We start from the raw sequence: 72,089 nt of genomic DNA on the forward strand, positions 1-72,089 counted from the left end.
AGCTCGCCAGTGAGGTGCTAGCTAACGTTATCGAGACTTGACAGACAGTAACTGTTTGACGGTCAATATCTTGACGATCTAACCACATAATGATCAAATATCACCTCAACCAGGTGGATATTCACAGGACACAGGATTAGTTTAACTACTTACGTTGTAAGAAACGGCTGAAATGCTTGTCACTCGCTGAATGACAAACGGAAATGGATTTTGCCCCACTCCGAAATGCCTCCGAATACGGTAGGAACCTTGCAATAGTTCCGCTGATCTCTCTCCGAAATGCCTCCGACTACGGTAGGAACTCTCTCTCTCTCTCTCTCTCTCTCTCTCTCTCTCTCTCTCTCTCTCTCTCTCTCTCTCTCTCTCTCTCTCTCTCTCTCTCGCTCTCTCTCTCTCTCTCTCTCTCTCTCTCTCTCTCTCTCTCTCTCTCTCTCTCTCTCTCTCTCTCTCTCTCTCTCTCTCTCTCTCTCTCTCTCAATTCAACAAAGGGCTTTATTGGCATGATAAGGTGCATCTTACATTGCCAAAGCATACATTAGCAACACTTGGCAATTACAAAGAATCAAAAACAGAAAACAAGACATTTTGTTACCCAGTAACAGGAACGCACAAAAAGGTGTGGACCTTAGAGTTTAAACATGAATAAATTTAATAAGAAGTAATTGTACCTGCGTACTTCACAGAGTTATCATACAGAGTACATCTTCACAAATAATTGATACGGGCAACAAAAAACGCAACGCGTTTCAACCGTTGGTTTTGATGAAAACCAACGGTTGAAACGCGTTGCGTTTTTTAACGTTTTGCTAACGTTTTTCCTAACCAGGACAGTGAAGTCAGGCTGGCTGAATTGTACGAAGACCCGGGTCTCTCTCGTCACCAGGTGCCGTGCCAGAGCGTGGGCCCGCCCAAAGTGCGAAAAGAATAAAATGGACATTTAAAACTTTATAAAAAGTGCATTAAGCAACAGGCGCAGCAGTTGCAAAAAGAGCTAAAAACTTATAGAGGACTCATTGGGTTGCACACTTACACTGCATCCCTGCACACTACACTCCATCCCTGTACACTTACACTGCATCCCTGCTCACTTACACTGCATCCCTGCTCACTTACACTCCATCCCTGCTCACTTACACTGCATCCCTGCTCACTTACACTCCATCCCTGCTCACTTACACTGCATCCCTGCTCACTTACACTGCATCCCTGCTCACTTACACTCCATCCCTGCTCACTTACACTGCATCCCTGCTCACTTACACTGCATCCCTGCTCACTTACACTGCATCCCTGCTCACTTACACTGCATCCCTGCACACTTACACTGCATCCATGCACACTTACACTCCATCCCTGCTCACTTACACTGCATCCCTGCACACTTACACTGCATCCCTGCTCACTTACACTGCATCCCTGCTCACTTACACTGCATCCCTGCACACTTACACTCCATCCCTGCTCACTTACACTGCATCCCTGCACACTTACACTGCATCCCTGCACACTTACACTGCATCCCTGCTCACTTACACTGCATCCCTGCACACTTACACTGCATCCCTGCTCACTTACACTGCATCCCTGCTCACTTACACTGCATCCCTGCACACTTACACTGCATCCCTGCTCACTTACACTGCATCCCTGCACACTTACACTGCATCCCTGCACACTTACACTGCATCCCTGCACACTTACACTGCATCCCTGCACACTTACACTGCATCCCTGCTCACTTACACTGCATCCCTGCTCACTTACACTGCATCCCTGCACACTTACACTGCATCCCTGCTCACTTACACTGCATCCCTGCTCACTTACACTGCATCCCTGCACACTTACACTGCATCCATGCACACTTACACTGCATCCCTGTGTTCTTCACAAACCTTTAGACTGAAAGATAAACTCACAAACACATAAGCAAGTAAGGCATACTATTCACGTTGAATGCTGAGGAGCAATCATCTTGCCAATGTCACTAAATATCACATTTAATAAGTGTTTAACACACTTTAAATCCCTTTATCCCTTTATATGCAGGAGTCATTGTACAAAATGATTTAATTAAATGCTTTGATTGTCACGACAGGACTGTGTGCCCTCCCCTCATGGTTTCCTCGTCAGTACCACCTTGTTGAAAAACCTAAGACCTGGACTGAAGCCCAGAGCTACTGCAGGGAGAAGTTCACTGACCTGGCCACCATAGACAACCAGGAAGATGTGGCCAAGCTGAATGACATCGTAGTCAGAAATGATAAAGGCTATGTCTGAATAGGACTGTATGAAAGTAACATTTGGAGGTGGTCTCTGGAAGATGAACATTACTATGGTGGATGGGGGAGAGGCTGAGTTCAGGATGTGGGGCAGTGGTCAACGCAGTAAGACGTGTGCGGGAATTCCAATGGATGGGAAGTGGTTTGATAGGCTACTTGCAGTAAAATACTTCCATTCATCTGCTACAACGGTGAATGAATGAATTAATAATGATCATAAAACATTACTTTAGGTAAACAAAACTTTGTATCATCTCCAGATGATGAACGTAGCCAAACAACAACTCATTCACTCTGCAAACCAGCGTCCGCGCAGTGCCGCTCTGTTGTTGTACCAGCGAATATAAGAGTTCCAGTCCCGAACTCTATATAAGAATTTGGACGTTTAGCCTTCAAAATAAAAGCAACGCAATGTATGTTTTAAAAGGCACCACTGTGCGGAAGTGGCCCCGGGCGGAAGATCTGCGCTGTACAGGAAGCCTAAAAAAAAGTCTGGCTGTCCCAGAGTCTAGGGTTCCCAGATTGCTCACTCTGTAGAAGACTTTAAAGGCCCAATAATTGCTTTGCACTGTGGAAAAGATAATAATGTTAAATCTTTAACTACCTGGTTGAATAGGATTTAGTTTGTTCTGGATGGATCTAGGAAAACGGTTTCCTGGAAGGGGAGGTGGGAGCTAGCCTACTTATTGTGTCAGATGTTCATCCTTACAAATAATAAAGGACATTTCGTGAAGCATTGGCTCTCTCTCAAGCCGCACCTTGTCTTCATATTTACAACAGATCTGATCAGCTCTCTCACAAAACCAACCAACCAACCAACCAACCACTTGTTGAGGACATTTCAATTATATTTTAATTTAGTCACCCCCTTCTCTTTCAGCGTAGTACTGAAATCATTAAACCTAACTGGATAGCATGTAAACCAGCAAAAGCCTTTAAAAAGTATTTAATTTCATTCATTCGTGGTCATTGTTGAGTGCAAGATCATTGCTGAGAGTACGGCATCACTTCTGCTAAAACATATTTTCAGGGGCCATGGAAGACCAGGACTCTTCCAGGTTTGTCTTTGTGAATGAAAGAAAGAGCTGGATCGCGGCTCAGAGTTACTGCAGGGGGCACTACACAGACCTGGCCAGTGTGAGGAACCAAGCTGAGAACGACGAGATAAAGATGATGATATCCCAAGGAGAGTATGCATGGATCGGACTGTTCAGAGAGTCGTGGAAGTGGTCAGATGGGAGCACCATGTCATTCACTAACTGGAATACTAAACAACCAAGTCCCTATCAATTCCCAACTTGTGCTATGGCTTCGAGTGTTGGTAAATAAAAAATAACCATATTTAATTTTTCAATTCTAATGGATGTTAGTGGATTGCATTATTTAGCTTATATTATTTCTCTCAGCGCACGCACACGCACACATTTCAGTTTCTGCATCCACTGTTATATTAAATATATTTTAAGTATATTAAGTGTATTTTTAATGTATTTAGATTTTTCTTCTTGTAGAATTTTGTTTTCACTTTTTGTTATCTAATTCAGTTAAGGTCTTGAGCTTTCTTCTGATTTCTTGTTTGATTTTTCTTCTGATTTCTCTCTGGTGTTTCTTACCTCTCTTTAGAAGTGAGATGTTTCTTAAGCCCCTTGATAATGACAGATGTGCAGTAACTGATCCGTTGCTGTTGTAAGACAAGGGCAGACTTTGTGGTAAAATATCTGCTATAGATGATTGTCCACATCTATAGGTGTTCTCCTAAAATAGGACAGAGTGTACATGCCATTACTGTAAAAACAGACAGGGCTACACTCTACTGTAGTTGAACACAAATGAAACCCAACTTGTTTTTATTTTTCATCTTAAAAAAGAGAAAAAAGGGTGGAATTGAGCTTTCTGTACTGTTTGTGAATTCCTATTGTAATAGTAATTTGAATATATATACTCTAATTGTATTTCAACTTTTACATTAGACTTGTTCATCTGTAACATTTTTAAACCTTTCCCATACCAATATCAAGACTAAGGAATAAACGCTGCGTGTGATGAATATCAGGTAGTTAAATATTATGAAATAAATTGATAACTGGTAACATTTATATATTTTGTTCCCTTTTTTCTTCCTCAGTTTGTTTGATATAAATGTACAATTTACTAGAAAATAAAAATGTGAAACAATTATCAATACCAGTTCTCTCAGTTAAGACAGTTGACATTTATGACCGTCCACCCACACAAGTCTGTGAAGTCTGACTGTTTAAGGTTTTTCATGCTGTATCATTCATGTTGTATTGCTGTCAAGTGGCAATGTCCTCAAGGAAGGAGACAGCAGGTGGCACTGCAGGAAAAAAATAAAGAATTCCAACTCTTTTCAGTCCTGACTCCTGCTCATTTCCACCCAATCTCCAGTCTTCTCTGGATTAATCTCAGTGCAGAGGTGGCTGTCATGTTGCAGCACCCTCAAACAGACAACAGGTGGCTCTACTGCACAGAATTTGATATAAACCCAGTCAAGATTCTCAGGCTTCATCCAAAACGTCCCTCCCTCCCAGACGATGTCAAGTCTCCTACCAGGAAGGACAAAGTGGAAGGGAAGCAGTTTCCTCAGTTTCCCTTGCTCTCCTTCCTACCCTGACTCCTTTGACAGGGGGGGGGGTCAATGTGTGGTGTAGTTCTCAACAGTAGTGTTGATAATCTTGGATCAGTTTGTCACAAAAATTCTAATAGTTAAAAAGATGAATGTAATGCAAACACAGGATTTTAACAATTTGACAGTGTAAAAGACTGCAGTAGCCTACCTCTATTAATATCCTCTCTCTCTATTAATCATATCTCTATTAATCAGAATATCGACACAATTGTGAAATACACTGGTGGTAACGTATTGACTTGAAGTGCATATAAATAATGAAACGGCAGACAGCTTGAGGTTTTTCAAGTTTTATTTCTTTGTCTCAATACTCTTAAGCGGAGTTACAGTAGTTCTGCCTCTCAGCTTCCTCCTTCCACTGGTTATGAAGCCTTTAAAACACACCGATAGGGAGATGGACACAGTAGTAGTTATCATATCGGGAACATAACGACACATCTAAAGTGGCGTGGGAAGTGGAGGGGGACACACGGACACAACAAATACTGTCACTGACCAACGGTCTTGTTTTTAAAAGAAAATAACAGATAAACTCAGAACACTCAAACACACTGTTGCTGCTACGTATAGTAGTGCTAAGGGCTGTGATGCTATGACATGGCTATGGGTGGTGACTGTGTGTAAAAGAGAGGGGTTGGGTGGGGGTGGTCCCTTTCCGGACTTCCTTTCTGGACAGGAAGTGCCTACTCCTTGGAGTGCATGTACAGCAGCAGGTCAGCGACACGGTGGCTGTAGCCAAACTCATTGTCATACCTAGAGAGAGAGAGAGGGAGGGAGGGAGGGAGGAAGGGAGGGAGAGAGGGAGAGGGAGGGAGGGAGGGAGGGAGGGAGAGAGAGAGGGAGGGAGAGAGAGGTTAGATGATCCAGCGAGTCCTCTAGCACGCTATTGCAGTTTTCATTTAAGCAACAACTGAGCCACAGAAGCTGTAAGATTTGGAGTTTAACTCATTCATGGCCAAAGACGTCTTTGACGTGTTATCAGGAATAGCCCTCCCAGCCAATGACGTGTTTGACGTGTTTTTGTTTTTATTAGTGCAGCGCGTAGTTCAAACACTTCCCCAGCCTGTGACATGTTATCAGGTCCTTAGCCTCAAAGACAAGCCGACAACACGCGATCAAACACATACCGCAGCTGTTGTTTTGAAATGAGCAGGAGGAAAAACAGAGAAACGCGCTTCCTTGTAGAGAGGAGAAACGCCATTGAAACGGCCCTCGGCGCGCTGCACTGCTCGCCTTGCTGCAGGGCGAACCTGGATTGAGTTGTTCGCAGTAGTCAAACCCGTGACGAACATGATCGATCCGGTTCCAGCGCCTGGTCCCAAAGCCAAGCCGGACCCGTTCCTGTGTCGCAGCATTCGTCCCAGGCAGCCCGAACGAGAGGAGGAAAACGATGCAGCAGAGGCAGAGGAGGCTAGACGCTGATCTCAGACCAGATGGGTGTTCCCCTCCTATGCTAATTTGCGGGGGAAGGAGGTGCGATCCAGCAGCAGCTGTGGACAGAACTCTCTCTCTGTGTGTGTGTGTGTGTGTGTGTGTGTGTGTGTCTGTGTGTCTGTCTGTCTGTGTGTCTGTCTGTCTGTCTGTACACTCACTCACACTGAGTAAACTGTATTGTTGAATGTAAAAAAAGCACTTGTATACATTGCACATGTATATATATATATATATATATATATATATTTATTTTTTTTGTCATTTGTGTCATAATGAATAATATTTACATGTCTGATGTCAATACAGTTCAAAATAAAAGAATTGAGAGCGAGTTCTGCCTGAGATTGTGTCTTTTACAAAAATTGCCTTTTCTGCTGTTTCTCTTCTCCGAGAGACCTTTTTGGTGAAAACAGGGTGTATATAAATGGCTATAAGTAGAGTACAGAACATGCTAAAAGCTCACTTTTTTTTCCCTGGTGAACCCAGAGACGTACATCTTCATTTTGAGGTATTGCAAATCACTTTGGTGCTAATAGATAATTTACTGTGGGTCTTGAAAGATGACCAACAATTATGAAAATCTTTGGCCTGTGCTAAATATTGGCAGTCCTAAACTGGCCATGAATGAGTTAAGAGGCAACAGCACAGTCATGATTGACAAGCCATGAGCAGCCAATCAGCATTGAGTAGAGGGAGCGACCAAGAAATACAGAACTGACCAGGAAATGAGCTTGACAAAGTTGTCGTTCAGGGAGATGCCAGCGCCAGCATCAAAGATGGAGGAGTGGGTGTCGCCAATGAAGTCAGAAGACACCACCTGTCAACAACACATCACACAACAGAGTCTCACACTGCAGCCAAACACAGCTTAGTAACACATGGTACGTCATGTCTCGCTGATGACAACATTGTCTTTGGATCTGAATACTGGCATTAATAGCCCATTTATTGTCATGGTGGTGTATGTGTTACCTGGTCCTCGGTGTAACCCAGCACACCCTGCATGGGGCCGTGTGCGGCCTTCTTTACGGCTTCCTTGATCTGAGCATAGGAGGCAGGCCGGGACAGACGGCATGTCAGATCCACCACTGATACATCAGCCACTGGCACCCTGAACGCCATGCCTGTCAGTTTGCTAGAGAGACAGAGACAGAGAGACAGAGAGAGAATGAAGAACTTGCCACGATTGGATCGATTAGGCAGATGAGAATAAATGTGTTTACATGTATGTCTCCTTACCCATTGAGGTCGGGGATGACCTTGCCCACTGCCTTGGCAGCACCAGTGGAGGCTGGGATGATGTTCTGGTGAGCACCGCGGCCGTCACGCCAGGCCTTGGCACTGGGACCATCCACTGTCTTCTGAGTGGCTGTGTATGCATGGACTGTAGTCTACAGAGGAGAGAGACAGGTAGTCAGTCAGACAGACAATTAAATACACTGGCTGAACAGACAGACACATGGGAATGGACACACACACACACACGCTCGCACTCACTCACTCACTCACTCACTCACTCACTCACTCTCACACACACACACACACACACACACACACACACACACACACACACACACACACACACACACACACACACACACACACACACACACACACACACACACACACACACACACAGTAATCTGCAGGGGAGAGTAGAGCCTATAGAACCATACAGAAACTCAGAATGAAAGAAACTGATTCACCAAATTCATCAGGCATCTGGACCAATATTGCCAACTACCCATGTTTTAGTGTGATATTACATGTGACAGACCTTTCCATTGTGTCTGAATCCCAAACTAAAACTTTTAGTTAATATTTTAGCAGCCTTAATAATATTTAAGGCTGCTAAAATATGTTTCACACAATGCACTGTAATATCCAGGAAACAACCCTGGTGCAGTTTTTTTTAGAGCAGGCACACACATTCACTATGACTTACCATAAGAGCCTCTTCAATGCCAAAGTTGTCATGGATGACTTTGGCCAGGGGGGCCAGGCAGTTGGTGGTGCAGGAGGCATTGCTATCAACAGACAGACAGACAGACACACAGTCAAATACCATTTAATTAAGCAATAGATCATGACAGGCTGTGATATATTCTCATTATACCACACCTAAGGGTCGTGCTTCACCTTTAGGTGTCTGTTCCCTGTGAGCATTAAGCCCTGACTTGAAACTCACCTTTTGCACTGAAAACTATTTGCACTAATTTATTTGTTTTACATTTCTTTTCTTTGTACTCCAATATTTTTGTGGGGATGGCAATAAGTTTAGACAACTTCAAGTTGTGTTAAATAGAGTAGGTTTTATTTTTTATGCTTTAAAACTGCTTTCAAAAAATAAAACTAAAGATTTGTATCGCAATTTCAATGTGTAATGTAGTTTTATTTTAGTTCAAATGGATTTTTCTAAAATTGGTATCGAAAAAAGTATAGTTCAGGAACCGGTATCGTATTGATATCGCTATCGAAAAATTTTGAACGATACCCAGCCCTAACCGCAAGGCACTCTGGGTATTGGGGTGCGGAGCTCCAGTTTGCGAGGCTAGGAGGCTAGCCAGCTACCATTTGTTTTCTCATAACTGTGGTATATTAGTGTGGTATATGCTAAATATACCACAGCTGTGAGCCAATCAGATTGCTTGATTTGAGAGAGCCGTTTTATAAATTCTCTTATACCATGATCTGTGTGCGTTAAAATAATTGATTCCATGATCTGGGTGAATACTCTTTTCTGATTGGCCGGCAGGTGTGCGTTAAAATTGTTTAACGCACACATCACATAGTCCGGCTCAAGTTTAATCACATGTTGTAAATTCATCCACTACCCAACCTGCACAGCGGTTTAATCAAACAGCACAGCTAACGTTATTCAACTCAACTCGCTGCTTCAGCTTCTATGAGCTGAGCAGTCTCTAGATGATTCCCAGCACCATACCGGCTCGTATCCAAGGGTTCATCCTATTTACTGGAAAAGCGAACGTTTCATTGCACGAGAAGCTGAAGGGATGGTCATGATTGTTCCAGGTATTAGTCGGTTTCCCAAGTGTTGCTAGGTAAACAGAGTTATGGCTTGTGAAAACGTTTGATTTTTCTTGCTAAACTTGTACCAGAAATTTGTGAATGCCTTTATTTTATAGTGTTGGCATATGATCATGGTATAAGTGTGATAATCAATTCTTAGGTGTGTGTTAAATGATTTTAATTTGCGGAGGCCTGCGGCGTCACGTGGTTCTTCGCCTCCACATTGTGCATTAAAATCATTTAGAACACGGCTCTCTTGAATACTCGATTCTGATTGGTCAATAAACAAGATTCACCGGTCATTATTTCTCGACAAACGAACGCTGCTCTGCCACACCTGGATTAATCAGTTGATAAGAGCATTTTGTCTGCAGACACTACTAATTAGGCCAACCAGTTGCAGCTGTGGTGTCTCGTGTGCCAATTACAAATGAAACCTCTTTGTCGTTGAAAACGCTATTAAAAAATCTATTTGAATAATTATTTTTGTCAGATTATTGAATGATTTAGTTGTAGGCCGTGTTCTAAGCGGGATAATGTATAGTGAGCCGGTGATTACTGGAAATAATGACCTTCAGGTGAATGATTAAGCCCTCCGCTGCGCGTCGGGCTCAATCATTCACCTGTCGGTCATTATTTCGCCAGTAATCACCGGCTCACAATACATTATCCCTTACTTAACGCACACCTAGGAGTTGATTATCCCATACTTACTCAATCTTTTCTTGTGTGAAGAGGCTTTGGGAAATGCACTGACTGCTGTGTGTAGAGAGAGAGAGAGAGAGAGAGAGAGAGAGAGAGAGAGAGAGAGAGAGAGAGAGAGAGAGAGAGAGCGCCAGCGAGTGTTACCTGACGATGGTCATGGAGTTGGGGTCGTATTTGTCCTCATTCACTCCCATGACAAACATTGGAGCATCAGGTGAAGGGGCAGAGACAACCACACGCTTAGCTCCGCCCTGGACGTGAGCCTGAGAGGGTCAGAGAGAGAGAGAGAGAGAGAGAGAGAGAATGCAGTTTAGAAACTGGACTGCCAGCATGTCTACGTGTGCCTCTGTATGTGTCTCTGCCTGTGTGTGTGTGTGTGTGTATGTGTGTATACGTACAGAGGCCTTGTCCACAGTGAGGAAGACTCCAGTGGACTCAACAACGTACTTTGCACCAGCATTGCCCCAGGGGATCTCTGCTGGCTTCATACTACAGACAGAGAGGGAGAAAAGTCATTCTAATGAAAGTAGCCCTAAATATAACTGTCTTTCAGTAGGACTACGGACTAACACACAACACTTTCCACTGTCATATGAAAAAGGCCCATACAGTACAGCACATACTTAAGTACTGTAGCAGCACAAGGTCACAGATGTTAGAGTTGTAGATTCATTGCAAGAAACAAAGAAAGAAAACAACCCCGAGAGGGAAGTGTGAGAGAGGAGGGAGGCGATGGAGAAAAAAAGACCAGGGGGTTAATCTTGTTAGATTAGTACATCCTGTGTGTGCTGTCTCAGCACTTCTTTGGATATTTTTGTTTAAGTATCCAACAGAAGATACTATTCCAATGAACAAACAGGGGTGTAAATGTACAGTGCCTTGAAAAAGAAAGAGAGGGTGAGCTAAAATATAGACCCTGAAACAGGAATGTCTCATCCCTAACCCACCTATTTGTGTTGGGTCTGTTGGTATTGCCTTTTGCAGAGTGGAGGCGCCATCCCTCAATGGACTAAACCAACAGTGAGTGCAAGGGGGGATTAGGGAGCTACTGTATAGAGCTAAGGCCAGAACAGCAGACAGGCTGATTCCATGTGCCAGGGTTTCATAGGGCAGGGGTTTTCCCCCGGTGGCCTGTGAAGGCATTGCAGGTGGTCCCTGACCATGAATTCAATAGGAGAGATCAGGTTGTTTGTAAACAAATGGCTTCGACAGCTTCTGGGGGCAAGTGCCATTTGTTTTAAACAACAGTTCAATATGAAACTATGACCTGTTTGAACTCTAACTGCTCCTTCAGTTCATACTTTAAGCTAGACACTCCATTTAAACTTTAAACGAGTCACCACTTGTATTACTCTATCACCTCAATTCACCTTTAATTTATCGTTTGTACTGTTTGAGAAAGTTTATGTTTTTTTTTCCAGCCTTCATAATGGGACCCTAGCCAGCCATTGAGTGTGTCTCACTCTAGCTGGCTGTAGTTGTACTAAATCCACACAAAAATGTGGCAGTACACACAACTTTAACACTACATAGTACATACATATATTATACATCAGTACACAGTACTTGCCCCTCCCTCATTACCACCACTGAGGTGCCCTTGAGCAAGGTCCTTAACCCCAACTGCTCCAGTGGAGCTGATCAGTGGCCAGCAGATCAGACTGTGGTTGTACTGGTCAGCTTCCAGGTGTGAATGTGTGTGTGAATGTGAACAGTTCATCCTTGAGTGCAAGTCGATGTTTGAGGCAAATTTGATTAAATTCCGTCAATGCGTTCCTGAGATATCGCATTAACGAACTTGGGAATGGCGTTTGTGAGGTCAGTGACCTTGAACTTTGACCACAAAAATGTAATCAGTTCATCCCTGAGTCCAAGTTGACGTTTGAGGCAAATTTGATGAAATTCCATCAAGGCATTCCTCAGATATGGCGTTAACGAACATCGGACGGACGTACAGACAACCCGAATCCATAATGCCTCTGGCCTGGCAATCGCCGGCGGAGGCATAAAAAAAATCATGCAAATATATACAATTTAGAAAAGCCAAGGTGACTTTCAGGAGTAAAATAGTGCCCATCCAGTTTATGATACCATAAACCAGTGGGCTTGTTTCACCACCAGTTAGCAACTTCTCTGGATCCTCATCTGAACACTGGATATTTTCCAGCAAAAGCCACTAACCCCCTACAGACTGCTTCATGCTGTAATGTCAATTAATGATGTTGTTTTTCTTGAATATGTACTTGTTTCATGTCCCTGGAACTAGTGGTCTTCACGAGTCCAAAATGACGGACCCGGACCCTAATGGACCCGGGAAATTTGTGCCCGTCTATTATTAGAAAGCTGAGACGCGGGCCCGTCAGAATTGACAAATGTCGGACCCAGACCCGTATAGAACCGAGTATCCGGGACCCGTACAGAACCGAGAAATACCGAGGCAGAGACTAGCGGTGCCGATGTCAAAGTTGCTTGCTAATTGCTATTACAAGTTGTATAAATGAAACTTTGTGCATCTTACCTATAACGTTATATAGCATTTCCCCTCTTCTTTGGCACATGCATCTGAAGCGACCATGTACAGCCTGAAGCGTTGCTCCCATCTGCGCCAATTTTCACCGAGATGTCCATGTTTACGTTAGCTCACAATGCTAATCTTGAGCTAGCTTGTCACGTTACTTTGCCTGGCGCACTCGGCATGCATAACTCCGCTCTTCTGACATCATGTTGTGGTTGTACTCTTCTAGTAAATATGACTCAGAGTGCGCATGGTCACTTAACTCTAAACAATATAATAATTGTCACAGAGGCAAGGCTAGACTATTATTTATGTCTATGGGCTAGATGCAACTTTGGCTTTACTGAGGCAGGCATGAGTAATCGAACCCAGAGCATTACTCTAACAGGCCAACATAAGAGAGCACCGAGTGCTCGATCAAATCCACCGCAGTTCTTGCTACAAGCCTCACGTGCGGTGCACGCTGTTTTCATGTGTTTCTCTCGTGATCAGCGCGTATCACGGGTCTTCTCGGACCCACTCGGGTATTATTACACATAATGATAAACAGACCCGGGACCCGGGTGATAGAATAGGACCCGACCATCCCGACCCGGACACACGTGACCATAATAAAATGTGGACCCGGCCCGTACGGGTCTCGGGTCCTCGGATCCGAGTAGACTCGTGAAGACCTCTACCTGGAACTCTACAACAAAATCCATTGTAAAATTATATAGTTAAAAAACAAGGCATCAATGGGAAAAGTCAACGTTTTCCTCAAATCCTGAAAAGCTGACTAGAAGGTTTGGGCAGGATACTGGTGATGTGTTGGTTAACATGCAGGATACTGGTGATGTGTTGGTTAACATGCAGGATACTGGTGATGTGTTGGTTAACATGCCAGCTGCTGCCACTCAAAGCATCAAAGTGAAAACATGATCATCACTAACCACTGGAAGACAGAGATGGGGTTGCCGTCGACGACAAGTTTGCCATCTTCCTGGACGACCTCGCCCTTGTAACGGCCGTGGGTGGAGTCATATTTAAACATGTAGACCTAGGGGAGGACGAGGAGGAGGAGGGGAGTCTGTTAAAATTCTGAGTTTGAACTTGGGTATGTTTGTTTTTGTTAAAGAGTCAGTAGAAAAATAAAGCTGATATATTTCATACAACAACAGGGTTTTCCATACTCACTTGGACATGAAATTCACAGACTTTTCAATTACTTTACGGTCTTGTTTCATTAAATCCAAGTCCTCAAAATTGGCATGTTTTGAACGCACGATATTGGTCATTGAACTGCATTTTTGGATAAGTGTGTGTGTGTGTGTTTCCTCACCATGTACTGCACATCAATGAAGGGGTCGTGATGGGCCACAACCTTGATGCCTTTCTGGAGGCAAGCCCTCAAGACCAGACGGCCAATACGACCAAAACTACAGAGAGATAGAGAGAGAGAGAGAGGGTGAGAGAGAGAGAGAGAGAGAGAGAGAGAGAGAGAGAGAGAGGGAGAGAGAGAGAGGAGAGAGAGAGAGAGAGAGAGAGAGAGAGAGAGAGAGAGAGAGAGAGAGAGAGAGAGAGAGAGAGAGGGAGAGGGAGAGAGAGAGAGAGGGAGAGAGAGAGAGAGGGAGAGAGAGAGAGAGAGAGAGAGAGAGAGAGAGAGAGAGAGAGAGGGAGAGAGAGAGAGAGGGAGAGAGAGAGAGAGAGAGAGAGAGAGAGAGAGAGAGAGGGATGGTTTGGGACGCAGGGGGTCAATTTTTTTTTGCTGGAATGGGACTAAACTCTAAAATCAGCTTTGAAAAGTTAGGAGCAGAGGATTTAAGCCTGGGCTGAAGTCAGGGTTAACCTACTGTAGAATGTCACAGTGTGAAACCTGGCTAAAGTCAGGGTTAACCTACTGTAGAATGTCACAGTATGAAACCTGGGCTAAAGTCAGGGTTAACCTACTATAGAATGTCACAGTGTGAAACCTGGGCTAAAGTCAGGGTTAACCTACTATAGAATGTCACAGTGTGAAACCTGGGCTAAAGTCAGGGTTAACCTACTGTAGAATGTCACAGTATGAAACCTGGGCTAAAGTCAGGGTTAACCTACTGTAGAATGTCACAGTGTGAAACCTGGGCTAAAGTCAGGGTTAACCTACTATAGAATGTCACAGTGTGAAACCTGGGCTAAAGTCAGGGTTAACCTACTGTAGAATGTCACAGTATGAAACCTGGGCTAAAGTCAGGGTTAACCTACTGAACTCACCCATTGATTCCAACACAGAGGTCTGACATGTCTGCTGTTGACTGGGGGGTTTGAGTCACCTGAAAAACAAAATCAAACAGCAACATTAGAGGCACAGGGATCAATTTGGTAGCTTGTAGTCCAGTAAAAATGTCACTTGACCTCACACTAATTGCAACAAAACCAAACTCAACTGATTTTGTATCCTCAATATGTCCTCAATGAAGGAAAAAAAGTGTTAAGGAAATGTATGAAGGGAAATTTTTGAAAATGACCCATATGATGCTACCAAAAACGTTTTTTTATTTATTTTTTAACATTTTTTTTTTTCTCCTTGAAGCAAAAAACACATACGTGATAAGTGATGAGATTTATGGCACATTAAAAAAAAAAAAAAAGGCTTCCATAGGCTTCCATCATATTTAGGTCATTTTCAAAACTTTCCCTTCATACATTTCCTTAACACTTTATTTCCTTCATTGAGGACATATTGAGGATACAAAATCAGTTGAGTTTGGTTTTGTTGCAATTAGTGTGAGGTTGACCCACATATTTGCGTAAAATGCCTGGACTATTGTGACAAGTTACTAACTAGTCTTCTCAAATGATCGTTGTGAGAGGGAGAGAAGACATTCTGTAGCACTGCATGTTATTTCTTTATTTTCACTGCCATAGCTTGAACATCAGAGGCATAAGAGGAGGAGAAGATAAGAGGCATAAGAGTAGGGGTGGGACAAAATATCGATACCCACGTTATCGCGATATTTCCACCCGCGATACGTTATCGATACACTGGCGCCAAGTATCGATATGTTTATTAATTATTTTTTTTTTTTTTTTTTTTTTTTTTAATAAACAGGCTAAAATATTATGCTGTGTGTGGTAGTTGAAACATAGTTTCAAGTTGACTTTATTTATGTTTGTAGTTGAAACAAAAACATAACTACTGTAGGCTACATGAATGGAAATGTTTGATCATTAATATCTACTTTTAGAAATTATATAGGTAGGTAGGTAGGTTATATAGGTTTTCTTGTTTTAATAGTAATAATAAAAAGACTTAATGTGTAACTTTTCCTCCGTGGTATCGAAAATGGTATGAGTGAGTGAGTGAACTCAGAGAGTTCATGTCAATTCTGCTAATAAATGCATAATACATGATTTTTTGCCTTCAGAGGTATTTTTTTCACTTGTTACACAGGTATCGTGATGTATCGTCTTCCAATATATCGCAGTATCGCAGTATCGCAGTATCGTGATATATCGTTATCGAGGGCCAAGTATCGTGACGATATCGTATCGTGAGCTACTCAGCGATTCCCACCCCTACATAAGAGGAAGACTTGATTAGAAGGTACAACGCGCACACCGAGGTATAGTTTAGACTTTTATTTAGACATTTCGACACGCATTGCTATTATTATTACATTACGTCATTTAGCAGACGCTTTTATCCAAAGCGACTTACAATATCACGTATCCAACCTGAAGAGTTGACACAAAGTGGGCCGTCCAGGTAAAAGAAAGCCTGCACTACAAACAGTCACTGAATGCTACTAATGCCCAGTCCCAAACTGGGGTTCGCGACCTCCCCCCCCCCTCCCGACTGCCTGGGCCAAACTGTTACCTAGGTAGCAGGAGGTGGCATTAATCAGGTTAGTTAATGGCACATACAGACTGCAAGATCCTCATCAGTCATCAGTCTCTGTTCCTTTCACACTATACAACTGTTTGTCTTGTAATCAGGAGCCTTTGAGTCGTTGTGGTTTTCACACTACTAGCAATCTCGCGTGCTCGATTCCAAGGCTCACCCGCTGTGCGGGCTCGCCTGCCCTGCAGCTCGCCCACTGCGCGCCGCATGCGCAGCTTCGCCTGGCCTGCTCTATGACACCACTGATGACATAATCACTGATAGCCTCAGCCAGGAAGGATGACATCACGGATGACATCATCACTGATGACATCACTGATGACATCACATCATTAGGTAATTAGGGCAATCCGTCAGGTCAACCGCACGGGTGCTCTTGACACCCCCTGAAAGTTTAAGCCCGATCCCATGTAAAACAGCATAGCTGTGGCCGGCACAAAAATTGAAACAAACATTGCCCACTTGCTCCCTTTTAATATAGAGATATGACTGAGCTGTGATAGACAGGGGTTACATCATGCTTTTTAAATTAGTTTTTTGGTTGTGGGACAGCAGCTTGTACCAATCCCAGAGAATGACTTCTTCAGTCAGACCACTTGCCTGTTTGTAGCGTGCTGCAGACAGCAGACATCACCCCGGCTGTGTCTGCCTCACTATGCTCTTCTCTCCCAACATGAGCAGATATTTAGCAGGCTATCTGTGGGACCTCTGTGACTCATGGGCGAGTACTTGTGGAGCTTCTCTCCGCTCGCGTCTTTGAACAGTTCCCACAACAAGTGAGCGTGGACTTGCGAGCGCAGAGCCAACGTGATTTGCCTCTGATCAGGGGGGTTTGTCCCCAAGCAACAAAAACAGCTTGCCGAGGGCTCGGAGCGCATAGTAACTAGCTTTAGTTGCTGCCAATACACAATGTGTGTGTGTGTGTGTGTGTGCATTCATTGTACTGCTGTAATGTGACTTAGCTTAGTCCAATGTGTCACTCTGAGCAGAACCTTCTGTTCCACTCCACAGACCACAAAGAACGAGAGAGAGAGAGAGAGAGAGAGAGAGAGAGAAAATGTGAAACTGTACCCTGCTTGCTTGCCACAACCAGTTGAATGGAACATTCATCACCTATTTCCCTGGCCAGTGTAAACTAAAGCCTGCCAATACTTCTCCTGGCTTCCTTTCTCTGCCTTTATACCTCACTTCTGTTACAAACCACCTTCTTTTCTCTGCCTTTATACCTCACTCCTGTTACGAACCACCTTCTTTTCTCTGCCTTTATACCTCACTCCTGTTACAAACCACCTTCTTTTCTCTGCCTTTATACCTCACTCCTGTTACGAACCACCTTCTTTTCTCTGCCTTTATACCTCACTCCTGTTACGAACCACCTTCTTTTCTCTGCCTTTATACTTCACTCCTGTTACGAACCACCTTCTTTTCTCTGCCTTTATACCTCACTCCTGTTACGAACCACCTTCTTTTCTCTGCCTTTATACCTCACTCCTGTTACGAACCACCTTCTTTTCTCTGCCTTTATACCTCACTCCTGTTACGAACCACCTTCTTTTCTCTGCCTTTATACTTCACTCCTGTTACGAACCACCTTCTTTTCTCTGCCTTTATACCTCACTCCTGTTACGAACCACCTTCTTTTCTCTGCCTCACTCCTGTTATGAACCACCTTCTTTTCTCTGCCTTTATACTTCACTCCTGTTACGAACCACCTTCTTTTCTCTGCCTTTATACCTCACTCCTGTTACGAACCACCTTCTTTTCTCTGCCTTTATACCTCACTCCTGTTACGAACCACCTTCTTTTCTCTGCCTTTATACCTCACTCCTGTTACGAATAGGGATGGGCATTTCTAGCAAAAACACTATTCGAAATTCGCTGGCCAAATTCGAATTTAATTCGAATTTCGAAAATAAAAATAAAAATGTAAAAAAAATTCAAAATGTAATTTTTTTTTTTTTTTTTTTACATTTTTTTTTTTTTTACATTTTTTTTTTTTTTACATTGACATTTTCGAAAATAAAAAACAGTTTTGACAATCATGAGTGGTTCATTAAATATTTAGTAGGCTCAGGTCTGAGTGCCAAAGGGGTGCCAAAGTCACCCCCTCTCCCTCTTCATGGGATTTCATCCGCCATTCATTTTTCCATAAACCTTGCTTAAAATGCTTATAAAAATTGTTTTACTTGCTCAAACCAAGCGATTTGACTATACTTAGAATCAGGGGAGACAATGCAACATTTCACTCAACAAAAAAAAAAAAAAAAAAAAAAAAAAAAACTTTTTTTTTTTTTTTTCGAATTTCGAATTTCAATAATAAAAGTCGACCTTGATAATAACAACGATTATTCGAAAATTCGAAATTCGATGCCCATCCCTAGTTACGAACCACCTTCTTTTCTCTGCCTTTATACCTCACTCCTGTTACGAACCACCTTCTTTTCTCTGCCTTTATACCTCACTCCTGTTACGAACCACCTTCTTTTCTCTGCCTTTATACCTCACTCCTGTTACGAACCACCTTCTTTTCTCTGCCTTTATACCTCACTCCTGTTACGAACCACCTTCTTTTCTCTGCCTTTATACCTCACTCCTGTTACGAACCACCTTCTTTTCTCTGCCTTTATACCTCACTCCTGTTACGAACCATCTTCTTTTCTCTGCCTTTATACTTCACTCCTGTTACGAACCACCTTCTTTTCTCTGCCTTTATACCTCACTCCTGTTACGAACCACCTTCTTTTCTCTGCCTCACTCCTGTTATGAACCACCTTCTTTTCTCTGCCTTTATACTTCACTCCTGTTACGAACCACCTTCTTTTCTCTGCCTTTATACCTCACCCCTGTTACGAACCACCTTCTTTTCTCTGCCTTTATACCTCACTCCTGTTACGAACCACCTTCTTTTCTCTGCCTTTATACCTCACTCCTGTTACGAACCACCTTCTTTTCTCTGCCTTTATACCTCACTCCTGTTACGAACCACCTTCTTTTCTCTGCCTTTATACTTCACTCCTGTTACGAACCACCTTCTTTTCTCTGCCTTTATACTTCACTCCTGTTACGAACCACCTTCTTTTCTCTGCCTTTATACCTCACTTCTGTTACGAACCACCTTCTTTTCTCTGCCTTTATACCTCACTCCTGTTACGAACCACCTTCTTTTCTCTGCCTTTATACCTCACTCCTGTTACGAACCACCTTCTTTTCTCTGCCTTTATACCTCACTCCTGTTACGAACCACCTTCTTTTCTCTGCCTTTATACCTCACTCCTGTTACGAACCACCTTCTTTTCTCTGCCTTTATACCTCACTCCTGTTACGAACCACCTTCTTTTCTCTGCCTTTATAATTCACTCCTGTTACGAACCACCTTCTTTTCTCTGCCTTTATACCTCACTCCTGTTACGAACCACCTTCTTTTCTCTGCCTTTATACTTCACTCCTGTTACGAACCACCTTCTTTTCTCTGCCTTTATACCTCACTCCTGTTACGAACCACCTTCTTTTCTCTGCCTTTATGCCTCACTCCTGTTACGAACCACCTTCTTTTCTCTGCCTTTATACCTCACTCCTGTTACGAACCACCTTCTTTTCTCTGCCTCACTCCTGTTATGAACCACCTTCTTTTCTCTGCCTCACTCCTGTTATGAACCACCTTCTTTTCTCTGCCTCACTCCTGTTATGAACCACCTTCTTTTCTCTGCCTCACTCCTGTTATGAACCACCTTCTTTTCTCTGCCTTTATACTTACCGTATGCCTTTATACAACCTCTCCCCTCCTCCCTCCATACAAGCCTCCCTCTCCTACACACAGGGTTAAGTGGGAGAAACACGTTTGTGGTTTCTCATTAAGAATCACACATTTATTTAACAAAGGCTCTGAAGCTGTAAAGTCTGTATGAACAAATGTGTTTGTAATGCTAACAGACATTAGAAAAGACTGGGAGCATTGCTAGCCAGTTAGCGATAGCTTTGCATTACCTGGATGGACTGTGTGGATGTGTACAGTACAGCTTTTTGTTAGCTAAGAAGAAACATTAGCTTTAGGTCTGGTGGTGTGCTTTGAGTTTTGAAGTTAGGACAACTTCAAAACCCTGTGTGGCCCGCGATGGAATTGCATTTTTTTTTTTTTTCTTTTTTACAGTGCACCTGAACGCAACATGCAAGATACCCGCTGAATAAGTGTCCAAATGTTCATGTCATTCTGGCCAATACTCCACTTCTGTTATAGCATTTCAGTCTGGAATATGGAATATATTTCAATAATCTATGATTTAGCTGCTAGATTGTCAAATACCGCCGCTACCCAGGCACTTATGTATGTACTTAACCTAACTAACTTAACTAACTATCCGGTGTGCACAACATTGTCAGACTAAACTCCGGCTGACACCCCAAAAACCTACAATCCGCTACAGAAAAATGTATATTTGTTTATTAACTGGCCCCTGGCCTTCTATCATTTCACGAAAGTGGCCCCCGGGCAAAGCAAGTAGAGTATCTGTGGGCTAGGTATTAGGGTTGAAGGTAGAATGACTTTGACTGAACCAGTGGTTTGGGTTTGCTAGCAGTGTAGCATATTTAGCATAGCATAGTTTGTGTAAAGGCAAGCTGCTGCATGAATAGGGAGGAGCTCATGTCATGGAGGGACATGTTTAGAACACAATGAAGACGGATAGGGGAGGAGGTGGAGAGAGAGAGAGAGAGGGGGGAGAGAGTTTGGCCCAATCCCAATTCTTTTGTTAACCCTCAATCTTAACCCTCAAGCTCAACCCTCAATCTTAGTAGCCCTCAAAACTAAGTGTTAAGGGCTATCTTGCGACTTTAAAATGGGACAGCCCTTAAAGGCAGATACGTCTTCAGACTGTGGGGGGCAGCAATACGCCAAAGCTCCGTCCAGTCTGCCAATTCAAAAGAAGAGGAAAAAAGCATCCCTACAAATATTTCCTTGATAATATAGATGTAGAAATTACGATAACCATTGTATTATCTTAGTTTAAATGTCATTTTATGGATTTCCGTTTTGGAGCCTAACACATTTGTTGTTGCTAACTATCGATAGTAGGGGTGTCACGATACACTCAGTTCACGATACGATACGTATCACGATACTGGGTTCACGATAACGATACGATACGATACGATTTTAACAATATTTTTTTTAACTTGAATAATGACAATATTTGACTGGAAAAGTAGTATTTTATTTGAAATGCACAAATACAAAACATGCTGTTGTGGGAAATTGTTATTACAATAACAACTAGAAAAAACATGAGATTGGAGATAAGGCTTATCTTGAAATAGAATGAGTTACACCGTCACTTAGATTTACTTTGAACTAAAAGGTTTCTCAGCAGTATAAATTCTCATTATGCATCTTCAGTTTTTCTTCAAACTCAAACAACAAGACTTTTCTTAGTCTATTTTTTATGCATCTTCAGTTTTTCCTGTCAAGTAAACAGTTTTGCCAGAAACTCAATTGAATGGTTTCTCTCCTGTATAACTTCTCATGTGTCTCTTCAGAGACTTGTTCAACTGAACTACTTTCCACACATTGAACTTCAACAAACAAAGACGTTTCTTAGTCTATTTTTTGAAAAAAAAAAGAAAAAAAAATATATATTTTTTTCGATATGAGATTTCATCTCAACGATACATATCGTGACGTTTTACTATCGCGAAATTTCGTGGGACGATATATTGTGACACCCCTAATCGATAGTCAGTAGCCGTGCTGGTGCGGTCAAGCCATATTATTATTATTATATTATATTATAACATTGCTAACGTTGCAACGTAGCCGAGTTAACACGGTCACCAGTTAAACCGAAACATGTTATCGGCACTGCTGGATGTTGTAACTACTGACTACCGTGTTCATGTGATAATAGTTTACAGTTATCTCCCATGCTTTTCATCTAACGATCTATCATTAGATAAACAGCCTGGGAGATAACGCTAGCCCGGTCATCTTACGAAAATGTCCGTGGAAACATTTCACATAGGCTGTATCTTGATAAAAACAACTCAACAACGACATTACCACCGAGAATTATGGCATTTCGTAACAACGTTAACAATGTTATAATATAATATAATATTAATAATATGGCTTGACCGCACCAGCACGGCTACTGACTATCGATAGTTAGCAACAACAATTGTTGTTAGGATTCCAAAACGGAAATCCATAAAATGACATTAAACTAAGCTAATACAATGGTTATCGTAATTTTTACATCTCTATTAACAAGGAAATACTTAACTTTGTAGGGCTGCTTTTTTCCTCCTTTCGCCGCCATCTTCCATCTGAATGGATCTAGCTGATGACACGCAAGGGATTCTGGGATCGCACTCACTGCCAAGGGTGGTCCTGGAAAATCTCAAAAGTAAGGGACATACAGCCCTTAAACTTCACCCTTAACTCAACACACTGAGAATCGGGACAGCACTAGCACTTCGCGGGAGTGCGCATTTTTGAGACTGAAGGTCCTTACACATCGGGAGCGTTTCTTTCGTGCGATTAATTCGCACGTCAATAATATTTTCCGAACCTATATCAATCAATGCAACCGTGCATACCAACGGCGAAGTTTCGCTGAGCGTTATTGCGGCGTTTATTTTTTTGAACCACGGTCAATTTTTCAGAAATTCGCTTCCGACGTGTACACTATCTGTGGCTGTGATTGACAGGTGGGTCAAAACTCGCATCGCAATTTCTTGCCATATATTCGCATCGCTCTTGATGTGTAAGGACCTTGAGGGTTAAGATTGAGGGTTAAGATAGGAATTGGGATTGGGCCTTTGTGTTTATGTGATAAGGGGTAGGCGTCACATAACAAATAGAGATTTGTCTGCTGACTGAATAGAGAGGAAGCTTGGCCTTGACTCAACTATGTGACCTCCTCACCTCCTCTCCTTCCCCTTTCTTCTCTCCATCCCACCCTGCCCTCCGACCTCTATGACACACTCTTGTCCTCCTTTCTCCTCTCCACACCTCCACTTTCTTCCCCCCCCTCTTTTCCTCCACTCTGTGTTTCCACCAATTTGCTTCCCCTTTCCTACAAACTTTCCTCCGGTCCCCTCCTGTCTTTCATGTCCTCTCCTCTCCTTACTTGGTCTGTTTGCCTGAAAACCAACGAGGACTCAATATCACTGTGTTACAAAACTGGACTGTCATAACAGCACAAACTTATGCCCATCCAGAGTGCAATTAGATCAGAAACAGGGATGCTCTGTGTGTGTGTGTGTGTGTGTGTGTGTGTGTGTGTGTGTGTGTGTGCGTGTGTGCGAAATGCGAATACCTATGAGGGTGTCTGTGTGTATAGTATCGTGGTGCCTCAGTATGTGTGTGTATGGAATCGTCGAGTCAGCAGCAGTCACATGGTCAGTGGAGGTCAGAGGAAGACAGAGGAAGCAAATATATATGCATGTATATGTGTGTGTGTGTGTGTGTGTGTGTGAGAGAGAGAGAGTGATAAACCAGGACAGCTTGGCTGCATATGGACACACACTTTACATACAAATTAGCTTCTCAAATCTACAATTTCACATCAGTTGCCTTTCGTTAGGAAACTCTTCATAATAAAACACATGGAAACCACAACAAAGTTCAAGTTTATGGTGTGTGTGTGTGTGTGTGTGTGTGTGTGTGTGTGTGTGTGTGTGTATGTGTGTGTTTGTGTGTGTGTGTGTGTGTGTGTGTGTGTGTGTGTGTGTGTGTGTGTGTGTGTGTGTGTGTGTGTGTGTGTGTGTGTGTGTGTGTGTGTGTGTGTGTTTGTTTGTGTCTGTGACAGCTATAGCTACAGTAGGGGCATCATGGATTGTCCTTGGAACAGGTTGGTTGTCATTTTAGGCTACCATAATCTCCTAATCTGTTGCGTGTGTGCGTGCGTGCATGCATGCATTGGGTATGTATGTATGTATGTATGTGTCTCTGTGTTGGGAGCATGTAGGGCAGTCTGTCAATCTGGAGCAGTGCATTGTGGGAACCCTTTAAATAGACCCTAACGGGGCAACCAGATTAGGATAAACCAGCTCTCTCTCATTCTCACACATACACTGACACACACACTTACGCATGCACACGCACACGCGCGCATGCACGCTAGCACACACACACACACACACACACACACACACACACACACACACACACACACACACACACACACACACACACACACACAGGGTTTTCTTATTCCATATACAATAGGGATGCACGATATATCGGCAATCATATCGGTATCGGCCGATGTTGGTCATTTTTTAACATATCGGTCATATCGGTATCGGTCAGGTGTTGCAATGTTAATATCGGTTATCATTATCAGCCAAATTCTTCACATTGATATGAAATAATGCAGTAAATCTATGATTTATGGGCTTTTCCAAAGGCTTTGCAAATAAAGAAATGCATAACTTTTTCAAATTCAGTGTTAACATGTGTTTTTCAGTATGTACAAAATGTGATGATCATAAAAATTTGGTTTTATACAGATCATATCAACATCGGTAAATATCGGTTATCGGCCATAACAGCAATGTTAATATCGGTTATCGGCGTCGGCCAAAATTTTCATATCGGTGCATCCCTATTATACAACCGTTGCATGTGTTTGCACACTGCTGTGTTGCATCCCAACCATGCGTACACACCCCCAAAATGGGCACTAGCTGTCCACACTGAAACCCTTCACTTCACACTAGCTTGTGTTATATAGCAGCAGGGACGGGTGTGGTTGCAGTCCAGAGGTGAGGCTTTAACCACTACACCATCAACAGACAAATACCAGACCGTGTTTCCCCTAGAATCTTTTTCAGTCCTGGAGGGACTTCAAATCCTAAACTGACCGCACGGGGACCCTTGCTGAAAACTTAGATTTTGGCCATTTGAAGCCAGATTTGGATCATATTAACATTAGGATTAGACTGTGATGTCATTATTCATTCATATTAGTAATCAGTTATGTTATTATTAGTAAAAAAGAAATCAGGCCTGGCAGGGGCCTCGTTGTAGGGGAAACACTGTTGACTAGCTGTTCGTTCGTACTGTATAGTCAGTAATGATGCATCCTTCAACAATATAAGAGACCTAAATAATCCGTTCTGACAGGACTAACTAAGATGGAACATGTCATTGTCAGCAAGTGAACTAATAAGGCATCAGTGGTTCCAGTGTCAGACAACTGATTACAGTAGATAGGTTGTTTCTAGTCTAGCCTACACTTGTTTTTAGTGTGGACTTTTTTCTTCTGTGCCTATTTCTAGTGTCCTTTATTCAGGCTGGAGCAGCCATTTTGTGCTCTGCTGCCAGCATCATTCACTATACAAGGTCACCAAAGGAGACAGAAGGAGAGAGATACATATACATTACATACTGTAGTGCAGGGGTTCCCAAACTTTTCCGGCTGTGAAAAAGAGGACCCCTTTGAAAATGTTTTTTTCCCCTCGCCAAAATGTAGCTTATATTTGGAGTGTTATTTAGCTACCTTCCTGACAAACTAGCATTTCACGATTCCTTAGGTCAGTGATACTCAACTTGCGGCCCACGGGCCGCATGTGGCCCCCTATGTGGCCCACGATGGAATTGCAATTTTCTTTTCTTTTTTTTACAGTGCACCTGAACGCAACATGCAAGATACCCGCTGAATAAGTGTCCAAATGTTCATGTCAATCTGGCCAATACTCCACTTCTGTTATAGCATTTCAGTCTGGAATATGGAATATCTTTCAATAATCTATGATTTAGCTGCTAAATTGTCAAATACCGCCGTCTGCTCGCTACCCAGGCACTTATGTATGTACTTAAAGGAGGACTTACCCCCTAGATATGTATTAGAACAGTGATTTGAAAATACCTATGGAAAAAACCAAGAAATGACATATACTCTTGTCTATACTAGACTCTTTGGCTGTGTATTCAAGTCCAGATTTTTTTTCGGAAATCAACCTGTTGCCATCTAGACTACGGTCGGAAGGCTTTGACTGAAGGCAAGTAACATCAACAACACTTCACGCACACTTCAGACAGGGTTCTTTCTGCACGTTGTCCGAAGCTGGAATGCTTGGAATGCGCTCGTTAACGTTATGTTACGTTACTGCAGAGTCCACTGAGGGCAGTCAGCTGTGTGTTTGGAAGAGAGGGAGAGATGCTTGTGGGTGACATCACCTTATTAACATTATATATTGAATTTCAGCCCAATTATGGCAAATACTGCAGTATTCCACGTTTTACAGTAGATTCCATTTTTATTGGTCAATTCCGCAATTCCGTCCGCGATTCCGTTAACGCGGATTTCATATGGCTCTAGGTACAGGATTGAGGGAATCCCGCATCTGTTTGCGAAGGTGCGACTGGACAGGACGCTTTTCACAGACAGGCACAGTAGTCGGAGCGAGGCGAGTGTCTCTCAGGGCTACTCAGGGCACAGCTGCAGATCTCTCCTCCTCCTCCTCCGCGCATTCAGTCTGTCCAAAATCATTACCGATATAATCTCAGTAGGAGGGATGCAGGGAAATATGATAGTAGCCGATGTGTTTAGAGAAGCTTTGTCACGTTGTCACGTCGTAGTATAGCGTTATATTTTACATGTGCGCTAAACTGCGACCATATTTGTTTGCGGAAATATCAGACTGCTCTCTCTGCTCTCAGAGCACAGAGAGCTCTGCTCTGCTGCGCGCGCCCGCGGAGCTTGGAGCTAGTGCATGAGGTTTACAGTACGACTCTCTCCCGCCTGCCTGGGCTGGAGACAGCTGCTTCCAACTCGGACTGATAATATATACCGTACATCATCATTCGAGCTTATCCAGGTAAGATATTAATAAAGTAGTGACACATTCAGCGGGAAACTAACTATAACTAGAATGTCTACATTTCCTACCGAAAATGTAATTGTGCTTGCTGTCCTCGCCATGCACCGCCTGCCTTCCAAGGTCCCTGCCCATGCAGCTAGGGGGACTAAGTAGTTATGGGTGTGCCTATGCGAGTAAAAGTACTTGGGAGTAGAAGTACTTGGTAGGTGGGGAAGTCAGACTGGTTGTAGCCTACTAGAGAGACACAAAAGGGTAAAGTTGGCTCAATCTCTGCAATCTAAAACTACATTACCTGCAAACTACAGCCTCAATAATTACCATGTATTGTAAATGTCTCCAACTGTCTCAAGGAAAATAGGACATGATAACCTCCAGAGAAGTAGTATTCATTGTAGTGTCATTCATGTTTATGGTTGCGACAACAACTGTTTACAAAACTAGCAGGCTTACCAGAGCTGCAAACACACAAGTGAAAAGCTATCAATGGCTGCATCTAATCAGCCAGTAACTAATGTAGGCTATCTTCCATTATGTTAGTGTTAGAAGTCAAATATACTGATAATAGTCCCTGGTCACCAAAGTAATGTTACCCTTTTAGTTTTGTTACAGAGTTGCTGATGGCATCTAATCAGCCAGTAACTAATGTAGGCTATCTTCCATTATGTTAGTGTAAGAAGTCAAATGTACTGATAATAGTCCCTGGTCACCAAAGTAATGTTACCCTTTTAGTTTTGTTACAGAGTTGCTGATCAGTTGTCATGTGTCCAGTCAGCCACAGAAGCTGCTTGGGTAGCATGCTAACTAACGCCTAATGCTAGCATTAGCTCAATTAGCTTGTTGCAACTAGTCCCAAACATTGATGAACAGTGTGTCCTAACGCCAGGGGGACAAGGTGTTTGTTTTGGCTGGCTGAGGTTAGCCTATAAGGCACAGTTGTTGTGGCTAACAGCCTCCATTCACACTAGGCTATTCACACTAGGCTATCTCTTCCATTATGTTTTCAAACCCAGCTGGCTGTATATAATGAACAACCACAAAGTGGTGACACTTACCCATGGGTTCAGTTCATTGTTTTCTGGACATGTTTCCATGCTACAGTAACACAGCAGCTAACAGAACAGACAGGCCTCCCATGCCATACATGAACACAACAGGTTTCCTGCAGGCAGCTGTGAGGGCTGTGAGGGGGCGGGCTCTGGGTGGCCCTGTGAATTTTTTTATTGGATGGCGACAAGTGATGTAGAAAATCCAAGGAACTCTGATTCACTCTGATTTGCCCTCTCCCTGGGCTCCCACTTGCGCCAGGGAGGGAGAGGATGACTGTAGTAAGTGATTTCATACTTTTACAGATGGAGGAATGACTGTAGTAAGTCATTTCATATTTTTTTTGTCTACTACATCATTCTCTCTACCCAGCATACAACACTGCTGCTCAGAGTTGCTATTAACCTCTATTTATCTGGTCAAATCTCACCGGATTCCTGTTTCCAGTACACTTTTAGCATTTGGTTTTTAACAGAGAAGAGCTGGAGCTGCTCAAAACATACGGTATGCAAATTAGAGTGAGACCATGAGTGATAACCCACTGTGATACAAGCATAGGTGTGTCTGTTGTCTGTACAATAGCGTGCGTGCGACAAGTGTCAAGTGTCATACAAGAAGGAAGGCTGGCCATAATGAGAATGAATCCGCACTTCCTGCCGCCCTTCAAAATAAAACAATTTAGAAGGGACAGGCACGGAATGCTGCTATAGCGCCCCCTAAAGGCTAAATGACAAAATACTTCTCCTATAGGCTCAGAGTACATCCCTCCACACCTGTACCAAGTTTGGTTAGCATCGGACAATCTTTGTGAAATAGGCCCCACCCACCAAACTTTGGAAGTCGATTATATTGCAACGGTGCGTTTTTTTTCAAAACTTCCAAATCAGTGTTGTGCAGAACAGTCCCCACATGATGTGTGCGTTGGTTTGGTGAAGATTGGACACAATTTCAAGGAGAAATGGCAAAAAAACTGTTTTGGACAAAATGCAAAATGGCGGAAAATCTAGTCAGACGCAAATGGGCGTGGCCTAGTTGAGTAGATGCGGGAGGACCCAAGGAATCCAGGGAAAAAAGAAGTTTGATGATAGACCCTACGGTTCAAAAGTTATGGACCAAAAGGTAAGGAGGGCTGTTATAGCGCCACCATATGGTCAATTGGTGCAATTTTTTCAGGGATAGTAAAAGACCCCTCAGTGCACCTCCCTACCAAGTTTCGTAGCTCTAGCTGTTATGGTTTCTGAATTACACCTAATTTACTGCAAGATTTTGCAAGATTTTTCCAAACCCTATGCAAGTCAATGGGGAAAAAAATGGCGCTTAATGGCGAATTGCGGCCAAACCGCTTTCACAAACCCTTAGCAAAGTCATAGCATACATGTCCTCAATGAGGCGGTCATTTTGAGGTCTGGCATGTCTATGTGGCGCAAAAATTGAGGGAGTTATTACGCGCCAAACTTTTTGGCAGATATAAGTATAAGTATGTGGGATTTCAAGATTGTGCCTTGCTTGTCAGCAAGCACAATAATTAAGACATGTGCCAACTTTGACGACGTTTGGTTCAGTATTTTAAGAGCAAACTTCAATAGGAATAGGCTTGGAGTTCTGAGGAGCCGAAAGGGTACAGGGGGGGTAGGGGAGTAATTATCTTGAAATCCCATAGTCTTTGGGAACACTGTGACGTCAGTGTGTTCCTAATCTCCCATTCATTTGAGAAAAAAAAAAAAGCAGTGTTCGACCTTTAGAGGGCGCTTATGCCAGTTATGCTGCTGAAAAATGATACAAATGGTAAAATGGCAACAGTTTGGTGTCAAATGTGGAAATTCTGACCAGAATTCTTCACACATCACCCCCAAAGTCATATATATTGGTTAAAAGCTGAAAAAAAGTGTTTTGGAGGTAAGTTCTCCTTTAACCTAACTAACTATCCGGTGTGCACAGCATTGTCAGACTAAACTCTGGCTGACACCCCAAAAACCTACAATCCGATACAGAAAAATGTATATTGATTGTTTATTAACTGGCCCCTGGCCTCCTATAATTTCACGAAAGTGGCCCCCGGGCAAAGCAAGTTGAGTATCCCTGCCTTAGGTCTCCTAGTTTAATATGATACCAGAAACTTTAAAACTGAGCCTGCTGCAGCCTCTGAAAGTAAATGTTTAAAATTGTGATATTTCCCAAATATCGCAATATTTCTGAAAATCTGCCCAATCCGGCTACTCCTCAGGGCTAATGTGTATGTAAAAACTGTTGTCTGTAAAAAAAAAATGCAATTCTCTGGCAAACCCCGCGGACCACAGTTTGGGAACCAATGCTGTAGTGTATTCCCATGCTGTTCTCATATTTCTTTCTGTCTTCTCCTTTGTATTTGCTTCCCACCATCATCCTGTCTGTATTCACAAATTACTGCACCGACCTCCTCTTTGCTCTTTTGAAGTTCTTCTCTGTCCCTTCTGCACTCTGGCCCCCTCCTTACTCTTCATCTCCACACTGTACTTCCCTAACCTCCATTTTGTCTCAACAGAGCAGTTGCCCTGGATTTGGTGTTGGACAGGACGTCCAACACAAAATGGCTGCTCACCTGACAATAGCTAGCATGTCTTTTTTTAAGCCGAGTGGGCAGTCCAGTCCTTTTGAGTGTTTTTGGCCAGCGCACGCAGTGCCCTATATAACAGGGTTTGTCCACCCAATTTGCAAGCCCATTTGGAAGCCGATTTGGAAGCCAATTTGGTCCCACTCAGAAACCATAAGACCTGCCACTACCAAACTTGGTAGGGTAGGTCCACAGAGTCACTTTTTAGTATGGATGGAGAAATTACACTTGTTGACCACTAGGTGGCGCTATAACAGCCCTCTTTACGTTTTGGTCCATAACTTTTGAACCGTAGCGTCTACAATCAACATTCTTTTTTCCCTGGATTCCTTGGGTCATTCCGCATCTGCTGATAGAGGCCTCGCCCATTTCCGTCTAACTAGATTTGCCGCCATTTTGAATTGTCTCCAAAAGCATTTTTTCGCTATTTCACCTTCAAATTTGGCCCAATATTCACCAACCCACATCACACAGCGTGTGTGGACTGTCCTACACAAAACCTATTTCGCGTTTTTTTTGCAAGACTGCACCGTTACGATAGAATCGACTTCTGAACTTTTGTGGGTGTGGCCTAGTTCACAAAAATCGCCCTAACTCCGGAACGCATTGTCCGTTGTGAATGAACCTTGGTACAGGTGTGCAGCTATGTACTCTGAGCTGATAAAAAAAACAATTGTGTCATTTTGACTATAGGGGGCGCTATGGCAACAATAAGTACCCGTAGCTCACAAACCATAAGAGCGACTGTTCCCAAATTGGGTACATAGGTTCATAGAATACTCTTCTACTCTGGCTTAAAAAATTACACCGATTGACCTCACGGTGGCGATATAACTGCCCTCTTTACGTTTTGGTCCATAACTTTGGAACCATAGCTTCTACGATCAACATTCTTTCTATATAGACCACGCCCATTTCCGTCTAACTAGATTTTCTGCCATTTAGAATTTTGTCTAAAAGCATTTTTTCACTATTTCTCCTTAAAATTTTGTCAAATCTTCACCAAACCACATCTGTCCTGCATAAAACTTGTTTTGCCGTTTTTTGAAAGACCTCACCGTTGCGATATAATCGACTTGCAAAGTGTTGTGGTCGGTGGGGCCTATTTCACAGAAATCGCTATTTCGCCTTCTAATTTTGTCCAAACTTCACCAAACCACAGCACACAGCATGTGTGGACTGTGCTGCTCAAAACTTATTTTGTGGTTTTTTGAAAGCCCGCACCGCAGCATAGGCTATTTCATCATGAACTTATCATTTTGGGATACTGCTAACTGGGAGATGTAATTAGAACAATAGAAGTTGAAAAGGCACCATGAGGCTATGAGGGGTGGGGTTCTTTTAATGTGACAAATACACATCTTTTAGAATTTCACAATAAATACACGCGCGCATACACATACACACACACACACACACACACACACACACACACACACACACACACACACACACACACACACACACACACACACACACACACACACACACACACACACATGAATGTATTATAATAAATTGTTTTCTTAAATGCAAGTACATAATTAAATAATTATTTTCTAGGGCTTTCTTACCATACTGATATTCCATTATATCCTTCATACTTTTGCCACCGACAGCCGTCCACTTTAACAATGTTGCTGCCTGCTACAACCAACAGGCTCGTCAACGCTTTTCTCCAATGGCCATATGCTAGGTTTCCACCTAGCCTTGTTTATTATTGAAGACATGTGGAAAGTGGAGATGGAGAAAGAGAAGTGGAGACACACAGCAGAGAAGGCTCTGACAGGACTCAGTGTGAGACACACAGCAGAGAAGGCTCTGACAGGACTCAGTGTGAGACACACAGCAGAGAAGGCTCTGACAGGACTCAGTGTGAGACACACAGCAGGACTCAGTGTGAGACACACAGCAGAGAAGGGTCTGGCAGGACTCAGTGTGAGACACACAGCAGAGAAGGCTCTGACAGGACTCAGTGTGAGACACACAGCAGGACTCAGTGTGAGACACACAGCAGGACTCAGTGTGAGACACACAGCAGAGAAGGGTCTGGCAGGACTCAGTGTGAGACACACAGCAGAGAAAGCTCTGGCAGGACTCAGTGTGAGACACACAGCAGAGAAGGCTCTGACAGGACTCAGTGTGAGACACACAGCAGGACTCAGTGTGAGACACACAGCAGGACTCAGTGTGAGACACACAGCAGAGAAAGCTCTGGCAGGACTCAGTGTGAGACACACAGCAGAGAAGGGTCTGGCAGGACTCAGTGTGAGACACACAGCAGAGAAGGCTCTGACAGGACTCAGTGTGAGACACACAGCAGAGAAAGCTCTGACAGGACTCAGTGTGAGACACACAGCAGAGAAAGCTCTGGCAGGACTCAGTGTGAGACACACAGCAGAGAAGGCTCTGACAGGACTCAGTGTGAGACACACAGCAGAGAAGGCTCTGACAGGACTCAGTGTGAGACACACAGCAGAGAAAGCTCTGGCAGGACTCAGTGTGAGACACACAGCAGAGAAGGGTCTGGCAGGACTCAGTGTGAGACACACAGCAGAGAAAGCTCTGGCAGGACTCAGTGTGAGACACACAGCAGAGAAAGCTCTGACAGGACTCAGTGTGAGACACACAGCAGAGAAGGGTCTGGCAGGACTCAGTGTGAGACACACAGCAGAGAAAGCTCTGACAGGACTCAGTGTGAGACACACAGCAGAGAAAGCTCTGACAGGACTCAGTGTGAGACACACAGCAGAGAAGGCTCTGACAGGACTCAGTGTGAGACACACAGCAGAGAAGGCTCTGACAGGACTCAGTGTGAGACACACAGCAGAGAAGGCTCTGGCAGGACTCAGTGTGAGACACACAGCAGGACTCAGTGTGAGACACACAGCAGAGAAAGCTCTGACAGGACTCAGTGTGAGACACACAGCAGAGAAGGCTCTGACAGGACTCAGTGTGAGACACACAGCAGAGAAAGCTCTGACAGGACTCAGTGTGAGACACACAGCAGAGAAGGCTCTGACAGGACTCAGCGTGAGACACACAGCAGAGAAGGCTCTGACAGGACTCAGCGTGAGACACACAGCAGAGAAAGCTCTGACAGGACTCAGTGTGAGACACACAGCAGAGAAAGCTCTGACAGGACTCAGTGTGAGACACACAGCAGAGAAAGCTCTGACAGGAGTCTCTCTTTCCCTGCTCTCTCCTCCCCCACATACCCCCGCTCTCCCTCCCCTGCTCCCTCCCCACCTCCCCCCTTTCCTGATCTCTCCTCCCAAAATTCCCCCCACTCTCCCTCCCTTACCCCCCCCCCACCTCCTCCCTTTCCCTGCTCTCCCCTCCCCCACATTCCACCCCCGTTTTCCCCCTTTCTCTCTGTCTCTCTTTATCACATGGTTGTTCAATCTTGTTGTTATTATTACTACTGTAATTGTTATTGTTGTGTCAGCTAGATTTAGCTAGACATATTCTCTGTGAAGTCCTCTGAGACATGCTTGTGAATTAGGGCTATACAAATAAACTTGACTTGACAGCAGAGAGAGCTCTGACAGGACTCAGTGTGATACAATGTGGCCAATAGACTTGCTTGTTTTATCTGTAAACTAGCCAACCCTGATCTGGTATTCAACACATGCTTTCTCAGACACACAGACAGACAGACAGACAGACAGACAGACAGACAGACAGACAGACAGACAGACAGACAGACAGACAGACAGACACACAGACACAGACACAGACACACACAGACACACACACACACACACACACACACACACACACACACACACACACACACACACACACACACACACACACACACACACACACACACACACACACACACACACAGAGGCAGTATTGTTTGGAGCAGGGCCATGAAAAAACATGTTAACGGCAAGCTACAATCTGGTGACTGTCATGCAACAGACATGCACCACCCCCTCAGCTCTGGCTCTTCTCTCTGCTTGTGAAGGATCAGGAAATTGACAGAGCTGACCAATCAGAGAGGTTATTAGGACTGGTGAATGAATGAATGAATGAATTTATTTGGTGATAAAAAAAAGAACACAACAGTACATATAGTAAAAAAAGAACAGACAATATATCAATCACAGAGGATAAAAACATAAAAAAGCCCGAAGGCTTATTTCCTTTGTGGTCCTCACATAAAACATATAGTAAGACGAGGCATAATAAAACATATCAGTGGGGAGTACAGCCTGCATCTACCCACGTCTCTTTCTGTTTAAACCTGACTCACCACACACCCTTCCCCTCCAGCTCTTTCAGTGTCATTCATCCCATTCTGCTCCTCTGTCTAATTCTCCCTCCGTCTCCCTGTCCATCCATTCCCTCCACCTCTATTGGGCTGTCTGCTGCCCCCCCCTCTGAGCTGTGGCCCACTTTCCTCACTCACTCAAACACAACAAAACTGTGCAATGAAGGGGGTGCACAAGAGTGTGGCTCTGTGTGTGTGTGTCTATGGGGGGGGGCAGTCGGTGTTTATGTGGGTCAGCCTCCCACAGAGACTGAGGCCATGTTTAGATGACAACAGTCTCTGCATAAAATGGCAAACTAGCGGTTATTTCGCATTTATACACAGCGTTTGTGATAACGATTTGCATGCAGACCATTGCAGACTAAAGCCGCAAAAATCTCAGAGCAGCATCAAGTGAGCCAGAATAACATTGAAACTTCTGGTTAAAACCTTCACAATAATTGTAATTAAATACACTAATAGCCTTATTGATGCATGTTGCAACATTTTTTGTGTGTGAACCGAAATACACAGACGACATATAGAACACAGACAACTAAAAGTCCATTTTAACACGTAGGGAGTCGACGGGCCGGATTTTTATTTACTCAGTTATAATTATGGCTTTTATTTTGAAGATAAAAAAGCTTAACTTCCTCTATTCTGTCTATTTCTAACGGGCTTGATTTAGCTTTGTAGGATTACACTTTTAATGAATTTTCCACGCGATAAGAGTGACACAGAAGTCACAAATGGTAATAAACTGCTCCAGATTGGATTACAGAATAAAAACCCGGTAAAGCAACATAAAAAAGACCTGTTTTCTTTGCAGCACAATTGGGACTTCACTTGAGGAAATGCATCGCGGTGAGTTGTCTTCAATGATTCAATGCAGGAGACAGTGATTAATAGGCTATGTGCGACATTAGTAGGGGCACTTAACGTGACTTAACCTGATTTGCGTTTCTCCACTTTACACAGTAATGGCGGCGTTATCAAGAATTCCACTCTGGGACCTGTTTTCATTTTTTTGCGTTTTCATGCTCCAAGAACGCCCATGTAAAAGAAGGCACTAAGGCTAAAAAAGTTTGCCGTTTTATGCAGGGAGCCTTGCCATGTAAACAGGGCCTGAGCGATGTCTGACGCCCAGTCAACCAGAGAAATTAGACAAAGACAACAGGCTGCATCAGGTGGTGAAATGTCTAACTTTAAACAAGTTTTGATCAGTTCTCAGGATGAGGAGAGGAGTCTCTTTCTAAGGGTGGGAATCACAAGTTTGATCACGATATGACATTATATCGATTCATTGACAATGGACAACGATGCAATATTTGCCGATATCACATTTAACAAATCACTGAACTCAAGTGGTTAGTTGAAGAGATGAGGTTTTGTTGAGACAGCTTGTGTCTGCACTTGAAGTGTGTATGTGAGTGTATGTGAATGAGCACGCTGACTCTCTCCATTTTCTCCCATGCCATTTCTCTAAGCCCTGGTTTGCCACGCCTCCAGCCTCCCTAGCTCTCTCTCTTCCGCCCCCTTTCAATGTCTCTCGCCCATCAACCCCCCTTCTATCTTTCTAGCCCTCTGTCACACCCTCTCCCCAGTAGTTTTCCACTGCTGTGGCTTGATTGGCTGAGAGCCCAGAACCAGCCAGATAAACTGTCCATTTAGGTATTAGTCTGTCCTCTTGCCCTGCCCCTCATTGAATCACACAAATCAAACATGTTACAGTCACACACCCATATAGAGAGGCAAAGTGAACGTCACTTCCTGCTTTTCTCCCTGTACCAGCGCTGAAAAAATATGAATGGCGGTGAACGTAGAATAACGTTACTTGATCCCGTTTGAATTGTGCCACGGGGTGCCAACGTCATTTTGTCAATTTAAAACATAACTTTGCATGTCAAGAAAGTCGTAGTTTGTCGCCGAACTGTTGCACTATAAGTTATAAATCAGAAAGACTACTGTTGCCTAAGTGACATCACTTTCTCTACCGGCAAACTGAAGACCGGCGACATGCCACGAGCTGCCACGAGCTATGTAGTTTTTATACGAAACTAACCCCTACGTTTCAGTTTGACCCCCCCCCCCCCGAAGAAAGCATGTCTCGTCTTTTTCACTTACTTCAACTCCCACTTTTCGTTGATGTGGTGGCATGTTAACTTAACTTAACTTAACTTAACTTAATGTTACAGTGATGTAATTCTCGGTGGTTAAAGCCGTTCAACAATCAGTTGTTATATCCACCTTGTCGGCTGAACGTAGCTGCTCCTTAAAGTCGAACTGAACTTGTTCGTCACGTACATATGAGTCCGTTTCAGACTGAAAAACATAGTTTGTCTAAGATGACAGGTTGAGAGGCGGGTCATAGTATCATGTCGATGATTTTATTTGACAATTCTGGGGACTGGATTGGGTTTTGGCCAATCCTGGCGTGTTCCGCCTCCAAATCGAGTGGGATTCAGTGTGTTGTGGCGCTCCCCTCGGGAAGAGCCTTTTGACGGGAGGAGTGGAGCTCAGCGAGCCACAGGCAGCCAGCTGCCTTCGTGTTGCCGAGCGGAGAGTGCAGCACGTTGGCCTGGAATCTCCGAAGTGCGACCCCTGACAACCAAGCTCTCGGATGCGCGCGCCATTATCGCTGCTGTAAATACGATATCCCTGGAATGCGCGTTTTAACGAGCCAGTTACATTTCTTTGCATTCTTAGAGATGATAGTTTTTGTTTTTTGTTCATGTTTCTAACAATTGGCCAAGTTAGTAGTTATAGTTATGGGATAGGAATTCTGGCAGATGACAGGCACTAGGTGCCATTTTCTACTTCATTTGGAAGAGAAAATTATCCTGAAATGAAGATTTGATTGACAGCTGCATGTCGTGATATGATTGGTTGAAATGGGGTAGAAATTTGATAGTACTAGGTGACGTCAGCAAACTGTACATTACTGTTATCAATGAAATCTTGAAAAATGAACTTTTGATGTGAAAAAGTGTGAAAAACGAAATAAATTAGATTGTTGTGATTTTCTTTGCATACATCATTAAATAGGTGCACTGCATACCAGGTATTTGAACTAAAAGAAAATAAAAGTCATTTTTGGGTTCAGCTCGACTTTAAGCCCGTCTTTATGTTTTGTGTACCGCTTCTCAATACGGGTAGTTATTGTGCCTCTCAACGGGACGCTATAGCCTGGTTCAATCAAGCCAAGTAGCTCGCGAAATCCCTTGCCCTCCACCACGCTTAATGGCAGCAATGTCCTTTTCCACCATAAAGCAAATCTTCTGTGTTATTTTCTCTGCTCGGTCATCACTACATCTTCTCTTGGCAATTAGAGATAGGATAGTTTGCTGGGAGGACGATGTTCCATCTTCGCCTGGCAATGCAATTGTCGGGTGCTGAGTTTTAACGTGGTATATCATTGACGAGGTACTAGAGGTGTACTTGAGAACAGCGTCGCAATATTTACACTTGGCATTTTCGCCTGTTAGCGTGAAATGCTCCCACACTGCGCTGCGTTTTGCTCTTTTGTTGCTAGCACTAGCAGGCACGCTCATCTTGCTATTGTTGCTATCTGGTCTCTCAGTCTGTTTGTTTCCTGAATCTCAGTCCACCAATCATGTGACTACTTCCTCACGTGACCGCTCCTTTTATTGTTTGGGTGAGGTAGCCTATGCCCTCTGCTGGACTGGTGGAATAATAGAGTCTACGCTCTGGACATTGAGGTGATACATACAACCATGGATCTACCTATTATACAACGTCGGTCAAAACAGTTAATTAATTTTAATCGGTTACATTCTTAACGGCAGTTAACCGACTATCGGTTAATCATTAACATCCCTAATATGAGGGCTGATTTTTTTTTAACTGACTTACAAAAACAGAGTATGAGCCTTCAGGCACAGCCAAAGTCAATGGGCTAAAAGGCTTGTGGATTAGAGATGTAACGGTAATACGGTATGAACATTTCACATCACCATTATTGTGACCAAAATGATCACGGTTATCGTATTATCACGGTATTCGTAAAAAATTGCTGAAAATGTTCAAAAAATACTGAGAGACTCACTGAAATCATTTTACATGGAAAACTCAGACCCAAAAAGGATTGATACACTTACTGAAATCATTTCTCCAAGGCTGCACGTCTGCATCTGGGAGACTGTTGCCAACTTTGGTTGATGATGGACAGTATTTACCATGTTTTTCAAAGCACTGTAATCATGGTACCATGGTAATCACGGTACCACGGTTTTAATGATAATGAAAATGAAAAAAATGAAAATGAAACGGTATGGTTATCGTAAGGAATTTAATCACGGTTATCATTAAAACCGGTTATCGTTACATCCCTATTGTGGATTTAGCTACTTAGTAACTGACAACACATTATTATGGTTTAATAAAGTTACTAATCCTGTCAGTCTCTGCCTGTCCTTAACTCCCCCCCCCCCACCCCCCACCCAGATAGATGATAGATAGATAGATATTGTAGATAGATAGATAGATAGATAGATAGATAGATAGATAGATAGATAGATAGATAGATAGATAGATACTGTAGATAGATAGATGGCTAGATAGATAGATATATTCTGGCATTACAGCAGCAGCAACATCAATAACATCAATGACCACAACTTGTGTCAAAAACCCACAAAGAGGTACGTCTGTCAGTGAGAACTTAGAAAATATAAATACAGCTATCAAGCTACAGTTCTGTGGTATCTCTCCATGTTAAACTCTGCACAAGCTGTACCCTTTTGAATATTTCCAGTATAATGAAAGAAAAAAAAACTGCTTCATTGTACAAGTGATAGCCTAATATTCCCCTATAATCTCTCCCTCCCTCTCCCTGCTGTGTGTGAGGACATTTCCTAACATTCATGGCCGTTAATCACAGAGTGTTGAGTCACTGTGTGCAGTTTCCTCTCTCTTGCGTACATCCTGCCTGGACAACATGGCAGCATTAGTCAGTTGAAGAAGAACATCAAAAGGAACACTAACCTCACACTAACCTTGCAACAGCTATTCTACTTTTGACTGGGAAATTCTCATGTTACAGTAATCTAGCAAGATGCCAGTCATAACCAGCCCGGGAGAACTGGATGACAGGCCTGCGTGTGTTGAATTAGTCTATTGACATTTAGATCTTAGTAGCAGTGATAATCTTACCAACCCAACCTCTTACCAACCCAACTATGAGTCAGGACTAGGGATGGGCATTTCTAGCAAAAACACTATTCGAAATTCGCTGGCCAAAGTCGACTTTTAATCGAAATTCGAAAAAAAAAAAAAAAAAGTAAAAAAAAATATATATATATATATCTTTTTTTTTGTGAGTGAAATGTTGCATTGTCTCCCCTGATTCTAAGTCTACGGCTTTATTAATTAATATAAAAAGCTTCTGCTGTGGATTTTTAGCTCAAACAAGCATTGCACCACTGAAGTAAAGAACATGTTACATGACATTGACATTTTCGAAAATAAAAAACAGTTTTGACAATCATGAGTGGTTCATTAAATATTTAGGCTCAGGTCTGAGTGCCAAAGGGGTGCCAAAGTCACCCCCTCTCCCTCTTCATGGGATTTCATCCGCCATTCATTTTTCCATGAACCTTGCTTAAAATGCTTATAAAAATAGTTTTACTTGCTCAAACCAAGCGATTCGACTATACTTAGAATCAGGGGAGACAATGCAACATTTCACTCAATTTTTTTTTTTTTTTTTTTTCCAATTTCGAATTTCAATAATAAAAGTCGACCTTGATAATAACAACGATTATTCGAAAATTCGAAATTCGATGCCCATCCCTAGTCAGGACGCACTCAAAACGGTGGTTTTGATGCAAGGCAGCCTGGCCTGAAACGTGCACCACAGTGCAGAGCGAGGCTCTCTGGACCAGCATCAGCATCTTCTGGCAGCTACTCTGGACCAGGAAGAAAGGCACTAACAAGCTAAAAGCCTCTGGACTTACAGCAAGTGCCTGGTAATCCCATTTACATGCAAGTGGCTTGTAGCAGCTGTGGTTGGGGGACATTTTTCTTTTGGATCCAGGTCAATGTTTTAACCACGAGTTTTGGTCCTATTGCATGAAAAACTGCCTATTGTAAACTGAGTTCTACATATATTTCTGTTCTGAGAGGAAGCTGAGCTAAATTCAATGAAAATGTTTGAGTTTTCTCTTTCAGTGCTGGGAGTTAAGTGGTGGCCTGAAAGAATATAGAAGAAATGGCATATAGAGAGTAGACAGACCTGCAGCCTCTCACTCACATAACTAGCTGGGGTGGTTGAATATGTTCTGTCTTTTACAGATTTTTTTTTAAACACTGACAGAAAAATCTGAAGGCCGTCTCTCATTTTAACACAAAGGTAATAATAGATTATGACAGCATTTTTTTTTTAGTACGAGACCTCTGGGTGGTTGTCAATATCTCCTTAATAACATGGATGTAGTCTTTGTTAGGCAGAAGTAACATGAGCAGTGTGTTGTTGGTCTAAACTAGCTAGTCTACCAGCAGAGGGATAGGAGGATCTGGTTGACTAATAGCCTACTCCATGCTCGGGCAACAGGAGACACAGTGAAGCCACTGACATTTTACATTGTAGACATTTCACTGACACTCTACACAACAGGATTTTTATTTTATTTTATTTGTTCACATTAACTAAAGAGAAAATGTTCTGATGAGAAATACCAATTCTAAACCAAGTTTTAGAAAATATGTGTGTTTTAGAATTCTGTTTGAAAAATTGTTCAGGAGGGGGGTTATAATTAGAAATGATGTAGATTAACAATATTAACGACTAAATCATTACCAGATATACCAGAGAATCCTATAATGAGAATTGTGAAGTGTCTGTGTGTGAGCTAATTGTGTTGGGCCACAGCCCACAGGTATGCCATTTTACGTGTGATCATGCGGAATCTTTCAGGAAGTGTAAATAGCACCCCTGCAGGTGACCTAACGGAGCTGGATTTTTGAATTAGGTTAATTGTCGCCGGGCAAAAATGGCTATAGTGGCCAAAATTAGTCAACACGGGTTCAGCACCATGGACAGCTCCATTCGTTAGCTACTGATGTAACACAACGTAGTGGAGGTGAGCAGTTGGAATCAGCCAGGGAAGTTAGTACACTATGAAAACCCTCTGGGGAGAGGAAGGAGAGTCTGCATGCCAACTCTGTGAGTGAGGCCTGACTAAATGGCCCGTGAGTGTGTGCTCCATCAGAATCAGAACAATAGTAAGAATGCAAAGTCATGTGTGGCTGCGCAGCACGACACACTGCAGGGGTATTCTGCTAGTACATAGAATACAGATCATTTACTTCATAAATGATCAATACATGATGACACAAACTGCATAGAATCTGCTATAGCAGGCCTGCAGTCATCAGCATCTCCCTGTAGCAGCTCTGGGCCTGCTGTGACCTTCCCTCAGCTACAGTAACGACCTTCACCAGTGGGACAAGGCCAGACACGGCTCCATCTGCACCTACCACACCTAATGAAGCTCAATCGACATTATTTCAATAAACAGAATCAATGTGTCCCTCCACAGTTATTACTAAGAATAATAACGCATATATAAAGGAAATGGCCGTTTAAGAGGGTGCTAGCACTCCTGGTTTGCATAAAATACATTGTTGAAACATTGTTAACTATAGATGTGAGAAGATGTGTTTAGAAACATCAGTTTACCTGCTGCTACCTAACCTTTCCTTTTTTAATCCATATCATATGGTTGACTAGTTCTGCAAAAAGCTCTCCTAGGCCTATCAGCTATCCAGTAGTTACAAAACCTGTTGCTCTTGTAGTCAGTTTGGCAGTTGCAGGTGAATACGGTACACTATAAGAGATAAATGTAAAGGAATTAAACTGTGGATTATTCTTGGTGGTCGTTTCCCAAACAGCATCAACAGACCTACAGCATCTAGTCACGGTCAACTGCGGCAGAATCACATGATGTGACATACTGTCTGTGTGCCCTTCATCACGAGAAGGATGCAACAGCATCTTTGCAATGCAACAAACACATCGAGGTTATTCATTTGTGCCATTTCTATTATTATGATGATGATGCTTTCTCTCGTTGCGACAGCACCGCAGCACAGGCTGTGCTAGTAGGCTACATATGCAGGAAGGGAATGGCGCAACGAGGAGAAACTTCATCATGAGGAAGCAGGGAGGCACGTAGGCTACTAGCTTCACCTCCGTTCATTCATACAGCAGGCTGCTTCAACAAACCAGTACTGCAGTAGTATTTTTTTTATATTTTAACTAACGTTATAACGCTAGCATCGATAATAATGCTGTATCGTTAAATATGCGCAAAAGCATTGTAAAACATCAATTTCAGTGGGGTTACATAACGTGGTTTCTTCCAGCCCACTTCCACTTCCGCAAAAATGCAGCATCGGGAGCTGTCAATGTCACGTTGTTACATGATGGTTCGAATGAATGAATTATCGTTATATACATTATGAATGAACAAGGCTGTTCATCTGTATTGCCCAAACAGGTCATTGTATGCCTTTGAAATGGTCATGCTTTGTATAGGATCTCTCCAACCGTCGTGTTTGGCATCTAGATGATGCAACGACGCGGCATCAAGTTACACAACCAGCCTCTCTCCCCGTCCAGACTGCAACAAGGCCACGGCGCATCCCCTCTCCCACCCGAACCTTCTCCTCCACCATTGCTGCTGCAGCAGTTTAGCACGCATCTAACAAACAAGTGAGTTATATCACACGAAATGAGTGGCCATCACGTGTTTACGGCGTCCACCATAGTAGCTTAACGTTAACCTACATGCGGGTGGCCATAGCGTTCTGCACTGCACTCCAAGTTAAATTCAGTTTCAAGATACGTTAATTCATGTTTAAGGTAAAACTAAAGATTGAAAGGTATGAATTCGCGCACCCAGGGTAGCCTATTTTGTTTGCTGGAAAAGTAGCTAAACTTTCACTCCCAAACGTTACCTACCTACACGGTCTGATGAAAGGGAGCTGCGGCTTACCTGGTTGTTGATGCTGCTTGTGTGTGTGTGAGCGCAAGCCCTGGTGCCGCCTTCGCTTTTTATGCAAGAAAGACACGTGCCACAGGGAGCCCGGTCGCCATGGTGACGTGACGTCACATCTTCCGCTGCTGCGAGGATCCATACGGGACGAGCTCCTGGTCACGCGCCGGTCACTCTCGACTGCCGCCATGATAACCACAGCAGGGCGAGAGAGAGAGAGAGGCTGAGGAGGAGGCAGAAGGAATGATGAAGCACTGTTCTACTCGTGGGGCTTCTTAGTTATTAATAACACAGGATGGCTAGAATGCATCCGGGTTGTGAATGTGCAGTAATAGAGGAGAGAGAGAGAGAGAGAGGGAGAGAGAGACAGAGAGAGAGAGAGAGAGAGAGCGACTGGCAGGATGCCAAAGGGAAGTGGTGGGGAATGATGAAGCATTTTATCCAATGTCCACCATAGAAGGTCATGGTCATGTGTGACGGCCATGTGGATCTGATGCAATGCCAATAGCATAGCCTGCTGATGAAATAAGATGATATGGGCAACCATTTGAGACAATATATAGACAGAGACTTGTTGAACCTAATTGTCTTTGGCAGGGTCCTGAAGGACAGCATGGGCCTGCCCTATAGAAGCCAATTTTGTATTGGCAGGCTTCCATGCATTGATGTGTATAAGGACTGTGGACTGACTGGTAAATGGTAAATGGCCTGCATTTATATAGCACTTTTATCCAAAGCGCTTTATTTTCTACATTCACCCATTCATACACCAATGGTGGCAGGCTGCCACGCAGGGTGCCTGCACACCATCGGGAGCAAGGAGGGTTAAGTGTCTTGCCCAAGGACACAACGACGGCAGCTGAGAGGGAGCGGGGATCGAACCGCCAACCCTTGCGTCATTGGCCGACCCGCTATACCTCCTGAGCTAAAGCCGCCCCTACACACTGACTGCCCATGGATGCAGCGTGTGTGTGTGTGTGTGTGTGTGTGTGTGTGTGTCTGTGTGTGTGTGTGTGTGTGTGTCTGTGTGTGTGTGCGTGTGCATGTGCGTGTGCGTGTGTGTGTGTGTGTGTGTGCGTGTGCGTGTGTGTGCGTGTGTGTGTGTGTGTGTGTGTGTCTGTGTGTGTGTGCGTGTGTGTGTGCGTGTGCGTGTGCATGTGTGTGTGTGTGTGTCTGTCTGTGTGTGTCTGTGTGTGTCTGTGTGTGTCTGTGTGTGTGTGCGTGCGTGTGTGTGTGTGTGCGTGTGTGTGTGTGTCCTATGGGTGGATGGATGCAGCTCTGTTATGTAAGACATAACGTGCTGCAGTGGCACAGGCTGTCCCTGCTGCCAAATAGGCTTTAGGGGTCCACATCAATGATGCTGCCCGGCCGACCAGAATCACCAGAACCAGCTAAAACGCTATTCTTTTCTATTCTATTCTAATCTATTCTATTCTATTCTATTCTATTCTATTCTATTCTAATCTATTCTATTCTATTGTTGTGCACTGAGTGAAAAATAGTGGCCTAAAAAAGAGAACTGATTTCCTTTCCTCTCTCTCCTCCTCTCTCCACATGAGAGCAAGGCTACGTGAGGAAAGATGCGTAGCTACTGTATGTAAACGTGGGAAACTCCCTGCAGTGCATGGTGGAAAAAATGAGCACATTGACCAACATGGTTTACACACACCCATTACCCCATTCACTTTTTTTCTTACGAGAAGTTTCGCCATCTCTGATTGGCATATGATTTCATTATTCTTCATAAGGATGGAGTATTGTTGCCCGTGGCTGTTTTTGTCTTAATCTTAATTGACCTGGCCTCTTATATGAAATGATGTTGATGGAGATTTAGATGAGTCATGCTTCATTTCATGGTGACTTTTTCCATTTGCCACCACAGAGGAAGTGTGTATGTGGATTACAATGTGAAGCATCTTGGAATTTGTGTTTTATAAGTGTTTTATAAATGTTTGTATAAATCGGCTACTCATCTACAGCGCCCCTATGTGGTGAGACGTTGCAAATACTTGAAATGCTGCTTGATTTCTGAAGTGAAACAACAGCCATAAAAATGCATTGTTTACAATTCTCTTTTTGTATTGTTTCTGATTAGATGACTTAAATGCAAGACATGTTTATTTCCTTCCTGGGAAAGAATGGCTTGGTGGTTAAAAGAAACTGCTCCAACCTATTATAGACCGGGTTCAATCCTTGTCAGCAAACAGCCTTATATTTGATGCTCCACAGCTGCTGAAGAACAAGTGGAATAGGTCAAATTAAAACTAGATAGATGTGTCTTATTAGATGTAGGCCTACGAGGAATCCACACTCAAACTTAATTAAAACAAATATGTTTTATTAACAAAATAGCTATCTCTGTTTTAGTGAATGGGAAGAAGTGCCACTGTGCCAGCTAGGGATAATTCCTCCCCAAGCCTTTCCTAATCATCAAACAAGTATATAAAGATTACCCATGGTCATAAATAGTTTTTCCATCATACACTACTTTTTTTGTTGTTGCTTTGAGCCTCCAAATGAAAAGTTTGGCATACGCCATCATCTTGAATACTCTCAACTCCTAACTTAATAAATTACCTGCTAAATATCTTTACAAACCTGTGTTTGAAGTTAATTTTGCCTCGCCCCTCCTTCGCTACGGGGGCTCAAAAGTCGCTCATCCCGATCGCGACTCTTCTCGTCCCTGGCACCGTAATGGTGGAATGAGCTCCCTCCTATGGTCAGGACGGCCGCTTCACTGCCAATCTTTTGGCAAAAACTTAAAAGACACCTTTTCAGGCTCCATCTGGGCCGTTCTTGAACTAACATCTTTCTCTCTCTCTAAAAAAAAATAAACTAAACTTTACCACTATTTCTTCAGAAGTTGTAGTCATAGACTGTGTTGCATAGTTGATTGCTCTATTGCTGACAAACATGTGTTATTGTAAGTCGCTTTGGACAAAAGCGTCTGCCAAATGACGTAATGTAATGTATTGTAATGTAATGTAATTTCATGTTATGTCGGGAAAAAAAGGTTTAGTGAATGATGCTGTCATCAGGACCGACTACGGATAAGTTAAATGATGGCGCCATCTCCTGGACACTATACCATAAAGCCATAAAGCCCTGGTTTCATAATCCAGTGGTTCTCAAATGGTTTCACGTCAAGGACCCCTAACCTGACATAAATTAGACCACGGACCCCCATTTGATAAGACTTTGTCTCATCGGCCCCCATCTGATATGGTTTTAGCTTTTAGATGTTTTATTAAGAAAGTGTATGAAACCCATGACCCTGTCATTGTGTCACTATGGATGGAATCATAGTGAAAATAAAGGACCCCCCTGTTGCTGGGGACCCCCTGCAAGCCCCCCAAGGACCCATGGGGGTCCCCGGACCCCACTTTGAGAACCACTGTCATAATCAGCAGTGAGGGCCTCACAGTAGGCCTACAGTATGATGCAACTGTGCACCATATTGATCAAGGCAGACATTGTCATCAGAATTACAGCCAGGAATCCTCTGCATCCTCTCCCAGACTTGGTTGTCCATTTGGGTCGCAGAGCTGAACAGCACAGTGCTGTCAATGGACTTACTGGTCCTCTGAATTTCGGGTATTAATTCTGGAGGGCCAATGCTTATTTTAGATGGTGAGGTTATTGGTACACACACACAAAAAACACCATGAGTGCCACTGCTGTGCTGTGCGCTCTCTATCCCTAAGAACTAGAACTGGATGAAGCCTCATACTGTCGAGCATTCCACTGTAAATCCCCATAGGAGTCACAAGGTCATTTTCAAAGTGCTGCTGTTTTGCTTGTGGCCCATACCACAAAGGAAACACCGGTGCTTTTGTTTTAGCGCATGAAGAACTTTGGAAAGTGTCCAGATTGGCAGAAACAGCACAGTTGCTATGGAAGCAGTATAGGGGCAGTACATTTCAAACCTATCATTACGTTGAGCCTGACCCAGATCCTTCCCGCTGGGTCTCGCCACTGCAAAGAGGCCCTGCTGGGGTTTGAATTGAGCCTCAGCAGGGGAAGGAGGTACTGGGGACACAGATGCATCATGCAGCTAGTGTTGCAGGGTGGTGTGGGACAGGGGAGGGAGGTACTGGGGACACAGATGCATCATGCAGCTAGTGTTGCAGGGTGGTGTGGGACAGGGGAGGGAGGTACTGGGGACACAGATGCATCATGCAGCTAGTGTTGCAGGGTGGTGTGGGACAGGGGAGGGAGGTACTGGGGACACAGATGCAGCCAGTGTTGCAGGGCGGTGTGGGACAGGGGAGGGAGGTACTGGGGACACAGATGCAGCCAGTGTTGCAGGGCGGTGTGGGACAGGGGAGGGAGGTGCTGGGGACACAGATGCAGCTAGTGTTGCAGGGTGGTGTGGGACAGGGGAGGGAGGTACTGGGGACACAGATGCATCATGCAGCTAGTGTTGCAGGGCGGTGTGGGACAGGGGAGGGAGGTGCTGGGGACACAGATGCAGCTAGTGTTGCAGGGCGGTGTGGGACACGGGAGGGAGGTGCTGGGGACACAGATGCATCATGCAGCCAGTGTTGCAGGGCGGTGTGGGACAGGGGAGGGAGGTGCTGGGGACACAGATGCATCATGCAGCTAGTGTTGCAGGGCGGTGTGGGACAGGGGAGGGAGGTGCTGGGGACACAGATGCATCATGCAGCTAGTGTTGCAGGGTGGTGTGGGACAGGGGAGGGAGGTGCTGGGGACACAGATGCAGCTAGTGTTGCAGGGCGGTGTGGGACACGGGAGGGAGGTGCTGGGGACACAGATGCAGCTAGTGTTGCAGGGCGGTGTGGGACACTGGAGGGAGGTGCTGGGGACACAGATGCAGCTAGTGTTGCAGGGCGGTGTGGGACACGGGAGGGAGGTGCTGGGGACACAGATGCAGCTAGTGTTGCAGGGTGGTGTGGGACAGGGGAAGGAGGTGCTGGGGACACAGATGCATCATGCAGCTAGTGTTGCAGGGTGGTGTGGGACAGGGGAAGGAGGTGCTGGGGACACAGATGCATCATGCAGCTAGTGTTGCAGGGCGGTGTGGGACAGGGGAGGGAGGTACTGGGGACACAGATGCATCATGTAGCTAGTGTTGCAGGGCGGTGTGGGACAGGTGAAGGAGGTGCTGGGGACACAGATGCAGCTAGTGTTGCAGGGTGGTGTGGGACAGGGGAGGGAGGTGCTGGGGACACAGATGCAGCTAGTGTTGCAGGGTGGTGTGGGACAGGGGAGGGAGGTGCTGGGGACACAGATGCATCATGCAGCTAGTGTTGCAGGGCGGTGTGGGACAGGGGAGGGAGGTACTGGGGACACAGATGCATCATGCAGCTAGTGTTGCAGGGCGGTGTGGGACAGGTGAAGGAGGTACTGGGGACACAGATGCAGCTAGTGTTGCAGGGCGGTGTGCGACAGGGGAGGGAGGTGCTGGGGACACAGATGCAGTATAGTGTTGCAGGGCGGTGTGGGACAGGGGAGGGAGGTGCTGGGGACACAGATGCAGTATAGTGTTGCAGGGCGGTGTGGGACAGGGGAGGGAGGTGCTGGGGACACAGATGCAGCCAGTGTTGCAGGGCGGTGTGGGACAGGGGAGGGAGGTGCTGGGGACACAGATGCAGTATAGTGTTGCAGGGCGGTGTGGGACAGGGGAGGGAGGTGCTGGGGACACAGATGCAGCCAGTGTTGCAGGGCGGTGTGCGACAGGGGAGGGAGGTGCTGGGGACACAGATGCAGCTAGTGTTGCAGGGCGGTGTGGGACAGGGGAGGGAGGTGCTGGGGACACAGATGCAGCTAGTGTTGCAGGGCGGTGTGGGACAGGGGAGGGAGGTGCTGGGGACACAGATGCAGCCAGTGTTGCAGGGCGGTGTGGGACAGGGGAGGGAGGTGCTGGGGACACAGATGCATCATGCAGCCAGTGTTGCAGGGCGGTGTGGGACAGGGGAGGGAGGTGCTGGGGACACAGATGCAGCTAGTGTTGCAGGGCGGTGTGGGACAGGGGAGGGAGGTGCTGGGGACACAGATGCAGCCAGTGTTGCAGGGCGGTGTGGGACAGGGGAGGGAGGTGCTGGGGACACAGATGCATCATGCAGCCAGTGTTGCAGGGCGGTGTGGGACAGGGGAGGGAGGTGCTGGGGACACAGATGCATCATGCAGCCAGTGTTGCAGGGCGGTGTGGGACAGGGGAGGGAGGTGCTGGGGACACAGATGCAGCTAGTGTTGCAGGGCGGTGTGGGACAGGGGAGGGAGGTGCTGGGGACACAGATGCAGCTAGTGTTGCAGGGTGGTGTGGGACAGGGGAGGGAGGTGCTGGGGACACAGATGCATCATGCAGCTAGTGTTGCAGGGCGGTGTGGGACAGGGGAGGGAGGTGCTGGGGACACAGATGCAGCTAGTGTTGCAGGGCGGTGTGGGACAGCAGCAGGACAGTAATAGTCCATGTAATTAATCAATGTTTCTTGCTGCTGGATGGGCGGGGCCGGGGCGGCTGGACTGCAGAGCTAGACTGGCCACTCCTGACTGGCTGATGCTGTGCCGAGTGGAGACAGAGAGACAGGGAGACCACGGCTGTTATTGGGACAAGGTGAGGCGGCTCATGTGGACAATAGGGAGAGCTGATCGAGAGGAGATACATCCGTCTGCAATGCCGGAGCGCCATAACCCCGCCCACCGTGTACGTTCTCAGACCCGGGAGTGTACGCATACAGGCCAGAAGTGTACGCGTACAGACCCCAGACCTACTCCTTAAAAAATAAAAGACTTGATATTTTTCTTTTTAAATCGTTGTAGGTATATGATATTCTAATCTATATGCTTGTGTGCATTAGTGTCTTTAGGGTGATTGAATGTTTGTATGATTCATGACCGATGTTGACAGACAATTCCCCCCCAACATTAATCACATTCCGGGGGTTGATCTGGCTAGTTAATCAGCTAGCAACTCCTCCATCCTGTCCCTACCCACACTAGTATGAGCTCCATGGTCGGCCTCTGAGACCCAGGACATCCCCCTCACCCCACCCACCTTCCAGGAATCTGCCCAACTGCATACCAACTATTAGCACACCTCCCCAGGCTACACACAGACCCCTGCCTCGCCAGGACGTTGTCCTCCAGGGACCTACGTATGTTACCCACTGGCCGGACCTTGCTGGCCCTGTGGCTCACACTTAAGCACCGCTCCGGGGGTACAGACAGCCAGCCGTCCCCCGGGAGGTATCAAACGTTAGCTTGCATGCTAACATCAGTGTTTGGCCGCTGCAGTGCTCTACTCGCCTGAATCGCTCGCACTAAACTGCTTTTATTTTTGGCTTTTATTTTTGAAGGAGTAGGTCTGGGGTCTGTACGTGTACACTTCTGGCCTGTATGCGTACACTCCCTGGTCTGAGAACGTACACGGTGGGCGGGTCGATGGTGCTCCGATGCTGCAGTTGGGTGATATTGATCGAGAGGGCAGTGCAGGATCCATCCTTAAGCTGCAGTGTTCCCTTTGACTGCTGGGTAATGCCTATAATCCCTCATGTAGGCTAGTAGCTCTCTGTCTTCCAGCTGGGGAATCTTCTGGCTTGGCGTAGGTGAATATGTCCCATGGTTTGCCAGTGTGGCATTATTCTGTCATCACATTGTCCTTTGTCTTTGGCCTTTGAAGGCTGTCCAGTTGAAGAAGCCTGAGATTTTGTATTTAGTGCCACTTTTACCCCTGCTAATACTATTACTGCTAATACCAGTGTTTAGAACACGGCTCTCTCGAATACTCGATTCTGATTGGTCAATCAACAATATTCACCGGTCATTATTTCTCGACAACCGACCGCTGCTCTGCCACACCTGGATTAATCAGTTGATAAGAGCTTTTTGTCCGCAGATGCTACTAATTAGGCCAACCAGTTGCAGCTGTGGTGTCTTGTGTGCCAATTACGAATGAAACCGCTTCGTGTTGAAAACGCTATTAAAAAATCTATTTGAATAATTATTTTTGTCAGATTATTGAATGATTTAGTTGTAGGCCGTGTTCTAAGCGGGATAATGTATACTGAGCCGGTGATTACTGGAAATAATGACCTTCAGGTGAATATTAAGCCCTCCGCTGCGCGTCGGGCTCAATCATTCACCTGTCGGTCATTATTTCCACAGTAATCACCGGCTCAGTATACATTATCCCTTACCTAATAGTATCTACAGCAGCCTTATCGTGAGATTAAAACAGGTCTGTAATAAATAACAACCAAACAAAACAAATTAAGTATTTATTCCACATACGTGTGTATGTGTGTGTGTGTGTGTGTGTGTGTGTGTGTGTGTGTGTGTGTGTGTGTGTGTGTGTGTGTGCGTGTGCGTGTGCGTGTGCGTGCGTGCGTATGTGTGTGTGTGTGTGTGTGTGTGTGTGTGTGTCCCCCTAGTCCATGTGCTCACATTCAAGTCAAATTAAAACTCAGTCCCTTTGCCAGTGTGAGGTAGTAGGATGAAACAGAGAAGCAACCTTCAAGGTCTTAGTGGACTCCCCATGCATTACCTCCCTTGTCCAACAGGGGATGACCTTGCCTTGAAAGCAAGGTTTGGTATGAAGTGACACAGGAGAAGTGGGTCAGTGAGTGTTGTGGTCCTTCACTTTCAGTTGGATCTAATGGTAAGTTGTTGGATTTCTATGGTTAGTACTGTAAACTGTTAAATATAACTACTAAACTGTTAAAGCGTATCCATTTTGACACAAATCCTATTATATAAATGTTCTATACTGTATACTTATAGGCTACGCTACAGTATATGAATATGTGTATGGACCAGGTCATGGTAAATAGTAAATGGACTGCATTTATATAGCGCTTTTATCCAAAGCGCTTTACAATCAGTAGGTACATTCACCCATTCACACACCGATGGCGGCAGGTTACCACGCAGGGTGCTGGCACACCAACGGGAGCAATTTGGGGTTCAGTATCTTGCCCAAGGACACTTCGACATGCAGACTGGAGGAGCCGGGAATCGAACCACCGACCTCTTTTATCCAAAGCGATTAGTGGACGACCCGCTCTACCTCCTGGGCTACAGCCGCCAGGTCATATGCACATTTGGTGAGGTAAGGCATTGAGGTGGGGTGTGTGGGTGGGAGGGGGGGGGGGTGACAAGGAGAGCAAGAATTAAACACACTGAGAACTATACTGCCATAACCATGACATTATTTATTATGCTTGTCATGGGCTGTAGTAAAAGATAAACAACCATGCACCACTTTTTTTTATTTCTTATTTTATTTATTTATTTATTTATTTGAGGCATAGTTAGGCATCAATTACCCCAACCATTAATTATAATTTTTTTATCCACCACAATTACTTAGCAAATTAAATTCCTTGATTATGTTTGGTGCTAGGAGGGTCATGATAGTTTGAGTTACGTCTCTGCATATTACAAACTGCAACAAGTCACTTTTGTCTCCAGAAAAGGCAGAGTAACAGCAACCTTCACCTCCCTGGTATCCTCCTCCCTTTATAACAGCAACCTTCACCTCCCTGGTATCCTCCTCCCTTTTATCAGCTTTATGTCATCTATAGGTGAAACAACAACGACAATACCATTTCCTTCCTTCAAATGTGCAACTCTCCACCTTTGGGTAACATAGCCACCTGCTGGAGGGGACTTCTCCAACTCTGCTAAATCATTTAAGGATGTAAGATATTTACAGTATATACAAGTCTGCTTAAAAGAAGGGTAACACGTGCTTCACTTTACAGTTACATTAATGGCTTTATAGAGATGGACCCTGATATTCAAAACTGCATTACAATGTGATTGATTTGCTGTTTTTAGTCCAGTCCAAAACATAGGAGAAATTGTAAAGAAATGGCTTTTAATCAAAAAATAAAATACAAAATAAAACAGGTTTATTGATCTGGTATGAAGGCAATATTAGGAGATACTACTAGATAAATCAATATACAAGGTCCGATCCAGACAAAGGCCCGGTTGACCATTCATAAAGTCACTTTTTCCTGGTTATTTTTATTATTTATTTTCTCTACAAACCGTAGATTATGTTTTGGAAGTGGAAAGCAGCTGTGGAGCAGTAGAAAGTATTTATTGATATTTAAACTTCACTATATAAACTGTCAGTTGAAACGAGCCACTTGCCAAATGACAAATGTTTCATATACACCTCCCACCACTAATTCACAGGAAATTTAGGTCTGGGCAGAGAGGTGTGTGTGTGTGTGTGTGTGTGTGTGTGTGTGTGTGTGTGTGTGTGTGTGTGTGTGTGTGTGTGTGTGTGTGTGTGTGTGTGTGTGTGTGTGTGTGTGTGTGTGCGTGCGTGCGTGCGTGCGTGTGTGTGTGTGCGCCTGTGTGTGTGCGTGTGCGCCTGTGTGTGTGTGCGTGTGCGCGTGTGTGTGTGTGTGCATGCGTGTGTGTGTGTGTGTGCAGTGTGTGTGTGTGTGTGCAGTGTGTGTGTGTGTGTGCAGTGTGTGTGCGCGCGCGCGCGCGCCCTGTCACGTATACAGTGGAGAGTGAGCAACATTCGAACTGTCATTCAGGCACAAAAACAAACCACATGTAATAATGGAATAATTTCCACATGTTCCAACAAAGTCAAGGTTTAAATAGCGAAGGCATTATCCCACACACTTTGGACGGCACGGTGGCTCAGTGGTTAGCGCTGTTGCCTCACAGCAAGAAGCTCCCGGGTTCAAACCCTGGTCCGTCCCAGGTCCTTTCTGTGTGGAGTTTGCATATTCTCCCCGTGTTCGTGTGGGTTTTCTCCGGGTGCTCCGGTTTCGGAGGATGGGTCAAATACATAGGATGAATTTCCCCATGGGGATAAATAAAGGATAACTTAACTTTATCCCGAATTTTGCCGTTTACATTACGCACTACATCTACGATTCAATAGACTTAGCGCGGATAGCTTTTTCGACACATTCTCAACCCACTGAAAGTGATTTAAGGCAAGTCTAATGCTATGAGCTCGGCCTGTTCAACACACTGAGCCCATGGTACCATTAAAACAACCTTGTGACCCCCCCAGGCAGGGACCTGGCCCTCTCTGATAATATTTTCATAGGCTGTGAATTGTAAGTGTTTAAGGGGGCACTAATCGCAGGGTTAGAGCCATGCCAAGAGCTGCTTAGCATCAGTAAACCACAAACTCTGGATAGAAGAGCTATGATCGCCAGCATTTAAACAAAGTTAAAACATTCATTACCACAATTATTTGTATGGCATCTCTGCTTTTTAAGGTAGTATATATGGGGAAATAAAGGGAAATATGGGAGAGATAGAGAGTGCATTAGTCAGATTTAAACCCTTAACACCACTTATACATAGCGCGTATATACTTATACATTGCTGCTGAATTTCCAGAATATTCCTGCACTTAAAATGGTGCAGGCGACCGGATCCAAAAGGTGCAGAAACTGCTTGTAGGTGGAAGGTTGCTGGCTCGAGTCCCTGGGCCGTCTCTCTCTCAGCTAACATCACACTTGCCTTGAGCACAACATTTTACCACCAGTGGAGCTGCTGAACGGCCAACAGCAGAAGGCTGTGGTTCACTGGGCAGCTCCCAAACTTCAACATGTGTAACTGTGGATGTGAAGCAGGGTGGTTGCTAAAAAAGAGCATGTGTGATCAACAGAGAGGTTTGCCACAGGTTCAAGTCTGAGACAAACATGATGAGGATGGAAGAAATCCTAAATTCAAGGACAAAAAAAAGTTGAACCGCTTTCGGAACAATGTGGCAAGATGTTTCGGTAGCCTACAAAGCAGTGTTGACGTTTTCAAGACACCCACCGACACCGAAACAAGTATGGATAAATTAAGACTTTAAGATTGAGAGTGATTTTGTTTTTAGTTATATCTATGTCATACATACAACAAATGTAGGCAAGTCAACTAATTACTTCCAATTCTGCTGGTCTTATGTTATGAGTATGACTTAAAATGAAAAGTGCTAACAGTAGTAATTAACTTTACTCTCAAATAAAGACAATCATCTGCATATTGTCTATTTCTTATGTAATGTGAAATGAAATGTCAGGCGTTCCTCCCTGGATTGTAGAAGTCCCACTGCGATTACATTTTGAGCAGATGGTTTGAGCGATCTCTCTGACTGTTTACCTACCCACTAACCTATACATCTATCTGTACATCATCTCTCCTGCTGTTTACCTACCCACTAACCTATCATCTATCTGTACATTATATCTCTCCTGCTTTTTACCTACCCACTAACCTATCATCTATCTTTACATTATATCTCTCCTGCTTTTTACCTACCCACTAACCTATCATCTATCTTTACATTATATCTCTCCTGCTGTTTACCTACCCACTAACCTATCATCTATCTGTACATTATATCTCTCCTGCTGTTTACCTACCCACTAACCTATCATCTATCTGTCCATTATATCTCTCCTGCTGTTTACCTACCCACTAACCTATCATCTATCTGTACATTATATCTCTCCTGCTGTCTACCTACCCACTAACCTATCATCTATCTGTCCTTCATATATCTCCTGCTGTTTACCTACCCACTAACCTATCATCTATCTGTACATTATCTCTCCTGCTGTTTACCTACCCACTAACCTATCATCTATCTGTACATTATCTCTCCTGCTGTTTACCTACCCACTAACCTATCATCTATCTTTACATCATATCTCTCCTGCTGTTTACCTACCCACTAACCTATCATCTATCTGTCCATTATATCTCTCCTGCTGTTTACCTACCCACTAACCTATCATCTATCTGTACATTATATCTCTCCTGCTGTTTACCTACCCACTAACCTATCATCTATCTGTACATCATATCTCTCCTGCTGTTTACCTACCCACTAACCTATCATCTATCTGTCCATTATCTCTCCTGCTGTTTACCTACCCACTAACCTATCATCTATCTGTACATTATCTCTCCTGCTGTTTACCTACCCACTAACCTATCATCTATCTTTACATCATATCTCTCCTGCTGTTTACCTACCCACTAACCTATCATCTATCTGTCCATTATCTCTCCTGCTGTTTACCTACCCACTAACCTATCATCTATCTGTACATTATATCTCTCCTGCTGTTTACCTACCCACTAACCTATCATCTATCTGTCCATTATCTCTCCTGCTGTTTACCTACCCACTAACCTATCATCTATCTGTACATTATATCTCTCCTGCTGTTTACCTACCCACTAACCTATCATCTATCTGTACATTATATCTCTCCTGCTGTTTACCTACCCACTAACCTATCATCTATCTTTACATCATATCTCTCCTGCTGTTTACCTACCCACTAACCTATCATCTATCTGTACATTATCTCTCCTGCTGTTTACCTACCCACTAACCTATCATCTATCTGTACATTATCTCTCCTGCTGTTTACCTACCCACTAACCTATCATCTATCTGTACATTATATCTCTCCTGCTGTTTACCTACCCACTAACCTATCATCTATCTTTACATCATATCTCTCCTGCTGTTTACCTACCCACTAACCTATCATCTATCTTTACATCATATCTCTCCTGCTGTTTACCTACCCACTAACCTATCATCTATCTGTACATTATCTCTCCTGCTGTTTACCTACCCACTAACCTATCATCTATCTGTACATTATCTCTCCTGCTGTTTACCTACCCACTAACCTATCATCTATCTGTACATCATATCTCTCCTGCTGTTTACCTACCCACTAACCTATCATCTATCTGTACATTATCTCTCTCCTGCTGTTTACCTACCCACTAACCTATCATCTATCTGTACATTATCTCTCCTGCTGTTTACCTACCCACTAACCTATCATCTATCTGTAAATTATCTCTCCTGCTGTTTACCTACCCACTAACCTATCATCTATCTGTACATCATATCTCTCCTGCTGTTTACCTACCCACTAACCTATCATCTATCTGTACATTATCTCTCCTGCTGTTTACCTACCCACTAACCTATCATCTATCTGTACATCATATCTCTCCTGCTGTTTACCTACCCACTAACCTATCATCTATCTGTACATCATATCTCTCCTGCTGTTTACCTACCCACTAACCTATCATCTATCTGTACATTATCTCTCCTGCTGTTTACCTACCCACTAACCTATCATCTATCTTTACATCATATCTCTCCTGCTGTTTACCTACCCACTAACCTATCATCTATCTGTACATCATATCTCTCCTGCTGTTTACCTACCCACTAACCTATCATCTATCTGTACATTATCTCTCCTGCTGTTTACCTACCCACTAACCTATCATCTATCTGTACATCATATCTCTCCTGCTGTTTACCTACCCACTAACCTATCATCTATCTGTACATCATATCTCTCCTGCTGTTTACCTACCCACTAACCTATCATCTATCTGTACATTATCTCTCTCCTGCTGTTTACCTACCCACTAACCTATCATCTATCTTTACATCATATCTCTCCTGCTGTTTACCTACCCACTAACCTATCATCTATCTGTACATCATATCTCTCCTGCTGTTTACCTACCCACTAACCTATCATCTATCTGTACATCATATCTCTCCTGCTGTTTACCTACCCACTAACCTATCATCTATCTGTACATTATCTCTCCTGCTGTTTACCTACCCACTAACCTATCATCTATCTGTACATCATATCTCTCCTGCTGTTTACCTACCCACTAACCTATCATCTATCTGTACATCATATCTCTCCTGCTGTTTACCTACCCACTAACCTATCATCTATCTGTACATTATCTCTCCTGCTGTTTACCTACCCACTAACCTATCATCTATCTGTACATTATCTCTCTCCTGCTGTTTACCTACCCACTAACCTATCATCTATCTTTACATCATATCTCTCCTGCTGTTTACCTACCCACTAACCTATCATCTATCTGTACATTATCTCTCCTGCTGTTTACCTACCCACTAACCTATCCATCTATCTGTACATCATCTCTCCTGCTGTTTACCTACCCACTAACCTATCATCTATCTTTACATCATATCTCTCCTGCTGTTTACCTACCCACTAACCTATCATCTATCTTTACATCATATCTCTCCTGCTGTTTACCCACGACCCTATCCATCTATCTGTACATCATCTCTCCTGCTGTTTTCTTTGGCCGGGCGATGAGGGACTGGAAGTGTCACCTCATCACAGCAGAGTTGTGTTTCCCTTGGAGGCTGCAGAAGGATGTCTGTTAATCTGATCAGAAATCCTCAACCTGGGTTTGGCAGCTTCCTACAAACACTGTTGGCTCTGAAACGGCTCTATGAAGTCCGTCTTACTGCGTTGTCTATCTGAGAGATGGACTGCCTGTAATAACTCTACATTTAGCTACAGTGGAGCGCAGCACTGTGCCAGTTTTGAGCCCTTCCTGATGTTGGCTGGCTGGAAGCAGACAACACATTGTGCAATAAAATCAATCCTGGAATTCAAGCTGCCACAGCAACATTTCTGACATTAAGGTGGTTGGATGAAAACCACTTATGGGTAACATAGGAGTGTTAGCTGGCATGGTATGGGTACTCAATACCTTTATTGACCAAAATAATCCAATACCAAGTAGTATTGAAGTATCTTCATTCAAACGATACCTGCATTTGATTCTTTTTGTACACAGATTTAGAAAAAAAAACTATTTGTATGGTTTTGCTCACAGCCAATCACTGCAAGCGTTCTTCGATTTGTGTGATGCAACATGTGATTGGCCCACTACCGCAGCAGCTACAACCCATACAGTCTGTGGTGGTGACCGCAGAAGTATGGCTATACTACACGTCTGTTAAAAAAAAATCGCAAATGAAGTCCTCTCTGAATTGAATTTCCTTCATTGTCATTGTACGAATACAACGAAACTGAGGTAGCTCCTCTCAGACTCAGTGCAACTAAAAACTATAAAACCAAGCTAGTATAAACTAAGCTAATATAAAAATAGCTTAGTTTATATTGGTATCAGGATCACTAAGGGTACTGGTATTGGTATTGGTATTGGTACTGGTACTGGTATATATATTTGTTTATGATACCCAGCCCAAACATAGACTTGTGAAAGAATTCTGATACACATAAATAACTTGTACAGATCTCAAATTACTACATCCAAAACAAGGTGATAGAGGTGGTGTCATCTGATAAGTACCTAGGTTTCCTTATTGATGAACAATTGTCGTTTAAACTCCATATTGACCAACTAGCAAAAAAACAAACTTAAATTGGGGTTTTACTTTAGAAATAAGGCTTGTTTCAATTTTCAAGCTAAGAAGCGGCTTGTAGCTACTACCTTTCTGCCTATATTGGATTATGGAGATATTTTATACATGAATGCTCTGGAAAATTGTGAAAAGAGTGCCGCACACTGCCAACTTGCAATAAAGATGATTTATTTGTGACGTTTTGGTCACTGACCTTTTTCAAACAAATACGTGAATGCTCCAAAATCACATCTTCATGTTTTAGATACAGTTTACCATGCTGCTTTACGATTTGTAACATGCTGCTTTACGATTTGTAACAAACAGATCCTTCCTCACACATCACTGTGTACTGTATGAATTGTCAGGTCAGTCATCCCTAGACATAAGAAGGCAGTCACATTGGTATTTGTTTGTTTACAAAGCCATCCTGGGCCAGCTACCAATTTACTTCAGCACCTTGCTTACTCAATCTAGAGGTGCTCATTACAATCTCAGATCAAAAACCTGTATCTGGTATCATGTTCCTACTGTGAGAACTGAGTTTGGGAAACATGCCTTTAGCTATGCTGCTCCTTTCTCATGGAACCTGCTCCAAAAAGATTTTAAATGACATTCCCTCATTAGGATGGATAATGTCAAAGAACAAATTGGACAATTGCTGGCAAAGGAGTGCTCATGTTTTTTAAATCTGCCTTTTTATTTGAATTGTGAATCAATCGTGTGACCCTATTGACTTGCTTTTTTTATGACTTGTGTTGGTTTTAATGTATTACATGTGGAATTAACTGTATGCTGCTTTCTTGGCCAGGGGCCAGGGCCCACTTGAAAAAGAGATGGACATCTCAATGTGATTACCCTGTTTAAATAAATAAAAAAGGTGCAGGTCCACAGAGTACAAGACACTTGTAAAGATATGATCCCCCAGTGATGTACTGTAGTTCCACCCTTGGGTCCCTATTCATTGACAATGGCAGCGGTGCTACTGTATACAAACAAAGACAAAACAGAGGTGATCGTCTTTGGCCCCAAAGAACAAAGGCTTAAAATCACTGTACGCCTTGAGTCTCTATCCCTGAAGCCTAAGGATCAAGTCAAAAATCTTGAAGTTATTATTGATTCCGATCTCAATTTTAACTCCCACATTAAGTCAATTAGAAAATCTGCTTTTTATCATCTTAAAAATATAGCAAGAATTAGGGGATACATGTCCAGACAGGATCTAGAAAAACTAATTCACGCCTTCATTTATAGTAGGTTAGACTACTGCAATAGCCTTTTTTCTGGTCTCTCCAAAAAAGAACTTAGGCAACTTCAACTCATTCAGAATGCTGCTGCTAGAGTTCTAACGAAGACTAAGAAAGCTGATCATATCACTCCAGTTCTTAAGTCCTTGCACTTTTTGTGAACTGTATTTAAAGGAGAGAATAAGCTGAGAGAATGTCCCTCTCAGTCACCAGCTGAAGTGGGAGCAGGTAGACAGACATGTGACAAGAGTCTTCACATGGCACAATGCCATGGACACTGTGGTTCACTGTTAACCCATTTAACCTCTTACTGTATCAGCCATTCATCTCTCTCTCAAACACACACACACACACACACACACACTTTCCCTCACGCTAATTATTTATCTTGGTCCCTTTCTCTCTGCTTCCATTCTCTCTGTCCCTTGTTCTCTTTCACATGTGGACATTTGTCGGACTACTTTCTCTCTCCCTCTGTCTCCCCCCCCCCCTCTCTCTGTTCTTTGATGGCAGGCCATCCTGTGTAGGGTCAGTGGTAGTTCAGCAGACGACAAGACGTAGGCTGTGGGATGAAAGATGGTCAGCTATCTAGCTTATGCGCTGCCATGGGAAGGCGTGTGTGGTGTGTGTGTGTATATGTGTGTGTGTGTCTGAGTGTGTGTACGCGCGCGCGCGAGCGCATGTGTGTGTGTGTATGTGTTTGTATAGACTAACTAGTTGGACTAATTGTTGCGGTCCAAATGACAGCAGCACACAAATAAAAGTTCATGCGTATTGCAGTGAGGGTTTATGTCAGGGTTAGGGTTTAAAGAATGAAGTGTGTCAATGGAATATCCTCACAAGTATGTGTTTATGTGTGTGTGTGTGTGTGTGTGTGTGTGTGTGTGTGTGTGTGTGTGTGTGTGTGTGTGTGTGTGTGTGTGTGCGCGTGTGTGCACACGTGCGTGTGTGTGTGTGTGTGTGTGTGTGTGTGAGAGACAGAGTGAGACGTGGTATGGCAGGGTTAAGATGACATTCTTCAGAGCACAACGCGTCTCCTCTCCTCTCGTACCTTCTGTCAAAAACATCAGGTGGGTCTCTGGAGAGATGAGCAAACTTTCTTGCAGGGATAAAGAGAGACCGAGCGAGAGAGAGAAACCGAGAGAAAAAGAAAGAGAGAGAGAGACCAAGAGGAAAAGAAAGAGGGAGAGAGAACAAACTCTTACCAGAATAGAGAGTGCACTTACTGTGTAATGTCTAATTTTAGAGTTAGCTTCCTGTCTTTTTTTGCTTGACTGGGGATTATAACTTTGTTTTTTTCCCTTCCATTCTATCTGAAACAATTATCCTGTTGCTTCACAGCTGCCAAGCTTTCTACATCTTTTTTTCATTTATTTTTTGTGCACTAAAGCTTAATTTATACTTATTAGAAAGTGTCGCTCAGCACATGGTCGCACACGAAAAAGAAAGTGCCGCTCATGGTGTTGCATTCATACTTCAGTGAACATTCGCCTCGGTTCAACGGTCACGTGACACTCGAACACTATAGAGAGGCAAATTGACCGCCTACTTCCTGCATGCTTCAGCACTGTACCAGAGATTTTCATCCGCCATTTATTTTCCCATAGACATTTCGTAAAATGCTTATAAAAATAGCTCTACTTGTTCAAACCAAACGGGTCAGATATATCTAGAAACAGGAGAGACCACATAACATTTCACTCAGACCAAAACGTAAAAAAACTGCGGATTTAAAAAATATATTTTTTCGACGTTTGTTTTTTGGTTGGTCCGAGTGAAATGTTCTATGGTCTCTCCCGATTCTAAATATAGCTGAACCGTTTGGTTTGACGAAGTAAAACTATTTTTCTACGTATTTTGCGAAATGTCTATGGGAAAATAAATGGCGGATAAAAATCGCTGGTACAGTGCTGAAGCAGGTAGTAGGCGGTCACTTTGCCTCTCTATAAGTGCAGACAGCCAAGAGAAGAGAGGGAACACACAGTGAAACCACGTCAGAGGCAAGAAATGTAGGTATTGATAACATCTCTGCCTTCCTTGTCAAACAGGTGAAGCAGTCCATACTACACCCCCTTACTCACATTTTTTCTCTGTCCCTGAAAACAGGAGTTGTTCCAAATGACTTAAAGATTGCCAAAGTTATTCCCCTTTTCAAATCAGATGATCCATCTTCCTTCAATAACTACAGTATAGACCTATATCCATCTTACCCTGTAAAAATCTTAGAAAAAATGGTCTATAAAAGGATCCTGTCTCATTTAAATACCAATTTAATTCTCTATAAACACCAGTATGGTTTCCGGAAAAGTCACTCTACTTATATGGCTCTGCTTCAGCAGGCCAGGCGCCGCCTACTGGTTTACTAGTGGTTTTATTACTTTATTAGTTAGTCTGAAGTAATAATTACACTTCAGGGTTAAAGTGGGTGCATCTCATTGTAAAATTGGACTTCAAACGGCCCAAATCTGGCTTCAAACGGCCCAAATTGGGCTTCAAATGGCCCAAATTTTGCGCGTCGGCCCATATCGGCCTGGCCTGCTTGGTATCTAATGCCCGGCCTGAATTATGATCCCAGTCCGCCCCTGTTTTTAACTATATCGCCCAGCCCTACTCATGATATATAATATACAGTCTCTAGTGTATGATTCAACTTTTCCCATGTTCTAATCTAGTGTAAAAAAGCAAACAAACTGAAAAAAGAAAAGAAAAAAAGAAACAAAAATCGCAATAAATCGTAATATCGAATCGCAATAATCGTAGAATCGCAATACTTAAGAATCGCAATATAAATCGAATCGGCACCCAAGAATCGTGATAGTATCGAATCGGGAGATAAGTGAATCGCCACAGCCCTAGTAAACAGTGCAGTATATGCTCCAGAACCGATACTTCCGGCGGTGGCGCTGTGGAGCAGTCGAAACCCAAAATGACACAGCCGAAGAAGGCTGTGTCTGAGCTAAAAACTTTGGCACTTCCATGTGAATAATGGATCGGTATTGGAAACTGTGTATTGATAACGTGTATATTGCGTGAAGCCATTGGAGCCGACCTCCCAGTGGTTAGAGGACCCGCGCATCTGAGACTCTGAAGGAAGAATGAGTGATGAGTCTCGCGCTAGCTAGCTGGCTGCTAGCTACTCCGGTATGCTTAGCTTTTAGGTGATAGCTCAAACTCTATGTACTTCGGTGATATTTTAATTCCATTACACAAGGTGCAAACTACGGCTCTTGACTTGTCCACTGTACCATTTGGGGAGTTTTTTAAAGTAAAACGAGCCATTTAGAAGTGTATTCCTGTCTTTCTCTTCCATGCCTGCCTGCACAGGCAGGAGACAGGAAACCGAACGGCTTGACTACAAGTACGGGTGCGACGAAGGGACAAAATAGCGGCATGCGATTAACGAGATTTTAAAAAAAAACGCGTTATGCTCGGCCCTTAATCGCATTGCGATTAACGCGTTAACGCTGACAGCCCTAGTCATTTTATTGAAAAAGTTGCACAAATATGGTTTTCGGGATGCTGTTCTTAACTGGCTGAGGGATTACATTACAAACAGAAGTCAATTTGTTCAAGTGAAGGGCTGTTGTTCCAGTGAAGCTGTACTGTCCATAGGGGTCCCCCAAGGATCAATTTTGGGTCCTTTATTGTTTATCACTCAATATACTTTCTCCAATGTTTGCAGATGACACAACTCTCTTTCTCTCCCACTCAAATTTCAATTCACTGATCGAGCAGACAAATGATGGCTTGGCTACTTATGCCTCTTGGTTCAAACTTGACAAACTATCCCTGAATATTAAAAAATCAAATCTTATAACTTTCAGTGGGGGAAAAAAAACTCTAGAATTGTAGCTAGCTAGAATTGTAATTGATTCGATTGAGATGTCTCGGGTGTCATCGACACGTTTTCTGGGAGTTTATGTGGACGAGCATCTGATCTGGAGTGAACATATTGACTGGATCAGTAAAAAGATAAATAAATCTATTGGTATAGTGAGGAGAGTTGGTCATCTGGTAACTACTAACTGTTTAATTACACTCTACTATAGTTTAATCTACCCATATCTGTCTTACTGTAATCTTGTGTGTGGGGAAGCACTTTCCCAACCAGTCTCCATAGAATACTTGTCTTCCAGAAACATTTTATGAGGATAGCGTCCCGATCTGAGTCGAGGGCGCCATCCGGCCCTCTCTGTTCCACAAATGTCAAATTCTCACCATTTTTAACATCAATATTTTTCAGATATGTGTTTTTATTCATAAATTACACTCAGCTGAAGCTAACATTCCAGAACATTTTAAGTCCTACTTCATAAACAATTCTTCCGTTCATTCACATTCCACTCGTCAATCCCTACATCTCCATCCTCCATGTATAAAGACTGTATAAAGAAGCATTTGGTTGGTAAATTGTCTGGTTGATTTAAGTCTTCTGGTTGGTTGGTCAGATTGTCTAATCTTCCTTGTGTTTGTTGTTTTTAAATGCTTTTTTTTTTCTTTTCTTTTCTCTCTCTTATTTTGCTTTTAAATAGCTGATAGTTTCTATTACTTCTATGAAACTGTATTGATATTTGGTGTGAGACCACGTATAAGCCCTCCTGAGCTTTCTGTCTCACTCCTGCACCGTTTCATTTCTTCCCTGCATTTACTTTCTATTGTTTTTGTTTTGACTTGTGCAAATAAATAAATACAAAAAAAATACAAAAAAAAAAAAGACTTGGCTGCAGCCGCATATAACGACACACAATCAAGCGAAAACCAAAACAAGGAAGTCATGCGTGTGTGCCGTCTATATAGCCAATCAGACTTGCGCGACACTATGTGACGTAGTCAGCGACACTAGAAATTTCACTAGGTAGCAGACACTGCTCGTCGACACTCAAAAGTGTCACCAGACCAAGCATAAATTGGGCTTAAGTCAGTATAACCGCTGCTCAGCGAGACACACTTGTCTCTGCTCTGACCGCAAAAAAGAAATCAAGAAAAAAAGAAGAAGAAGATTATGCACTGCCTTATCCAATAGAGCACCACAAAAAACCTGAACCTTTTGTTGCTTAGTGTTGGCCAGTAATATTATTGCTGTAATATATTACTTTCCTCAGTACAGTAACTAGTAGTGTAAGTGATTACAATTTCCAAAAGCAATAATAGTATTACAGTTACTAATCCAGGTAACTTCAAGTTACTGCATTACTTTCTCCAGCGCTGGCACAGTGTTAACGGAAGTGCTATGTGAGAGCTGCATTGCCAGAGAACACGATTACCGGTAGAAGTGTGTCCTACAGTAGGTAGACAAATAAACATAGTGGGCTCTATCTTCCCCCTGGCCTTAAATTAGCGTTTAAGGCCGGGCGCAGCGCTATTAGTGGGCGTCGTCAGGCGCATTCCCTAATTTGTCCTCGGCGCTAAAGCCGGCGCTAACCATTTAACCATGCCTTTTAAGCGTAGAATTATTCACAACTGTGGCCAGTGCCGATCTGCAGTAAACGAATCACAAATCACACTCTTACCTTTCAAGCTCCGATTCCACGGAGTGATCCAGTCCGGTCAGAAAAGCCCGACCAAAGCGCTCTGAGCTCACCCCCCCCCTCTTTCATCCTTCTGTCTCCATAATGCTCCTTAAACAAATCTCACTGCAGTTTAAATACAGCAAGCATGTAAATATGCTACACTATAGCAAGAGCAAACTGAGAATAATGTTCTAAACGCATCGGCTTGAAAAATATAGCCTATCCCTGGATGTCATGATAAGATTAGATTGGTGAAAGTTTGGACAGCATGATGTTACGACCCGGTCTAGGGTCAGGCCGCAACATAAAAGTGACACAAGAGCAAGGCTTTAAAAAGGCAAATAGGGCCATTTATTTTACATAATAATTATTACAGCAATAGCATATACACTCACAAAGATGTAGATGTTTCCAGAAGCATTGACTTCAGGGATAACCAATGCCAAAACTATAAAGAAACAAAGCAAACAAAACAACTCACACCCCCCCACTAGATAATCCCTACAAGAAAGTAAATAACCAAAATACATTAACTAAAGCCTAACTCCCTAACTAAAGAAACAGGAGAAAACAAAACCACAACAAAAATGGCAGTTAACCCCTACTGCTTCTCAGAAGGCCGGCCCACCACAGACTCCAGCAACAACAGTAAAAGCCATAGCTAAAAGCTAACATGGTGTTGAGGAGTGAGGAGAAATGGGGGAGCATGACCACAGCACGGCATAGCCACAGCCCTCTCCCCCCCATCTTGCTGAATCCAGGGAGCTATAAAGGAAGTGAACTGCGGAGTCGACCAATCCCCAGCCACCACTGGCCAATCACTGCTGATTGCCATCACCTGTTAGAAGAAAGATCCACTCACAACAAGAAGTCTCACTCCGCACACAAGCACACATCCACACCACATGCAAACAGGGAAGAGAAACAGAAAATACAATACACATACGGCCTAGGGCCGTAACAATGATATCGCATCGTTTTCTCTCGCTGCATTTTCTTCTCCCCCTCTGCACGGCTAGACAGGTAGGATGATGCAACAGCCTCTGAATGACAGGGGCTCAAAACTACGGTATGACAACTGTTTTTTATCGGTCATTGTGCTAGTGCCTACATATAAATTGGTGTGGCCTTTCTTCCAAAATAGTGATGGTTCTGTCATTCAGGGGTGTAGCCTACATTTCAGATCTGATGCTTGCAGTGCACTATAGGGGCAGAAATTGATGCGCGAGAGAGGGAGTGAGAGAGAGAGGGGGGAGAGAGAGTGAGATGAGGCAGAAAGAGTGATTGAATTACGTTGTGGGTGCATCCCCGGGGCCGGCGCACTGAATAAGGTCTGGTTTTGAAAAGCGCTAACCGCAAAATTAACGCCAGTTGGGAAGATAGCTTATATGAGACACATTGTGTCTCATATAAAAATATTATGTCCACATTCTCCTCAGTGGAGTTTGGTGTACCGCAGGGATCAGTCCTGGGTCCCTTACTCTTTGGTGTTTACTTACTGCCTCTTGGCGAAATCTTCCGTAGATATGGCATTACCTTCCACTGTTATGCCGATGATACCCAAATTTATATACCAATTAGACCAGACGATCGCGTTAAACTCGCTAATCTTGAATCCTGCTTAACTCATTCAGGGCCAATGACGTCTTTGACGTGTTATCAGGAATAGCCCAGAGGGCCAATGACGTGTTTGACGTGTTTTTGTTTTTATTACTGCAGGGCGTAGTTCAAACACTTCCTCAGCCTGTGACATAGTATCAGGTCCCTATCATCTAAGACAACACGTGAACAAACACATACCGCAGCTGTTGTTTTGAAATTGAGCAGGAGGAAAAGCAGAAAACGGATAAGGAGCTTGCCTTGTGCAGACAGGAGAAACGCCATTGAAACGCCCCTCGCGCGCTGCAGGAGCTGGTCGCTTTCCTGTGTGCCAGCCGGAGAAAACGGTAATCCAGAGATGCGTTTGATCATCGGAGGAATGAGGAAATGATCGATCAGAGGGGCGGTGAGGATGTGTTGAATAGCCGAGGGGAAAACGGGAACGATCAGGCAGGGAGGATACTAGGACAGGGAGACATGGACGACGACGGGTGGACCAGAACAAAACAAAATAAACACACAAGGCAGAAGCGGCAGTCACAGCAGCCCGCTGTCTGTTCTCAAGAGCTATTCAGTTGGTTCATGAAATCGCTGGGCTGCGTGCCCTCCAGTGTTGCTCCTGGCCAATCCCGGCGCCACAGGGCGTGGTTATTGCTTATCCTATGTGGGGTTAGAAATCACGCAACGAAGGGGGATTGTGTGTGTGTGTGTGTGTGTGTGTGTGTGTGTGTGTGTGTGTGTGTGTGTGTGTGTCTGTCTGTCGGTGTGTCTGTCTGTCTGTCTGTCTGTCTGTCTGTCTGTCTGTGTGTCTGTCTGTCTGCACACTCACTCACACTGCTGTATTGTTGAATGTAAAAAAAAAGCACTTCATGTGTATATATATATATATATATATATATATTTTTTTTTTCATTTGTGTCATAACGAATAGTATTTACATGTCTGATGTCAATACAGTTCAAAATAAAAGAATTGAGAGCGAGTTCTGCTTGAGAATGTGTATTTTACAGAAATTGCATTTTCTCCTGTTTGTCATCTCAGAGAGACCTATTGGGTGAAAACAGGGTGTATATAAATGGATATAAGTAGAGTACAGAACATGCTAAAAGCTCACTTTTTTTTTCCTGGTGAACCCAGAGACGTACATCTTTATTTTGAGGTATTGCAAATCACTCTGGTGCTAATAGATAATTTACTGTGGGTCTTGAAAGATGACCAACAATTATGAAAATCTTTGGCCTGTGCTAAATATTGGCAGTCCTAAACTGGCCATGAATGAGTTAATGGCTGTTACAGATTGGATGTCTAATAATTTCTTGTGACTAAACGCCAACAAAACTGAATTACTAGTTGTTGGCCCAAAAACCCAACTTCCATTTCTCACTGATCTTAGTCTGAACATTGAGAACTGCGTAATTACTCCAAACTCAAAGGTGAAAAACCTAGATGTTACCTTTGATCCTACTCTTTCATTCGATGCTCACATTAAGGATATCACTAAAATAGCTTTCTTTCATCTTCGCAATATCTCAAAGATCTGTCCCTTGCTAAATGCAACGGATGCCGAAACCTTAATACACGCCCAGAGATGGGCGAAAATACATCATAAAGTATTTTGATACAAATTACAAATACTTGCTCAAAAAATGTATCACAATACAAATACAAAATACCTGTCTGAAAATGTATTTGAGATACAAATACGTATTTTGTATTTTGAAAATACATGAAAATACATTTTATAAAAACTTATAAAGAGCTGCAACGATTAGTCAATTCATAGATGAACTGCCAAATATTAAATTAATTGCCTATTTTGATGATCTATTAATCATTTAGAGACATTTCTTAAAGGAAAATGTCCTAATTCTCTGATTTCAGCTATTCAAAAGTGAAATTTTCTGGTTTCCTTAGAGACAGTAAATCCTCTCTTTAGTCCTCTGTCACAGTATGTGTACTCCCTAACACACTGCAGTTCTTCCATTTTAGTTTTAGTTGTTTTTCAGTAGAACTAATTTCTCCTTCAGCTCAGCTGTTAATCACGTTCTGTGAGGGCTTTTGACTTAAAGGCAGCATTTCTGCATGTTAACCTCAAGTTTTGGAACTTGAGACTATGTTTAGCCATAGATATCTGACATCATAACACAATATATAAATAACTGAAATAGGTAAAAGGCATAGTAGGTCCCCTTTAAACAACTTCACATTCACCACCATGTCAGTAACTTGTCGTCACAGTATTTATTTATCAGCTTTCAGTTTAGTTCAGTTAGTTGTTTTTCAGTACAACTTATTTCTCTATCTATTCTGAATCATATCAAGTTTCAGTTTAGTTCAGTTAGTTGTTTTTTCAACTTATTTCTCCATCTATTCATATCAGGTTTCAGTTTAGTTCACTTAGTTGTTTTTAGTATGTTCAAGTATACATACTACTGCATGCGCTGGGACGCGTCATCAGTGATGTTAACTGGGGTCGTGGGGTGTTTCGGGTCTGTCAGTCAAGTCAAGTCAAGTTTATTTATATAGCCCTAATTCACAAGCATGTCTCAGAGGGCTTCACAGAAAGTATGTCTAGCTAATTCTAGCTGACAACAGTAACAAGAATATACAGAATAAAGATAACATTTGAACAATTGATAATATAGAAAATATAGGAATGAAGGGAGAGCAGAGGAGAGAGCAGGAGAAGGGAGAAGAGCAGTCTGTATGATGTATGATGTCTGTCAACATCATACACCCTCGCCCAGTAGACCCAGCCGAGGCCGATTACCACCCCGACCCGCGTCCCAGAAGCAGCCGCTCACGGATCAGCCTTCCTACTCTGTCTGCAACGTTGCCCGCGGAAGGGTTGATCACGCCCAATCCGTTGCAATAGAGTTAGTGCTACACCGCAGTATTCAAAGACCTTCGGTGCATGGAGGTCTAAGGCCCTGTGGGGTGATTCCAGGCCGGGCACCTCCTTCGTCTCACCAGAACCTCCTGCGGAAAAAGGCAATCCTACCATGCCGTACCATGGGCAGGGAGGATGCCTCAAGGAGGCCTGTGCGCTGCACGTCATACACCTGCGGCGAGCACCTCGCTCTAGCCTGAAGGACCACAGGCCGTGCCGATGTTTACGCAGATTTTCAGGAGGCTGATCCGTAGCGTTTGTGGATTTCTCCCTCACGAGAGAGCCAGGCTGGGGTGCTAAAACCCATCCCGTACCAGATGCCGTCTCTCCGACCGTCAACTGTCTCTCCAGCTTGTCACCAACTTGTATTGTCACCAACTAATTTCTCCATCTTTTCACATCAGGTTTCAGTTCAGTTAGTTGTTTTTCAA

At 43.6% G+C, this 72,089-nt stretch overlaps 2 protein-coding genes across 2 annotated transcripts in view; both read right to left on the reverse strand.

Moving 5' to 3' along the window:
• The window catches only part of tmem147 (transmembrane protein 147), a 15,127-nt gene extending 14,917 nt beyond the window's left edge, over positions 1–210 (reverse strand). The window contains exon 1 of the mRNA XM_083644238.1: positions 154–210. The gene's annotated coding sequence lies outside the window, so the exon portion shown is untranslated. The remainder of the gene's footprint in view (positions 1–153) is intronic.
• A 4,999-nt stretch (positions 211–5,209) lies between these two features.
• On the reverse strand, positions 5,210–44,278 carry gapdhs (glyceraldehyde-3-phosphate dehydrogenase, spermatogenic). The gene is made up of 11 exons (XM_083637565.1): positions 44,212–44,278; positions 14,846–14,904; positions 13,935–14,031; positions 13,546–13,652; positions 10,497–10,587; positions 10,243–10,361; positions 8,309–8,390; positions 7,603–7,754; positions 7,336–7,498; positions 7,083–7,180; positions 5,210–5,682 (listed from the first exon to the last, which is right to left on the reverse strand). Exons 2-11 carry the CDS (start codon positions 14,872–14,874, stop codon positions 5,613–5,615), a joined length of 1,008 nt encoding a protein of 335 aa, XP_083493691.1. The 5' UTR covers positions 14,875–14,904; positions 44,212–44,278; the 3' UTR covers positions 5,210–5,612.
• Positions 44,279–72,089: the final 27,811 nt, after the last annotated feature.

Source organism: Poromitra crassiceps, assembly GCF_964638095.1.
Source record: "Poromitra crassiceps genome assembly, chromosome: 1".
Lineage (NCBI taxonomy): Eukaryota > Metazoa > Chordata > Actinopteri > Beryciformes > Melamphaidae > Poromitra > Poromitra crassiceps.

What these genes read in the sequence shown, in the direction of transcription:
- gapdhs (XM_083637565.1), bottom strand. Translation starts at nt 14,874, where the DNA reads ATGTCAGACCTCTGTGTTGGAATCAATGG. An exon ending in TCACTGTGGACAAGGCCTCT is followed by an intron (nt 10,362 to 10,496) that starts GTACGTATACAC and finishes TGACCCTCTCAG; the next exon opens with GCTCACGTCCAGGGCGGAGC. An exon ending in GTCATCCCCGACCTCAATGG is followed by an intron (nt 7,499 to 7,602) that starts GTAAGGAGACAT and finishes CTGTCTCTCTAG; the next exon opens with CAAACTGACAGGCATGGCGT.